Here is a 71,648-nt window from a genome sequence, read left to right as displayed (position 1 = left end):
TTATTGACTATGCCAAAGGCTTTGATTGTGTGGATCACAACAAACCACGGAAAAGCCTTCAAGGGATGGGAATACCAGACCACCTTACCTGCCTCCTGAGAAATCTGTATGCAGGTCAAGAAGCAACAGTTAGAACTGGACATGGAACAACAGAATGGTTCCAAATTAGGAAAGGAGTACGTCAAGGTTGTAAATTTTCACCCTGCTTATTTAACTTCTATGCAGAATATATCATGCAAAATGCCAGGCTGGTTGAAGCACAAGCTGAAATCAAGATTGCCAGGAGAAATATCAATAACCTCAGATATGCAGATGACACCACCTTTATCGCAGGCAGAAAGCAAAGAAGAACTGAAGAGTCTCTTGATGAAAGTGAAAGTAGAGAGTGAAAAAGTTGACTTAAAGCTCAACATTCAGAAAACTAAGGTCATGGCATCTGGTCCCATTACTTCATGGCAAATAGATGGGAAACAATGGAAACAGTGAGAGACTTTACTTTTTTAGGCTCCAAAATCACTGCAGATGGTAAATGGTCACTGCAGCCAGGAAATTAAAAGACACTTGCTCCTTGGAAGAAAAGCTATCACCAACCTAAACAGCACATTAAAAAACAGAGACATTACTTTGCTGACAAAGTCCATCTAGTCAAAGCTATGGTTTTTCCTGCGGTCATATATGGATGTGAGAGTTGCACTATAAAGAAGGCTGAGTGCTGAAGAATTGATGCATTTGAACTGTGGTGTTGGAGAAGACTCTTGAGAGTCCCTTGGACTGCAAGGAGATCCAACCAGGCCACCCTAAAGGAAACCAATCCTGAATACTCATTGGAAGGACTGAGGCTGAAACTGAAACTCTTAATACTTTGGCCACCTGATGCAAAGAACTGACTCATTGGAAAAGACCCTGATGCTGGGAAAGATTGAAGGTGGGAGGAGAAGGGGATGACAGAGGATGAGATGGTTGGATGGCATCACCGACTTGATGGATGTGAGTTTGAGCAAGCTCTGGGAATTGGTGATGGACAGGGAGGCCTGGTGTGCTGCAGCCCATGGGGTCGCAAAGAGTCGGACACGACTGAGGGACTGAACTGAAGTCACATCAAACATATATGGGGAGTGCCTGCTCGTGGAACACATTCTCTGTCACTGTCCTGCAGGGACACACTGGTGCCCAGGTGGAGATGAAGACGCCTTCCTACTATGGACATACATCACCTGGGTCACACCTGTGGGTCACAGTGTCCAGATGGCAGGTGGCGAGGAGGGGACACTGAGAGTGAATCAGATTGTCTTGGGCTCAATCTTTGACCTGCCAGTTACTAGCTCTGTGACTGTGGCAAATTATTTAACATCTCTAAGCCTCAGTTTCTTCACTTGCAAAATAGAGAAAATAAGTACCTACTTCCCAGGGAAGCTACTTGGTAGGCTGTTAAATAAAATAATCCACAAAAGCATCTGGCGGAGAGTAGTAACTGTCAGTTACTGTATCAGGAACTGTGAAAGGAATATCATTAACACACTAAAAGTATCTTCACAGGACTTCTGGTGATATGCAAAGGGCTCTTCATAAAAGGTTAAGTGAAAGCTGAAATTTCACAGACTAAGTCAACCTGTGTTAAAAATGTTTTAAAATCTGCATGAGTAAAAGACTGAAATGGATCAAAACGAAGCATTGCAGGTGATTTTTAATGATCTCCTTTCTATCTGTTTTCAAAGTTTTCTCCAGTGAGCACGTGATTACTTTGATCATCTTTAAAACATGTTTCATGGAAATAGAAAACTCAGTGTGATTTAGCTGTGACAAGGCTGCCAAGAAAGCTGGTGCTGTCTGTGGCTGTCTCGGGAGAAGTCCAGCACTCGGAGCTGGAGTAGCGGCCTGGCCACGCTTGGCAGAAGCAGGCTAGACTAGAGTTTTGTTTAGCCCTGGGCATAGGTAACCATGGGGACCTTAAATGTCGTAGTGGAACAAAAACGCTGTAAGTGTGCGAGGGCCTCAGAGTCTGGAGGAAAACAGGGCTGGCAAAGCAGGCAGGGAGTGAAGGCTGATTGGGAGAAGCAGAGAAGACCCCAGCCCGGGGTGGGGGTGGAGAGATGGGTCGGGGAGGGGAGGGAGGAAGAGAGGAAGACCCAGAGAGGGTGGGGGAGGGCTAGGGGAGGGCTGGGGGAGGAGGGCACAGCAGGAGGAGAGAGAGCATCAGCTGGGGAGGGGGCTTCTGCTGGGGGCCATCTGACGTGGAGCCGCCATCGCCTTTATTTCCCCAGGCGTCTGGCACATTCTTCCAGGCACTGCCCTTTTCTACCGGAGTTGTGAGGTTGAGAGTGGCCACAGATTTCTTTCACATCCTGCCCACCGCCTCACGGTCCACGGACCCCAGCCAGAAGGTGTCCCTCTCCAGAGTTTGTAAACTGACCCCAGGGACAGCGCCACCCCACCCCCATCAGTGTGGGGGGCCACAACCCCTGCATGTGGCGAGCCCCCTGGGGGAGGATGGACTCCCTGCAGAGGCTCAGGCAGGAGACCCAGACGTTGGTCTCTGGTGGTGGTCCAGTCCTGGGTCTCAGCCGGTCTGTCCTCCTCCAGGGGTTGGTCCTTGAACCGGCCTTCCCTGGGAGTGACGCCCAGCTGGCTTTTCAGAGCCTGTCCCTTCTTCCTCAACCTTGTTCAGGCTGGGTTTTTTCTATCACTTGCAGCCTGAAAGGTCCTGAGGAATTCAGAAGGACAGATACGAGTGGCTATGAGGAGCAGAAGCGGGAGGCTCTGTGGTGGCAGGTGGAGGACACTGTGGACAACGTGTCCCGAGAGGCCAGGCTCTGCCTGCCGGCCAGGGCACACCAGCTCTCAGGGTCTCAGTTCAGTTCAGTTCAGTTGCTCAGTTGTGTCTGACTCTTCGCGACCCCATGGACTGCAGCACGCCAGGCCTCCCCGTCCATCACCAACTCCTGGAGTTTACTCAAATGCATGTCCATTGAGTTGGTGATGCCATCCAACCATCTCATCCTCTGTCGTCCCTCCAGCTTTCAATTTTTTCCCAGCATCAGGGTCTTTTCAAATGAGTCAGCTCTTTGCATCAGGTAGCCAAAGTATTGGAGTTTCAGCTTCAGCCTCAGTCCTTCAATGAACACCCAGGACTGATCTCCTTTAGGATGGACTGGCTGGATCTCCTTGCAGTCCAAGGGACTCTCAAGAATCTTCTCCAACACCACACTTCAAGAGCATCAATTGTTTGGCACTCAGCTTCTGTGTCTGTCTCTGTGTCTCTCTGTTTCTGTTTATCTCTGTCTCTCGCTCTATCTCTGTCTTTCTCCCTCTGGTTCTCATTTTCTCAGCCTCTGTATCTAAATTTGGCCCCTCTTTCCAAGGTTCCTTGTTTGATCCCTGGGTTGGGAAGATCCCTTGGGGAAGGGAATGGCAACCCACTCCAGTATTCTTGCCTGGAGAATTCCATGACAGAGGGGCCTGGTGGGCTATAGGGAACCATCAGCACTACTAAGGTTCCTCCGCACTCCCTCCGTGAGCCTTCCCCAGGCTCCTCTCCCGCTCCTTAGCTATTGGTGCCTGTGTCTGTCTACCCCTCCCAGCTGGGTTTTCTCCATCCGGGGGTCCATGCTCTGTGCGCGCCCTTGGGCCAACCTCTTCCTCCCCATTTGTCCCCAGCAGGCCCCTCTGCCCTCGGGACTGTCTCAGGGTCCTGGCACACCCCTGCCCCCAGGTTGGAAGTCCCTAGGGCTCCTCGCTTTCCTTCCTTTTCTACATCCCGTCAACACGCCTGGCTCTTTACTTCCGGGGTTGTGCTGGAATCTACCTCTTGCTCTAACGCCCCACCCCCCTGATTTGGCATCTTTGGTCTCTGGCACGAATACTTGCAGCATAAATGGTCTCTCTGCCTCCCCGTTCATTCCTCTCAAGCCCCGCTCCTGGCTGTCGTTGTGTGCCATCATAGATCCCATCCCCCCACGCTGCAGAGAACCCCGAGTAAAGCCTAGTAAATCCCAAGGGCCCCCTGAGCCTTAGATGGCAACTCACACCTTCTGCTCCTGCTTCAGTCACAGGGGAGCTTCCCTGGTGGCTCAGATGGTAAAGAATCTGCCTGCAATGCGGGAGACCCAGGTTTGATCCCCGGGTCAGGAAGATCCCCTGGAGAAGGAAATGGCAACCCACTCCAGTATTCTTGCCTGGAGAGTCCCATGGACAGAGGAGCCTGGTGGGCTACAGTCCATGGGGTCCCAAAGAATTGGACACGACTGAGGGACTGACACTTTCACTTTCCGGGCACAGGGGACCCTGCAGTTGCCAGCGACGTTTCTCTTCTCTGGGCCTTGCCTCAAGCAGCCACCCTGCCCAAATCCTTCCCTCCCTGCCTGGGCCACTCAGACCCTAGTCTCTGCCAGACCTACACCATCCCAGTGGCACTCCTGCCACACCCCAGCCCCCCCGGGGGGGGGGGGAGTCTCTGCAGTCCTGCCACAGTTTCCAGTTGTTTCCGCAGAGATGGGCGCTTCTCGCTAAGCTCAGGTGCATCAGGCGCGGGGCCTCTGCATCCCATCTCTGAAGTGTGGTCCAGGAGTGTGAAGAAGAGGGAGTATAAGAATAAACGGGGTGGCTGTGTGCAGAGCAGGGCACCTGGGATGGCTTCCCGGTTCTTGGCTTAGGTGGGGACTGGAGGATGGAGCCCTGGAGCCGGGAGAGCAGGAGGAAGAGCGGGTGGATGGGGACTGGGATGGGCGGTGCTGAGCTGGCTTGGATTCCTGCAGGACGTTTAGGTAGATGTGCAGATCCTGGGGTTTAGGAGGAGAATATGGACATGGGACACACGTGTGGAAGTCCTCAATAAAGGGCAGGCAGGATGGGAGGCGGGCTTAGGGGCCGAATGGACACATGTATATGTATGGCTGAGCCCCTTTGCTCTCCACCTGAAACTATCACAACACTCTTAAGTGGTTGTACCCCAATAGAAAATAAAAAGTTAAAAAGAGGGCAGGCAATGAAGGAGTCCTCAGTGTCCTGATTTCCGGGGGTTGGGAAATATGCTGTGTTGGCATAAAGGAATTTTTAGCATCCTATGTTGGTATTTGGCTGAGGGCGCTAGCTGCTTTCAGCTCTCCTTTCTTACATTTTCTTTCTTTCTTTTTTTTTTTTTTTTTCGAAACAGAGCCATGAAATTATTTAGGGATAGCAATGCTGAGGTAAAGAACTCCAGTCTCCAGCCTCCCTTCTGCCTGATGAATTGTAAGTATAACTATATGATGTCTTTGAATTCTGGGAAAGTTCCTTAGAGCAGCGGGACATCTCCCCTCCTCTATCCTACGGCACAGTACTCAGACGTGATGGCTGGAGCTCTAGCAGTCACTTTGGAGTAGGAGGCTGAGGGCCGTATCCTAGATGGCTGCTTTGAAGGGGAAGGAGGCTGCACTGTGGAAGCACACCTTTGTGGAGCTCTTACACCAGCCCAGGACACTTTTCATACAGAAACAAATAAAACTTCTCTCTTGCCAAAGTCGCCACTTTACTGTTGTGTTAAATTTGGATGAACTTAGTCCAAATGAAAACATTATTGGTCAAGTGATAGCCTTGCACCTGTGCACATTTCCAATCGCAGCGAGGTCAGCAGTGTGCACCAGGCCGCCGGTGGGAGCTGACCGCTGAGGTGTCCTGCGCCACCTGGTGGACACACAGCAGACAGCCCGTCTTTCAACAAAGCACAGCACTAAGCTGCTTAAGCCAGGGTGCTTTCCTGGGCTGGCTGTCTTTTCCCAGCGGTCTGCACCCCAACTTGCTAACTTGACCTCAACCGCAAGACAGCGATTGAACGTCAGTGGACTTCCAGGACTTTCCAGCTGCACTGAGCTTCTTGGCTCAGGTGTGTGCTCAGAACTTACCAGGGCTGTTTCCAGCTACCCCACAGGGTGTTCCCCACCCCCAGGCTGAGAACCTCGATGCTAAATAAAGGGTTCCATGTGACCTCTCCTTCTGCAGACTCTGGTCTCAGAGCAATACTTAAAGGAGAAGAAGCAGGAGGGAGATGACTCACCGCCTTTCTGAGCAGGAAATGAATGTCAAGAGAGCCTAACCTTGCAGCCGCCTGAACAAATGGATCTGTGGTCCATGTAGCTGCCGGCGAAGTGGGCTGCTGCTGTGGGTGAACTGATTATCCTTCCTTCTGCTGACCGCTGCTACGAGCCCCAGTGGCCAGCTCTGTCCAGAGTAGAGTTCAAGTTGCAGAAACCAGTCTTGGAGGTTTAGAAATACTAGAGGTTAGGTGGAAAGACCCCTGGCACCCGGGCAGACCGGTTCACACCCTACCTGGTCATGGAGTATCTTTTGGTCAATCCAGGGCCCACTTTCCCTGTCTGGCAGCACTTGGAACAGGAGGTGGCTGGGACCCCACTGTGTCCGTGCCATGGCCTCTGTAAATAAGTGTGGCCCTGTGTTGCTAAAGCCTGATGCAAGAGGCTTTGGGGAGAAGCACAGATGCCAAGAGCAGGAAGGTGCCTTTGCCAGCTTCACCGGGAGCAGGGATGAGACGCCTGCCGTGCGGGGACGTCAGTGTCACCTGGGAAAGGATGGGCTTCAGCAGACTGATGTAGGTCCTTGGTTTTTCTGGGGTTGAGGGGGGACTGTGAGGCTGGGGTGTGGGAATGGGCGGGGAGGGAGGAGAGTCAGAGGGCAGACAGAGCAGTCCCAGCGTCAAGGGCTGTAGGGCAGTGAGTATGGAGGGGATAAGGCTGGAAGAGGAAATGAGACCTAAGGGGGTTGTGAAGAGCACTCCCATCCCCGCAGTTGCACCTCTAGTCACAGCCTAGAAGCTGAGAGTCAGGGTTTATTTGGTGGGAAGTTCTAGAACTTCAAGCCCGGGAGACAGTGTCTTCAAGTAACCGGGAGAAAACTGTTCCGAGTAGGTGGGGGCCGGGGAGAGGAGTCAGGTTATATAGAAGTTTGTGACAAGGGGCAGGTAGTCTGAACATCAAAATATTACTGTTAATTAAGGAACACTAGACATCTCACATTAAGGAACTTAGTGTTTTTCTGCTAAAAAATCCGCCTGCAATGCGGGAGACCCTGGTTCGATTCCTGGGTCAGAAAGATCCCCTGGAGAAGGGATAGGCTACCCACTCCAGTATTCTTGCCTGGAGAATCCCCATAGACAGAGAAACCTGGCTGGCTACAGTCCATGGGGTTGCAAAGAGTCAGACACGACTGAGAGGCTGAGCACACTATGCGTGGGCAGATGCTAGAGTCTGGGCTCACTGAAATCATTCTTTCACATGCATCACCGCTATCTGGGGCCAGCATCCTGCAGTTTGATTTTTCACTTCCTTAGTTTCCTCGCTGGAGGAGAAGGGGATGACAGACGATGAGATGGTTGGATGGCATCACCGATTCAATGGACATGCGTTTGAGTCAGATCCGGGAGTTGGTGATGGACAGGGAAGCCTGGTGTGCTGCAGTCCATGGGGTTGCAAACAGCTGGGCACGACTGAGCGACTGAACTGAACTGAACTAGTTTCTTGCTCCCCGTAGGGAGTGGTGGCAGCTCAGTGGCTGCCAGATCGCAGGCATTCTTCTTCCTGGGCTCAAAAATTCACCTTTGGAGGGTGGGAATCTCTGATGGCTGTGCCTCCTTGTTTATTGATATGGCAGGAAATCCCCTGGCTCACCTGCCCCTCAGGCTGCAAGGAAGGAATAAGTGTCAAGCTGTCTTATGGCGGAGGAAGCTGAGTCCCAAGGGGGTGTGAGTTGCAAAAACCTGCGTGGTGCAGACGACCGGAAGGTCCTGCTTTGCAGTTCTTCATCGTTCTTATACTTGAAATGGTCAAAATAAGAAAATTCTTAAAGAAATTCTACGTCTGTGGGCTCTGCTCTGAGATGGGGGCTCCTCTGTGTGGACCGGGGGTGGTCCCCATATTGCCTGTATCCTGCCGCTCCTTCCTGAAGAAGCTCTCTCTGCTCCCACCACCCCTGGGGCCACCTTAATCTGCCACCCATCCCTGGAAAGTCTCTCCAAGCAACAAGTTACTGTTTCGCTGAATGTTCTGGCTTCCTCGTCTTCATTATGTAAAACAGCCTCACTCGGTGCTTCCCATTTACATCTCCACCTGGCAGCGGACGAGACACAAACAAAACAACAATCTGCTTTACATGGGGAGGAAGCGGGCGGGTCTGCAGGGAGGGCGCCCCGGGGTTCTCTCCCTTTGCTCCCCTTGCTTCTCCGGGTGGAGCTTTAGGGGGCAAGTGTAAAGAAGGTTCCGGGTGGGGCGGATGTCCCATCCCTTTTAGACCCTGGTCACCTTCTCCTTCTGCTGTGGGTCCACCTGCAGCTGTGCCAAGCCTGGCGTGGGGGAGCCTGCCAGCAATTCTTCCAGCAGAGCAAGGACTTTGGCCTCATCCTGGGGGGAAATGCATGGGACCAAGCGCCCCACCCGGGGATCCGAGCCTCCGGCAGGTACACGTCAGATGCAGGAAGGCGTGTATGACAAGGGTCTCCCTCCTGGCGACATCCCCACTCCCCCAACCCAAATCGCACATATATTCCCAGTTCAGTTCAGTTTAATTGTTCAGCAGTGTCCGACTCTTTGCGACCCCACGGACTGCCCCACGCCTCCCTGTCCATCACCAACTCCCGGAGTTTCCTCAAACTCATGTCCGTTGCATCGGTGATGCCATCCAGCCATCTCATCCTCTGTCGCCCCCTTCTCCTCCTGCTTCAGTCTTTCCCAGCATCAGGGTCTTTTCCAATGAGTCAGTTCTTCGCATCCACCTCCTATATTCTGGGGCCTGTCTGGGGCGGCAGATTGCAGGGCGCACCCATGACCCAGGTGGTGCAGCCCGCCCACCCCAGGGATGCTCTCCTAGAGATTAGCCCTGTGCATGTGACTTTGGGTCAGACCACCCTGGCATTCCCGTCTGAGTACCACCGGCCTTGTTTCCTGGGGCCAACGAGGCAGGAGTCAATTTACTGAACCATCTGAGTCAGAAGGGGCGAGAAGTGGAAAGGGAGGCCTGCGTTCGCTGCCTTTCCTCCTGCTGAGCAGGTCCTGGGACTCTCCCTCGCCCTCCCTCCTGTCTGTCTCTCTGGGGACAGTCCCTGTGGCTGTGTCTCCCACCCTGCTAGGAAGTGGGGGCGGGTCACCCCCAACCTTCTCCAGCTGTGGACAGACGACCCCCAGGGTCCAACTTCTAGGGGTGAGACTGCTCTGCCCTCCCTCTCTCCCCCACTCCTGGGCTGGATGTGTTTCCCATAATGGTTGTGTCTGGAATGCCCACCCAGCTGTTTCTCCATCTTCCTCTTTTTAAAAAATATTTATGTATTTATTAGGGATCCCCTGGTGGCTCAGACAGTAAAGAGTCTGCCCACAATGTGGGAGACCCGAGTTCGATCCCTGGGTCAGGAATATCCCCTGGAGAAGGAAATGGCAACCCACTCCAGTATTCTTGCCTGGAAAATCCCATGGATGGAGGAGCCTGGTGGGCTACAGTCCATAGGGTCGCAAAGAGTTGGACACGACTGAATGACTTCCCTTTCACTTTCTTTCATGTATTTATTTGGCTGTGTCAGCTCTTAGTTGCATCTTAGTGATCTTCCCTTGTGGTACAGAGGCTTAGTTGCTTTGGAGTATGTGGGATCTTAGTTCCCCAACCAGGGACTGAACCCGAGTCCCCTGGAGGGCTTCCCTGGTGGCTCAGATGGTAAAGAGTCCGCCTACAATGCAAGAGACCCTGGATCAGGAAGATTCCCTGGAGGAGGGAATGGCTACCTACTCCAGTATTCTTGCCTGGAGAATTCCATGGACAGAGAAGCCTAGGGGGCTACAGTCCATGCGATTGCAAAGAGTTGGACACGACTGAGCATTAACACTTTCTCCTGCATTGCAAGGCAGAGTCTTAACTGCGGACCCACAGGGAAACCCCCTTCCTTGTTTCTTAGCACCTCTGTCACCTGGGCCTCCAGCTCCCTGACTTCAGGGTCTCTGTGCTGAGTGGCCCAGGGCTCCCACTTCCCCACACCCAGATCTCCTGGACCTGCCATCCTAGCCTCAGTCACACTGGGAGCAGGTCCTACCACTGATTTTTGATTATGTTCCAGTATTAAACACCCTGTCATTAATTTAAAACTCTCATCTGACAGCAAATTCAAAGGTTTTCCCCCTAGTTCTGCCTGACCCCAGGCCCATGAATCCTGGCCCTGGGATGGGTGGGGTTTGCTTTTCCCTCCCCAGGGCCAGGGAGGGGTGGGGTGGGCATTGAGGGAAACTGGTCCTGGTGTGGGCAATTCCTGCCGTCCTCAGGTTCTGGATGGCAGGCGGCACGTACAGGAAACCCGTTAGATGGAAGACCAGGTGGAGCACAGTGAGGGGTGTGGGGACCCTCTCCCGCTGGCTGGGGTCAAGCTGGAGACAGCAGGGAACTCATGGTTGGGCCTCTGGGGCTCTGTGATGTCCAAGACCGCACATGACGTCCGTGGGGGTGCTCTGTGTTTTTAGCTTGGGGCTTTGGAAGAGGCTTGTGGACACAGAGAAAGTCCCATTCAGTGATCGGCTGCCTTTCTCTCATCCTTCTTCCTAATTAGCTTTCCTAATGGGGGGATTTCAGGCATCTGCTCAGGTTTATGGTCAAGTCTAAAGCTGTCTAATTACTTCTTGGCTGTAAATGGTTTCTGCAGTGACCTGACCTTCCAGCCCAGAGCCTCCTGCTGGGCCACGGACACTCGGCTGGGGGTGGGGGTGGGGTGCAGCAAGCAGCCAGGTCATTTGGGTTTTACTCTCATGGTAACACTTCTCTCTTGTCGATATGGACTGCTTATGGATCACAGCCAGGAATTCCTGTGTAGAAGCAGAGATCTTTGCAGCTTGGGGCACAAAATACTCCTAATTCTAAGTCCTGTAGGAGAATGCAAGAAATGATGAGGGGCGAAAGGGCCCTGTCCTTCCTTCCTTCTTCCCTCCCTTCCCCTCCTTCTTCCTTTCTTTTTGAAAACTACAACAGCTTTATTAAAAAAGAATGCACACACAACACAGCCCACTCATTTAAGGCGTACAATTCAATGGCTTTTAGTATATTCACAGAGCTGTGTAACCATGACCATGCTGGATTTTAGAGCATTTTTTATCATCTCCCCAAAGAAACCCTAAACCCATCGGCAACCACTCCCAATTTCTTCCCAGCACTCGCCAGCCCCAGGCGATCATTAATCTACAGAAATAGTAGGAAGGCTGTACCACTTTCCATCCCCACCAGCAATGTATGACGTTTCCCATTTCTGTACATGGTCACCGACATGTGCCAGCGTCTGTCTTGTTGATTATAGCATCCTAGTGAATGTGAGATTGTATCTCTTTGTGGTTTTGATGTGCATTTCTCTAATGACTAATTATGCTGAGCATCTTTTTACATGCTCACTGGCCATCTGACATCTTCTTAGGAGAAATGTCTGTTCAATGTTTTTCCCAGTTTTAATTAAACTATTTGTCTTTTTATTATTGATGGAGTGTGTGTGTGTGTGTGTGTGTGTGTGTGTGTGTGTGTGTGTGTGTATTATAGATTCTGTACCCTAGACCCTTATCTGGTATATGATTTGTAAATATTTGTGTAAGTTGTCCTCTTGCTTCATTGATAATGGCCTTAGAAGAACAAAAGTTTTTAATAGTAGTGAAGTCAAATTTATCTACTTTTTCTTTAGATCATTAAGATAGTTAAGACAAACTGCTAGTGGATACTGACCTCTGCCACTCCCCAACCCCTCCGCCGCCCGGGCTTCCTGTTGTGGCTGGTGTGTTGCATTAGTGACGTTGCAGGATTATTTTTGTGAGTGTGTTTCCCTGCAGTGTGAACCCTCTGATGTCACTCCCCAGAGGGTGCAGACTCAGGCTGTGCATGCTCACCCTGGGCCGACAGTGCTTTGCTTTCCCCTGACTTCTCTGTTAAACCACCTGTCTCTGTTGGCATCACACCCAGCCGTTAGGCTCCACTGAGCCCGGCTGACCGCACTGTTGGTTTCAACCATGCCTGGGGGTATAACAGTGCCTCACGGTCTGATCCAGTTACATCTGGGCCTCTTCCCAGGAGCGGTTTTTGAAGTCGGACTTTGACGTTTGTTCTGACTCCTGGGGGAGTCTTAGCTTCCTCTGCCTCTCTGTTTTCTCTGACAGATTAGCTGACCTGCAGTTTAGCTCATTGCTGTTACGGGGCTGCCACTGTTCCCTTCACTGTTTACCACCAAAATCCCCATTGTTTTCGAGGGCGCCCTTATGCTAGAACTTCCCCCACATTTTGTTCGGAATCACGGCAGCATTCTTTGTTTCTTCCTTCCTTCCTTCTTCCCTTTCTGTCTTCGGCATCCCTGCTCTCTAGACCTACGGCTTCTCTCTCCACGGCACGATCTGAGCCGCTGCTTCTGCACTGGGGGCAGCGACAGCAGCTTCCTTCTCTGAGTGACACTCCTGCTCTGCACAGCGCGGCTTCGTGGGGGAGCAGTAGCCTCTGGTCTTCTCAGCTTGCTGCTCCCAGCATGGAACTTCTGACCTACAAGCAAACTGAGGCAAGAGGAACTAGGGGCTCGGTAATTTTGTCTTCCCCTGTCTGGGGAGCACCTCCTGCTATGAGTGGAAGAAGGGAGCCACCACTCTCTCAGCTGCACTCACCAGGAATTTAGTCTGTGTGATATGAGGGCTGAGGAATGTGGGTGGCCTGTTCCTCCTGGGGATCTGCTGTCTTCTTTGACTGGGATCTGGGGGTGGTGGGAGCCCCATTTTCTTGGCCACACCCACGCAGAGTAGAGCATCTGTTAAGGTGAGCAGTGAAGAGGGATTGGGTCATTGTTCAAGTGCCACAGATTCTCACTCTTCTTAGCAAGGACAATTTCTAGAGAGTTTAAATGCTCAAAAATACAATTAGAATTTTTCTTGAGCAGTTATGAGTGTTTTGCTGGGGAGGAAGTTTGCAGTTTCTCATGCCACCATTTTGAAAGTGAATCTCTCCTTTTTTCCTTCCTTTTCCTTACTTCCTCCCTCCCTCCGTCTTTCTTTGGGTTTTGTTAACTTATGGGTTAATAATAGAATATGTCAGGTGTTAAGGATGATGTTGAGATGTGGAGTGCTATTAATGTTGAAGACACTCCTCTTAACTCAAGGAAACTATGAACAGAAGTTAAAAAAAGGTTTTTTTTAAAAAAAGTATCATAAACTGTTTCTTCAGGAATTTTGAAGGTTAAAAGTAGAGTTTCAAAGCAAACACATTTCCTGGCTCCTCTTTACAAGAAGTTAATCTCTACTGAACTGTAACCCTTTATGTTTAAGAAGACTGGGTTTTCCCCTAATGCTAAAAGATTTGCTATTTTCCTTTTCCTCTTATAGACATTCATAATCCATTGTATTTTAGTAGTTTCAAAGCTTTGAAAGAATGTTTAGATGACCTCGAAAATTCAAAAACAATAGAGAGGATAAAAATTGTTGATGTTTGAAATATTGTAACAGTTGTTATAAAACCGCTTTGTCCAATGTTAAGATGAAAGATTTAAGATTTACCTTCTTTCTGCTGGAAAAATAAAAGCTATTAAGACAAGTTTCTGGAACAGTAAGGGCTTCCCAGGTGGCACAGTGGTAGTAAAGAATCTGCCTGCCAATGCAAGAGACTCATGAGACAAGGGTTTGATCCCTGGGTCGGGAACATCCACTGGAGAAGGAAATGGCAACCCACTCCTGTATTCTTGCCTGGGAAATCCCATGGACAGAGGAGTTTGGCAGGCTACAGTCTGTGGGGTTACAAAGCATGGGCATGACTGAGCATGTATACACACTGGAATGTTAAGTGCAAGGCAGAACCTTATTTGCTTAATTCACATCCCTTGGTAACCCGGAATAATTCTGCCTCACTGGCATCCTGGGGGATGGGATGGGCAAGCAGGAGCAACAGCAAAGGCAAGCAAGGCCACGCGAGTTGTTAACTGGGGGTCCTGACGCTTTCAGGGGAGACTAGAGGAGAGATGGAGGGCTGCTCTGTGAGCTTGTGTCTGTGAATCCTCTAACCACAGACGGTCTCAGATTCTCCCACCAGCTGGATGTGGGTGTGGGAAGGAGAAGAGAATCACAACAGGTGTGCTCTGCACCCTTGCCAGCCCCCCCCCACCCAACCCCCGATCTTGGTTAGGAAGAACAGGAATGGGCAGAGTGGGGCCATCTCCCAGGTGGGACTGGCACCAGCTCTTTCATTCTGAGGCATGGTGGAGAGAGCCTTCCCCCCATGTCTTCTTCTCGGAACAGAGTCGAAAGCGGGGGATGGTGGCCGTCCAGGAGGAAGCAGGCTTCTCTTCTAACTTGCATCCTCCACGCTTTCTTGTCCCATGTTAACCTACAAGTTTGATGGTCAAGTCTGGTCGGCTGGGAGCCTGGCTGATCCTTTTGGAAGGCGGCCAAAGAGTGGAGCCTGTCACTGCTCAAAGCCACTTTCGTTATCCCCGCCTGCCCCTGGTTATTCTCCCTGGACTGGGAGATGGGTAATGTATGCGGGGTAGCAAGATTCCAGAATTAGTTCACGGCCAGTCACGTACAGACAGCCCTGCGTGCTGGTCACACGTTCTCCCCTCGTACTGAGCCTAGTTGGAGACAGCTCTGTGACTTCAATGACAGACAAGGTAAGGCTCATCTACAGAATTAAGATAACTCATTCAATAAATCGGTGCTTCTTTGCTTGAATGTGAGAGGGGTGTCATACTTTCTGGCAGGTGCTCTTTCTGGCAAACGTGTTGCTTGCTCAGAATTGAGCCACCAGGGGACCTGAGACAACCCAGGAGGTTTGGGAACAGGAGCTGAAGGCACATTCTTAGAGTATAAAACTAGAAGAAAACAACAGAAGGGGAAAGACTAGAGGTCTCTTCAGGACAATTGGAGATATCAAGGAAAGATTTTGCCCAAAGATGGGCACAATAATGCACATAAATGGTGGAGACCTAGTAGATGCTGAAGAGATCAAGAAGAGATGGAAAGAATACATGGAAGAACTGTATTAAAAAGATTCAAATGAACTGGATTGGTACGATCCAGTGTGGTCAGCCACCCAGAGCCAGACATTCTGCAGAGTGAAGTCAAGTGGGCCTTAGGAAGCACTGCTGTCAATAAAGCTAGCGGATGTGAAGGAACTCCAGTAGAATTATTCAAAATCCTAAAGGATGATGCCATCAAGGTGTTGCATTCAATGTATCAGCAAATCTGGAAGACCCAGCAGGGGCCACAGGACTGGAAAAGGTCAATCCTCATCCCAAAATCTTGCATGTTAGGCTTCAGCGCGAACCAAGAACTTTCAGATGTCCAAGCTGGGTTTCGAAAAGGAAGAGGAAACAGATCAAATTGCCAAAATTCTTTGGATCACAGAGAAAGCTAGGGAATTCCAGAGAGCCATCTACCTCTGCTTCATTGACTACACCAGAGCCTTTGACTGTGTGGATCGTAATAAACTGTGGAAAGCTCTTAAAGAGATGGGATTACCAAACCCCCTTACCTGTCTTCTGAGAAACTTGTATGTGGGTCAAGAAGAAACAGTCAGAACCCTGTATGGAACAACTAATTGGTTCAAGACTGAGAAAGGAGTACAACAGGGCTGTCTGCTGTCACCCTATTTGTTTAACTTCTACGCTGAGCACATGTGGAGAAATGCTGGGCTGGATGAGTTACAACCTGGAATCAAGATAGGTGGCAGAAACATCAACAACCTCAGATATGGGGATGATACCACTCTAATGACAGAAAGCAAAGAGGAACTCAAAAGCCTCTTGATGAGGGTGAAGGAGGAGAGTGAAAGAGCCAGCTTAAAACTAAAAATATTAAAAAAAGTAAGATCATGGCATCCAGCCCCATTGTGTTGCTGTGTGTTGTGTTAGTCGCTCAGTCATGTTTGACTCTTTTCGACCCCATGAACTGCAGTCCACCAGGCTCCTCTGTCCATGGGATTCTCCAGGAAAGAACACTGGAGTGGGTTGCCATTTCCTCATGACAAAGAGAGGGGGACAAGGTGGAAGTAGGGACAGATTTCCTCTCCTTGGGCTCCAGAATCACTGCAGATGGCGACTGCAGCCATGAAATCAGAAGACGTTTGCTTCTTGGCAGGAAAGCTATGACAAACCCAGACAGTGTGTTGAAAAGCAGAGACATTACTCTGCCGACAACGGTCCGTATAGTCAAGGCTATGGTCTTCCCAGTGATCACCTAAGGTTGTGAGAGTTGGACCATAAAGAAGGCAGAGCGCTGAATAACTGATGCCTTTGAACTGTGGTGCTGGAGAAGACTCCTGAGAGTCCCTTGGACTGCAAGGAGATCAAACCAGTCAATCTTAAGGGAAATCAGCCCCGAATACTCGTTGGAAGGACTGATGCTGAAGTTGAAGCTCCAGGATTTTGGTCATCTGATGAGAGCAGCTGACTCATTGGAAAAGTCCCTGATGCTAGGAAACATTGAGGGCAGAAGGAGAAGAGGGCATCAGAGGATGAGATGGCTGAATGGCGTCACTGATGCAATGGACATGAACTTGGGCAAACTTCGGGAGATGGTGAGGGACGGAGAGGCCTGGCGGGCTGCAGTCCACAGAATCCGACACGACTGGCCGACTGAACGACTTTCTGACAAACGTGTTGCTAGCTCTACCCATTCAGAATTGAGCCGCCAGAGGACCTGAGGCAACACAGGAGGTCTGGAAACAGGAGCTTAAGGCACATTCTTAGAGGTCGTGGAGGAGAAATGGACCCCGAGGAGGGTCAGTAAGAAGTCAGAGAGGGGAATAGTATGGAATAAGACAAGCATGCCGCGCTTAGGAGAAGACACTCCCTACAGGAAGGCAGGCATCTGGCACTGTCTTTAGCCTTGCATCCCTCCCAGTCCTCCCCAGGTGCACCCGTCTGGACGCTGAGTTTGGGCCCAGTGATGATGCTTGCAGGACCGTAGAGGCGCCCGATTCCGGCGGGGACCTCGGGCGCTGGGGGCTCAGAAGCGCAGCAGCGCCACCTAGCGCCCAGCCGGCGGCGGCGCCGGGCAAGCGCCTCGCTTTCTCCAAAAAGGAGCGAAGACGTGGAACCCAGAAGGAACCCGTCTTTGGTGCCTGGAAAGCGTCGGCTGAGAAAGGAGGACGAGAAGCAGCTCAGGGACAGCCAGCCTGAGCCCTCCTTCTATTTCAAGTTGACACATATCCTTGTTTTCGTAGGTATTCTTATAAAATACGGTTATTCGGCGCCACAGATTTCAAAATTATGATTTTTCTTTCTTTCCTTTGGCCCGGTCTTTGTTATTATTATTATTATTTTTAGGAAAACAGTAATTTCTGAATGACTTCGATGCAGTGTTTTGTTCTCTTGACTCAGCTCTTGAATGTAGGAGGTTGAGACTAGGTGAAATATTCCTGTCACATATTTGTTCATGCCATATACTTTATTTTCTATTTGAAATTTTCACTCGTCTTATGAGATACAATTGACATATAACGTTGGATTAGTTTTAGGTGTACACCATTATGATTTGATATATGGATGTATTGCAAAACGATCACCACAACAAACCCAGTTAACATACATCACCTCACATATTGATAAACGTTTTTTTTTTCCCTTGCAATGAGCGCTTTTAAGAATTCCCCTCTTAGAAATTTTCAAATAGAGTCTAGAGGTTTATACGTAAGTTTGAACTTATTAAATATATTATTCAGATAACCTATATCTCTGTTATTTTTCTTCGGCTTGACCTATCAGTTTCTGAGACGTCTGTACTGTTTGCGTCTCACACCGGAGACAGTCTTGCTAGGCGCACATGTATTGTGTCTTCTTCATCTATTGCTTTTTTTTATCAAGATGTATCATCCTCTTTCAAGCATATACAGAAGGAGGGAAAAGAATAAAACCAACCCTCCTGAATCTGTCATCTAGCTTCAACAACTCATGGTTTACTCTCATTTCGTTTATACCCCACAAAGTCTTCCACATCTCTTCTACTGGATTATTTTGAAGTCAATGACAAACATCCATATCATTTTATAAGTAAATATGTTAGAGTCTATCTACAAAAGATAAGGAATTCTTAACTATAAATTTTTTTTGGTCACACCACACGGCATTCACGACCTTAAGTTCCCTGGCCAGGGATCGAACCTGTGCCCCCTGCAGTGGAAGCAGAGTCTTAACCACTGGACCTCCAGGGAAGTCTCAGTGAAATGGAGCAGGACCGTATATATGGTCCTTGCCCTGCCCCGCCCCATCATGTCCTCTGCTTGCCTTTTGCCTGAAACTTCAGTCAAAGAATAAGTTTAATCAGAGAAGTGAGAAATGCTGAAACAAAGGAAAACAGTCAAAGGAGACTAAATAATAATAATGTAGTCACTAAGCATAGTCAAGGACATTAATTCTTTCTCAAGTATTGTAGATAACATTCTGAGCCATATCCTGTGAGCTGTCTTACAGATACCAAAACCTCAGGTGGAGAAGTTAACTACACAATGATCAGACTGCACCCAGGACTTGAGCTGCCACAATTCCGAGAAATGACTGCAAAGAAATGGGAACAAGTGCACGCTGGCACTTTAGATTAACTAACTGTCCTAAAACAACCAAGAGGACGCTAGGCAGACCACTGATGACCAATTTGAAGATGACTGTTACAGATGACTCTGCTGTTTCTACATGTAACCCCCTCCCCCCCGACTCTGTCTACAAAACCTCTCACCCCCTGCTTGTTGGAGGGGGGGAGTTGGCCTTTGGACAGATGTCCACCAGCCTCCTCCCAATTGCTGGCATCTGAAATAATGCAAACTTTCCTTTTCACCAGCTCGGCCTGCTTATTGGCTTTTGAGTGGCAAGCAGCCGGACCCCCCCAAGCATACCTTTTGGTAACAGATTTTGGGGCCCAACATGGGGCTGGCTACTGCTGGCTTCTGTGCTTTCATGACACCTGGCTCTCCTGGGTCTTCCAGGGGAAAACTATGGCTATGATACTGTATTAGCCTGCTGCTCGGAGCTAGCCAGCCCCAGGTGGGGATTTGGGGGACGTTCTTACCAGCTACTGAAACTGTTTGTTTTGAGGATCCTCCCTGTTTCTCCCCTGCTCGGCACTGGCTGCCAATTTGCACTTTTCTTGGTGGAATGGAAACTTGCATTTGGGGTGAGTGCCGACCTCCAAGACTGGGTAAGTCCACAGGTGTGCACACGGCAGCCTTCCCATTTCTGAGTGCTAGTGCTATTTGGGCATTCGTGCTAGTTGGTTCTGACCTGTGTTTGATGTTGAGGATCATTTGTGAGCACTGATTGCTATTTGGGCACTTTTGCCAATGGTTCTGATGTCTGTCTGCCATTAAGGACCGTTTGTGAGCATGACGCGCTTTTGGGCATTCTTGTCAATGGGTTCTGACATCTGACTACTGTTGAGGACCATTTGTGAGCACCGGGTGTCATTTGGGTATTTTGCCAAGTGCTTCTGGTATTTGACTACCGCTGAGGACCATTTGTGTCAGGGAAGTGTTTGGGACTCCTTACTGGTAACCTTTGGAGAGGGTTTATGATAGATCTGTCTTTTGGTGTTTGAGAGTATTTCCATTTATATAATTGGTATTTCCATTTATTTATATAATTGGTACTCTTGTTGCCTTATGTAAAATGGGAAATTCAGGTTCAACTCATTAAAAATTTTAGTTGTGAATTTATGACTAAAAAAGAAATAATTTTTTGGATAATGTATGGCTGTAGTATTCTTCAGACTCCAGAGAAGACTGGTTAAGATGAAAGTCTTGAAATTCAAAATACTGGTTCTTTTTGCATATGCAGTTAGGGAAATCTAACTTGATAAAACACTTTTTTCAGACCTTGAGAAACCAAAAATATGCCTAGGAAAAAACTTGAAGTTAACACTTATCATGTCCTTGAAATACAAACACAGCCCACATTGCCTGGAACTCTAGCTTTTGGTTAATTGTAAAACTTCAAGCTAAGGAAAAAAAAAAAAAAAAAAAAGAAAGCCTTTTAAAACTGACTGTGTAATTTGGCTATTCTGATTATTATCCATAAAGTGATAAGCTTAATTGCAATGCCTAATTCATGGAATGTAAAAAGATAAAACAACGAGATCTCTGTTTGTCTGATGTTTATATGTCTCAATATATATTTTCGTATTTGGATAATATCTCCAAGGTTAATTAGTAAAGGAACTCTATTTAATTGGCCTTAAAAAATATAAGTACTTGTTACTGAAAGGTATGTGTTGGGGGTCCAGCTACTCGCCACTCAAGAGCCAGTAAACAGGCCAGGTTGGTGGAAAGGAAAGTTTGCTTTATTTTAGATGCTGGCAACTTGGGGGGAGGGCGGCAGACATCTGTCTAAAGGCAGACACGCTCCCCTCTCCAACAAGCAGGGAATCAGTTAGGTTCAGTTGCTCAGTCTTATCCAACTCTTTTTGACCCCATAAACTGCAGCATGCCAGGCTTCCCTGTCCATCACCAACTCGTGAAGCTTGCTCAAACTCATGTCCATTGAGTTGGTGATACCATCCAACCATCTCATCCTCTGTCATACCCTTCTCCTCCTGCCTTCAATCTTTCCCATCATCAGGGTCTTTTCCAGTGAGTCAGTTCTTCACATCATGTGGCCAAAGCATTGGAGTTTCAGCTTTAGCATCAGTCCTTCCAATGAATATTCAGGACTGATTTCCTTTAGGATTGACTGGTTTGATCTCTTTGCAATCCAAGGGACTCTCAAGAGTCTTCTCCTGCACCACAGTTCAAAAGCATCAATTCTTTGGTGCTCAACTTTCTTTATAATCCAACTCTCACATCCATACATGACTACTGGAAAAGCCATAGCTTTTACTAGACGGACCTTTATCAACAAAGTAATGTCTCTGCTTTTAAATATTCTGCTTAGGTTGGTAATAGCTTTTCTTCCAAGGAGCAAGTGTCTTTTAATTTCATGGCTGCAGTCACCATCTGCAGTGATTTTGGAGCCCCCCAAAATAAAGTCTCTCACTGTTTCTATTGTTCCCCTGCCTATTTCCCATGAAGTGATGGGACCAGATGCCATGATCTTAGTTTTCTGAATGTTTGAGTTTTAAGCCAGCTTTTTCACTCTCCTCTTTCACTTTCATCAAGAGGCTCTTTAGTTCTTCTTTGTCTTCTGCCATAAAGGTGGTATCATCTGCATACTGAGGTTATTGATATTTCTTCCGGCAATCTTGATTCCAGCTTGCGCTTCATCCAGCCTGGTGTTTTGCATGATGTACTCTGCATATAAGTTAAATAAGCAGGGTGACAATATATGGTGATGGAATTCCAGTTGAGCTATTTCAAATCCTAAAATATGATGCTGTTAAAGTGCTGCACTCAATATGCCAGCAAATTTGGAAAACTCAGCAGTGGCCACAGGACTGGAAAAAGTCAGTTTTCATTCCAATCCCAAAGAAAGGCAATGCCAAAGAATGTTCAAACTACTGCACAATTGCACTCATCTCACATACTAGCAAAGTAATGCTCAAAGTTCTCCAAGCCAGGCTTTAACAGTATGTGAACCATGAGCTTCCAGATGTTCAAGCTGAATTTTGAAAAGGCAGAGGAACCAGAGATCTCATTTGCCAACATCTGTTGGATCATCAAAAAAGCAAAAGCAAGAGAGTTCCAGAAAAAAAATCTACTTCTGCTTTATTAACTATGCCAAAGCCTTTGATTGTGTGGATCAAAACAAACTCTGGAAAATTCTTCAAGAGATGGGAATACCAGACCACCTTACCTGCCTCCTAAGAGATCTGTATGCAGGTCAACAAATGACATTTAGAACTGGACAAGGAACAACAGACTGGTTCCAAATTGGGAAAGGGGTATATCAAGGCTGTATATTGTCACTCTGCTTATTTACCTTATAAGCAGTGGGTGAGAGCATTTATAGGGAGTTGAGGGGGGCAACATCCAGAAGCAGCGCTGTCATCTCTAACAGTCATCCTCAAATTGGTCATCAGTGGTCTGCTTAGCATCATCTTGGTTGTTTTAGGACAGTTAGTTAATCTTGAGTTTCGGGGTGCACTTGTTCCCGTTTCTTTGGGGTCAGTTCTCAGAATTGTGGCAGCTCAAATCCTGTAGTTAACTTCTCCACCTGGGGTTTTAGTATTTATACAACAGCTCAATAGGATATGGCTCAGAATATTATCTACGGCCCTTGAGAAAGAACTGAAGGTCCTTGACTATGCCTAGTGACTACATCATCATTATTCAGTCTCCTTTGACTGTTTTCCTTTGTTTCAGCATTTCTCACTTCTCCGATTAAACTTATTCTTTGACTGAAGTTTTCCAAGGGCCAAAGGCAGGCAGAGGACACGGCAGGGGTGGGGGGGGAGGGGGTGCGGGGTGTCAAGGACCATATGGTTCTGCTCCATTTTATACTTCCAGATTGAACAAATCTAAACTTACCTACTTTTGTCTCCTTGTAAGTCCAAGAGGGAAACTAAAGATGTTTGGGTTTATTAAGCATATATATTGTACCACTGAATAAAAATTGTGCTATAAAAAGTACATAGTTTTTGAGGTTATGAAATATGTTCTTAAGTTTGCCAATCAGCAAATGCCAGTGTAACATTTTCATTACTTGTTTCTTGGTTTTGTTAAAACTTTCAAGGGTTAAAAACTGTGATATGTAAAAATGATAAGTGAAGCATTTTGGTATGTAAAGCAAAAGATACCAAAACCCCAGGGGAGAAGTTAACTCCATGATGACTGCCGCAGTTCTGAGAACTGACCACAGAGAAATGGGAACAAGTGCACCCTGGAACTAAAGATTCACTTTCTCTCTCTCTTTAGTTGCTCAATCGTGTCTGACTCTTGCGACCCTATGGATTGTAGCCCGCCAGGCTCCTCTGTCCTTGGAATTCTCCAGGCAAGAATCCTGGAGTGGGTTGCCATTTCCTTCTCCAGAAGATTAATTAACTGTCTTAAAACAACCAAGGTGATGCTAGTCAGACCAGTGATGACCAATCTGAAGATGACTGTTAGAGATGACGGTGCTGTTTCTCGATGTTGCCCACCCCCGACTCTGCCTGTAAACTTTCTCACCCCTTGCTTGTTGGCAGTGGGGGTGGGTGGGGAGTCAGCCTTTGGACAGATGTCCACCACCCGCCCCTGCAGTTGCCAGCACCTGAAATAAAGCAAACTTTCTTTTCCACCAACCTGGCCCGCTTATTGGCTTTTGAGTGGCGAGCAGCCGGATCCCCTATGAGTACATTTCAGTAACACCAAGACAGGGAATTCTTACTAAAACATAATCACAATACTGTTATCACTCCTAAATAATTTATAATAATTTCTTTGTTGCTGTTGTTCAGTCACTCAGTCGTGTCTGACTCTTCATGACCCCATGGACTACGGCACATCAGGCTTCCCTGTCCTTCACTGTTTCCCAGAGTTTGCTCAGATTCATATCCATTGAGTCACTGATGCCATCCAATCACTTCATCCTCCTTCTCCTCCTGCCCTCAATCTTTCCTAGCATCAGGTCCAATGAGTTGGCTCCTTGTGTCAAGTGGCCAATAGTAATTTCTTAATATCATTAAATATCCAGAGTGATCAAATTTCCTAATTGTCTCAAACATTTTGATTTTCTTTACTCAAATTAGGATCCTGGTAAGATTCATATATTATGATTACTTGATATGTTTTCAGTGTCCTTTAAAATGTTTTTAGTTCCCTGACCAGGGATTGAACCCAGGTCCTCCAGAGTGAAGTGCCTCCCACCTGGAGAAGACCTGCAAATGAGTGCAGCGGCCAGGAGTATGTACGTGCTGTTCAAGGAGAAATCATCTGCCAGGGTGGGGCTGGCCTTCCTGGCCCAGGGATGCTGTGTACTTGAGAGTCGGGGTCAAACAATGGACTGTTGACAACTGTTCACAAAGGTCATGCTAGGATGACACTTTAGGGGGCCATTTGCAGCTCTAGAGTCAGAGCAGACTTCCAGTCTTTATAAAACAAGAAGATGCCCAGCGGAGAGAAGCCTAGCTCTCATTATAGCATGTGACAGCACCCCGCAGGCTGCACGTCTCTCTGGCCTGCCTGTCTCCCCAGCACGGCCATGGGTGGATGTCTCGAGGATGGGGACTGAGCTTTCCTCGTCTTTGTATCCCTGGCCTGACACATCCGGAGTTTGCGTCATGCTTAGAACAAGGAGGGGCAAGCAGAGACATGCTGAAAAGGGATTAGAAGGGGAGGAGGTTGGAGAGTGGCTGCCTGCAGGGACCACCAGGGATCTGGGAGCTGCAAGAGTGGGAAGTGACGACGGCCCTGGGGAGGTTGGGGCTATTTTCTGGGGGGGAGAGTCAGGTTTTCTTGCCGTCTCATCAGGTGAGGGAGGCCGTGCTGTCGTAGCCAGGGGATGGCCAAGATTATCATTAGGGCCAAGGGACAGAAACTTGACAGGGTGGGGGAAAGGAGGATGTGAGGAGTAGGCATAATCTGGGATGTGTGTTTCCTGGGCTGTTGGTCACTTAGTCACTCAACAAGCACTGAAGTTCCACCGAATGCACAACACGATCAGACCTGCTGCGAAGACGCAGAGGAGGGAGGGGTTTTGGCCTTCAAGCAGCCCCCAGTGTGGGTGGGGAGACAACAGTCCCCCCACACAACAAAGTGCCTGTAAAGGAGCCCCCTGTCCTCTGGTTTCTAACCTGCTCTCACCTGAGCCCCTTTAACCAGTCATGATCTTCTGTTTGGGGGGAAAGGTTGGAATCTATATACTTAACATCCTGTCAAAAGAAAGGGATGAAGAAAACCAGCGCTTGCTGCCACGTCTTTCATCTTATTAGACGTGAAACCTTGGGGTGATGAGACAGATACGGCAACTCTCGAGGAGTGCGTCAGAAGCATTCGAGCTGAGGAACGCTTGCCTTGGCCTGGGGCTCTTCTAAACCAGTTCCAGTGGGGGGTGGAACTGAAAAACTTCACACACAGTGTGCAGTTGAGGACGGTAGAGTTGGAACAGGTATGCTGGAGGAGCAGATCACTGCTTTTGATGAATGCGTGCTGTCTGTGGATGTGGCTGCCTTCAACAAGGTCTAAAACTCACGGTGGATCGGTGACCTTGAATAAAAGCTTGCAAGAAAAAACACTGCTGATGCACCCCTTTAGTTTTGCCCTGTCTGTCTCACCATTATCCCAAGGTTCCACGGCTGATAAGATGGAACATTTAGCAGCAAATGCTGGTTTTTTTGGTTTAATTGGCTTTTTTTTTTTTAATAATTCACAAAGTGGAGGCACTGTGAGGGTTACAGAAGACAAATCGTCCGCAGCTCCACCACCCAAATGTTACTATTGCTGTTCAGTCGCTCAGTCGTGTCCGACTCTTTGCGACCCCAGGGACTGCAGCACGCTAGGCTTCCCTGTCCTTCACTATCTCCTGGAGTTTGCTCAAGTTCAAGTCCATGGAGGCAGTTCAGTTCCATTCAGTTCAGTTGCTCAGTCGTATCTGACTTTTTGCAATCTTCCCTGTCCATCACCAACTCCCAGAGTTTACCCAAACTCATGCCCATGGAGTCGGTGATGCCATCTAACCATCTCATCCTCTTACTAATGTGAAATAATGAACAGAGAACACAGATTTGTAGCTGAGGTAGGACCAGTCAAAGACCCAGGACTCGGCCCCCTGCCCCGGTGTGCCCCGGTTCCCTGTGGGCAGATCCTGGAACTGGACTGGCCCGAGTGACTAAACTCTGAGCAGAGGTCAGGGACACAAAACTAGGGTGGGGTGCAGAGGAGGATCCACTTGTTCAGCTTTCTTCAGCCCACAGTCCCCCAGATGGACCTCCACACCCGTTGGATTAGTCCCTATTGCTGCTATAAATAGGCCACAAGCTTAGTGACTTCAAACAACATGTTTACTCTCTTACAGCCTAGAGTCTACACAGCTGTGTTGCTAACGGCGGCTCTCAGGGACAATCCATCTCCTCGCCTTTTCCACCGACATCCCCAGCTTACTGTTCCTCCTCTGACTTTAGAGCCAGCCTCCTGTCTGACCCCTGCCTCTCTCGTTAAGGAAAAAATCCACCCCCCCAATCCAACAGCAATATATAGAAGGTTTACCTCGAGAAATCCTTGTGATTATATTGAACCCACCTGGATAACCTAAGAGAATTTGCCATCTCAGGAGCCTTACCTTAATCACACCCGCTGAACGCCTTCATTTGGCTGGGTTAAGTGACTACATTCACAGGTCACCAGGAGGTTAGGATGTGGGGGCGGGGTGAATCTGGCACCTCCGTTCATCCTGGCCAGCTGCTATATCCCAGTAATCAGCAATAAGAGTCGCTTCCTTCTTCCTTCTCTTTTCCTTCTAAAATTTACTGTGCCTCACTCAGTCATGTCTGACTCGTTGTGACCCTGTGGACTGTAGCCCACCAGGCTCCTCCATCCATGGATTCTCCAGGCAAGAATACTGGAGTGGGCTGCCATTTCCTTCTCCAGGGGATCTTCCCAACCCAGGTATCGAACCCGAGTCTCCCACATTGCAGGCAGACGCTTTAACCTCTGAGCCACCAGGGAAGTGCTTTTATTAAGTAGGGGCTTCTCAGGCGGCTCAGTGATAAAGAATCTGCCAGCCAGTTCAGGAGATGCAGAAGATATGGGTTCAATCCCTGGGTCGGGAAATCCCCTGGAGAAGGAAATGACAACCCACTCCAGTATTCTTGCCTGGAGGATCCCAGGGACAGAGGAGCCTGGGGGGCTACAGTCCATGAGATAGCAAAGAACTGGACATAACTGAGTGACTGAGCACCATACATTCTTATGATTAAAAAAGAGAAAATAGCACCGGGGTGGGAGGTCATGGCACCTGGGAACCTACTAGTCTGGGTCTGCACTGTGGCCGGGACACTCAGAGGCTCCCTCAACACCCAGAGGGAGAGAGGAGACCCTGCCCCCATCACTCTGCCCTCTCCACCCTGGGTCCCCTCAAGCTTTCTTCATCCAAAAAGGAAGAAGCTCTCAAAGAAACCCACCACCAAAATAGACAGGTTCCCCTGAGCAATCCTGCTCCATCCCGTCTCTTTTACCCCATTTCTCCCCACCTCTTTAGGTGTTGTGGTTTGGACGTCTGTGTCCCGCCTGATGCCCAGTGTGATGGTGTTGGGAGGTGGGCCTTTGTGGGGTGCTTAGGTCATGAGGGTGGAGCCTCATGAATGGATTAGTGTTCTTATAAAAGAAACCCCAGGGAGACCCCTTACCCCTCTGCCATGGGAGTATGCAGTGAAAAGTGAGAAGTCTTTGACCCAGAAGAGGGCTCTCACTTGACCTTGCTGACACCCTGATCTTGGACTTCCATCCTCCAGACCTGGAGGCAATAAACTTTTGTTGTTGATAAGCCACCCAGACCGTGGTTCTGTACGATGTTACGGAAGAACTCGAAACTTTTCGGCCAACCCAGTATTTCAGCAGCTCAAATGGACGGAGACAACGGGTTACCACTTTTATTAGAATCATGTGTTATCTTTAAAGAATGTTTATGAGTATGTATATTTCTCTCTTTTCTTATACAGAGACTAGCATGCCATCTATTGTTCTATACCTGTTTTCTGGGCACATCCTGAAGCTCTTCCCTATCAGGACAGTGAATATCCCTGTACATACGTTTCTTTCATAGTCACCTACGATCGCATTGTGTGGGCATTGCAAGGTTTATTAAGATCTAGAGGCTCTCTCCTGTAGATGGAGGTTTGGCTTTTTTTCCAGACTTGGCCAGTACAAACAGTCCTTCAGTAAATTGCCATGTACATCTATTTTTTCCGGGGTTTGTAGGTAGATCTCCAGAATAACTCCAAGAAGCTGGATCAGTAAATCAAAAGGTAGAGGAGGCGGCAGTTTCACTGGATTTTTCCAGTGTCTTCCTGTGCTTGCATCACTTGGCATGCCCATCAGTGACCCCTAGTCTCCCAGGAGGGAGCCATCAGCCTCAGATTCCTTACACTGACCTCACAGGCCAACCTAGTATTTTGGTGACTGTCATTTGCCATAGGCATGGAGGTCTTCTCTGGGGTGGAGACCAAGCCTTGGGTTCCTCATCTGTGTGTGTCCCACATGCCCGGCCTGGGGTGTGGCCTCACCCACTGAGCCTCCCCCAGGAAGCTGCCCCAGAGGGGTTTATTGTCTATCCCTGGAGGAGGGGGGGTGCTTGGGCTTCAGGTGGGACTCAGTGGGGGGCAGGGGCCTTCACACCAGCCTGTAGGTTCCATTGTAGCTGAAAGAGGGCGGCTTCAAGCAGTCCCCCTCTCCCTCAGGCATCCAGCTCTGGGTGTAGGTGGAGCCATTTTCCAGAGGTCGCACGATTATGAGGTCTCTGGACGCCAGGGACGGGTCCTCTGGGAAGAAGTTGAAGGGTCGGAGCAGGAAGCCCACGGAGTTCCCGGGTGTGGTCGTGTTGGGGATGTCCTCTGCGTGGGGGATGTGCAGGAAGCCCACTGTGACCCAGGCCACCAGGTCCTGCGGGAGAGAGGGGCGGGCCATGCTGAGGAGGCTCAGAGGGGAAGGGGTAGCCTGCACCCAAGCCCCAGGTATAAGGAAGGGCAAATCTGGTGAATCCGGAGCTGGCTTTCCACCCAGTAAGCTGGTCCTTGCCCTCCTGGGACTCAGCAGGGATCCTGGGACTGGACAGGGGTCCTGGGACTGGACAGGGATCCTGGGACCTGCAGGGATCCTGGGACCTGGCAGGAGTCCTGAGACTGAACAGGGATCCTAGGACTGGACAGGGATCTGTCTCAGGGTGGGGCTGGAAAAAGGCAGAGCTGGTACCTCATCTTCAATGTTCTCATTGTTGCGAAGAAACTCCTCAAAGACGACAGGTGGGTCCCACGGGTCGTTCTGGTTGTATATGCTGCTGCTGTATCTCTCTGACTCCCGGTATTTGGTCACTGCCAGGGGGTACCTGTCCAGGCAGAGAAGCCGTGTGACTCTGGGTGTTGGGGGCCTCCCAGCCCCTCCCAGGGAACACTGCCAGGGTCAACGAAGGGGGAAAGTTACTGCCTTCCCCTATATGCAGGATCATCCCCTGGGAGTTAGCCAGGTTCACTCCGGGGCTCCGCAGGGGTTCTGCACACTCCATCCCCAAACACGGAGCCACACACCCAGGAGCATGCACGCACACACACATACACACACACATGGGCACACACCCAGATATAGCACTGGATAGATTCAGAATCTCATGGACAGAAACACAGACACACACAGACACAGGGGAACACAGAGACACAGAGAGGAGCCTCCAGTCCTTGCCAGCCTCCTGGGCCTTCCTCACCTGGCCCAGGTGACAGCCTGCTCCTCTTGCCAGCCTGGGGGCAGCACTTGGTCGGCCATGGAGTGGATCTGCACTCGGTAGCTGCGCTGGTGGCCCCAGGGGTTCTGCTCAGGGCTAGTAAAAAGCAGGTATTTGGGCAAAGTCTGTCCGAAGCGGAAGGCCGCCTGGCGCTCCCGAGAATACCGCTTCTGCTGGAGAGCTGGCTGAACCAGGCGGTGTCCTGGGCTCCAGGGGTTTGTGATGTTTTCCAGCTTCATCTGCAGGGTCTGGAAGCTATTCTTGGTGCCTGCGGGTGTACAGGGAAGGAGCTGGAGTCAAGCACCTGGAACTGAAGCCTCCTCATTCCACCTTGGGCCCTCCATCCAGGACCACACCCAACAGCAGACCATGGACTGAAGGGGATGTTGGGGACAGGCACTGAGCCAGATGGCAGTGGAGGGAAGGGGCTGAGGAACTAGAAGACAGCTCAGAGTTGGCACAGCAGTGGCAGTGACTCCACCGTGACCCTGGGTAGTTCCTCTTGAGAGCGGCGTCCGAGCCTGTTTGCTGCAACTGTGGTCCGAGACAGGCAGCTGGCCTTTCCCCAGGGGGAGGGGACATGTCAATTCCCTCTGGGTCAGGAGCAGACAAGGGGGAGCAGGAGAAGCTGCCCAGCTGGTCCTGGGGGCCTGTTCTAACATGGCACTTGATACCAGGCCAAATCCTGTCATTATACCCATGCCATCTTTTAAGGCACCCATGCTCAGCCACTCAGTTGTGTCCAACTCTGCGACCCCATGGGCTGTAGCCCGCCAGGCTTCTCTGTCCATGGGATTCTCCAGGCAAGAATACTTCAGTGGGTTGCCATTCCCACTCCATTGGAGAAAAGATTCTCCAATCTTTTGCGGTGACACCACTAATTCAAGAGACACAAGGAGTATTCCCAATGACACTGCATCCATTCAAAGCTCCAGGCAGGGACGTGTCTTACACCTAGGCATTATCCCCTCCCCTGCCGCGTGCACACATTTGCACAGGGTCCATCCTCCAAAGGTGTCAGTGCAGGGGCAGCCCCTGGCACTGTTCACGTCACCATTTTGCAGGGACACACAGGTTTCTGCAGGCCCTACACCTCCAGGCTGGGTAAACTTTCCTGACATTATGTCTCCACGGGAGACTCAGCACCATCATCTCCCAGGAGTGTGAGTTACCGTGGGGATGCAGACATTTGGCCAGGGGGTGGTCCCAAGCCTGGGTCCTACCTGCCACATCCAGGTCTACGCGGTAATGCACAAGGTGGGTGTGCATGTTGCCGATGAGGTGCGTGTGCAGGCGGGTCCCATGGCGCAGCCCCTCGGGGGTGTAGAATGTGGCATGGATATAGCCGGTGGCATGCATCTTGGCCTCCATTACCCCGTTGGGGTAGAAGATGAAGTCCCAGATGTAATCATAGTTGTAGACCGTCGACGTGGTCCTTAGCACCAGCGCCTGACCCTTGAGCCCCGCATAGAAATTGAAGCCACCGTTGAAGTTGGAGTTAAAGTGCCGCCGGATGGGCACCCCTGTGGGCATCTCAAAGAGACAGAGGGCCCGGGGGTAGAGGACGGGGCCGTCGTCATCGTAGTAGTGGAGGGCGTCCATGAAGGTGGCCGTCTCTGGGCAGTCGATGCCAGGGGCCAGCTCATGAGTGACGCTGCCCAAGCCCCAGCCCACGTCCATGTACTTGGTCTGCATGCCGGCCGGGGTGTGTCCTCCGTACAGCGCCGCAGCCTCCTGCACGCTCACCTCGTAGGCTATGCGCTCACCGCCGAAGCGCACGTCCAGGACTTGCAGCCCCGAGGATGAGCGCAGGCGGAAGGAGAAGCTCCAGCCGGCGTAGCGCACTGTGTGGCCATCCAGGCTGTAGCGCGCGCCCTGGGGCTGCACCAGGCGGGGGCCGCTCTTGGAGACGCCCAAGTCCCCACGTAACTGGTAGGAGGAGAAGAGGGCCGCCTCAGGCAGGTTGGCTCTGTCCTTGCCCTTGGCGAGCGGGTCCTCCAAGACCACCGCATCCACCTCTCCGTCGTCGTACTTCTGAGCCAGCTCCTCAGGGCTCTGGTAGAACCTCCCATTGTACCAGACCCGCTCCACCGTCCAGTCCCGGGGGTTAGGGCTTCCGTGGTCCAGCAGGAGCTCCACCCCAGTGGGATGCAGGAAGTAGCCTTCGATTTGCCGCTGAAGGATGAACCAAGAGCGGCGCTGGCCGGAGGCCACGCCCCGGGGCGCCACGTCGGTGAAAGTCAGGCACGGTTGGGAGCAGTTTCCGAACACAGCGCCAGCGGTGCGCCGGAAAAACGCGCTCAGGGGCTTGGTGGCTTCCTCCAGGGTGTGACTCAGAAGGGCGTACTCTGCCTTGGAGATGGGTCTGGAGGCCCAGGAGGCCTGGTGCCTGGGCCTAGGCGGCAGGTGTCGGAGGTAACGGGGCCTTGGCAGCGGCCCCACGGCAAACTCGGTGATGTTGGGCTGCTCCTGGGCTCCGAAGAAGATGACGGCTCGCGCCTCCCGAACGGGAGGCCGGTGGCCTTTATCCAGAAACTTGAGCACGTGTTGCTTCTTGGGCAGCAGCATCTCAATGAGGAACACGGAGTTCTTGGCCACAGTCAGCGTGTTGGACGGCTCCAGCCTCAGCTCCTTCTGGGACCAGAGGAAGCTGTGCACGGCCTTGAGCTCTTGGGCACTCAGGTCCGCAAATACCCTGCCCTTGTCGCGGGGGGTCCGCGGGGCGCCCTCTGCCGCCGCCAGCGTCTGCAACACCAGGATGGCAGCGCCCGCCCAGCCGAGGGCCAGGGCCTCCCGCCCCATGGCTCTGGAATGCAGCAGAGGAGATGAGCTTGGCAGTTTTGTGGGAGGAAGTGAGTGTCCCCCAGGTTGGGTCTTGGATTACCCTGGTCCTTGACCTCATGGTTTTCCCTCGGACTCACCTCCTGGCTTGCAGTCCTCCAATCTGAATTCCGCTTTTTCCTCCCTGGTCTGTAACCTTCCTGGTCTGTAAACTCTTTAGTCCCATGGATGCTCTTACCTGTGCAGACTCCTTCTCCCCTCCTCTGTGCGTTATCTCTGCGGGGCAGAAGCGCTATCTCTCCAGCTTTAGGTCACTCAGATACTCACAGTGCCTCTCCCCCCAAATGCTACAGTGTGCTGGCTGTGCCATGGGTGTTGGCAGCAAAACTGTGTTGTGTCAACACAGTGTTTTTGATACAACCCAGTGTTTTTTATATGGGTAAAATTTGAAATGTAGTGTGGAAGTTCAAAGAGTCGATGGTTCTAGTGCTAATACACGCTACCACTAGGACCAGCTGTGTGACCTTGGGCAGCTTGCTTAAACTCTCTGGGCCTCCATTCTCACAACAGGGAAATGGAAAATAACAATGCAAGTACCTACTTATGGAATTGTTAGGAAAAATCAGTTGGACAATAAGGATAAAGTGTTTAGCACAAAGCCTACTTTCTAGGAAGCACTTGAGAAATGCAAACTACTCATCTTTTTTTCCAGTAGTCATGAAGAATGTGAGAGTTGAACCACAGAGATGGCTGTGCCAAAGAACTGATGCTTTTACACTGTGGTTCTGGAGAAGATTCTTGAGAGTCCCTTGGACATCAAGATCAAACCTGTCCGTCCTAAAGGGAAATCAACACTGAATATTCATTGGAAGGACTGCTGCTGAAGCTGAAGCTCCAATACCTTAGCCATCTGATGCAAAGAGCCGACTCATTGGAAAAGATCCTGAAGCTGGGAAAGACTGAGGGCAGGAGGAGAAGGGGACGACAGAGGATGAGATGGTTGGATGGCATCACTGACTCAATGGACATGAGTTTGAGCAAGCTCTGGGAGATGGTGAAGGACAGGGAAGCTGGCGTGCTGCAGTCCATGGGGTCGCAAAGAGTCGGACATGACTGAACAACAGTATGAGGATACACTCTCTGGTGTCAGAATGTTTAAACTTATGAGTCATGTAGAGTGATTTGACTGGTTCGGTTGTAGACCTGTGCCCACACAGGTGAGGGGGAGAATGGGGTGGCTGGCCCTGCCAAACTTCTTTGGCCTCTTCAGTGATGCCCCACAGTTGTGACCACTTGGCCACAGGCCAAGTTGTGACCTCAGGCCAAGGCCATGAGGAGGGCACCTCAGGATGTCATCATGCCAGGGGGCAATTCGAGATGATGTCCTTTTCCCTTCCATTGTGAGGGGAGACTGTGGTCAGGGTCTCATGGCGCACCCTCTGGAGCTGACACTACAGTCTTGACCTCCCATCCCTGGTGGGGAGTTTCAGGGACTCATGTGATCTTCTCTCCAGCCTGAAGGGGTGGGGAAGCTCTCAGGGTTGCTAAGTGAATCCAGAGCAGAAAGATAAGCAGTGAGTTCTTGTTCTACTATTAAGTTTTGGTCCAGCCTAGTTTCTTTTTTAAACTAGACTTGGAAAAGTTCTCAGTTCATAGCAAAATTGAGAGAGATGTACAGAGAGATCCCATATGCCTCCTGTCTCCTCTCCCCGTTCACATAACCTGGCCCACTAACAGCATCCCACACCAGAGTGGTACCCTTGCTACAATCTGTGGCCCTACAGTGATACATTATTGTCACCCAGTAATTTACATGAGGATTCACTCTGGGTGCTGTACATGCTGTGGGTTTTGAGAAATGTGTAAAGACTTGCATCCATCTTTATGGACCATACAGAGAAGTTTCAGGGCCCTCAACATCCTCTCTACTCCAGCTCTTCGTCCTTCACTTCCTTCCCTGACCACTGATCTCTTTACTAACCCGGGTGACCACTGATCTCTTTACTGTCTCCATAGTTTTGCCTTCTCCAGAATGTCATGCCGTCAGGGTGATACAGCGTGCAGCCCTTTCAGACTGGCTTCTTTGGCTCGGTAATATGCATTTATGTTCCTCCATGTATTTTTCGTATCCAAGCCCCTTTCGTCTTAACCTCTGATGAAATTAAATTTATATTTTAAGGCAGGACAAGAAAAAATTAAACATAGAATTTCCTCTCTGTGTTTGTTTGGGCCTCTTCCTGCCCCTACTCCTTAACATGCCATGTGCGTCTCCAGTATGCATTAACCAGAGTGCCTCAAAGATGGGGGTGCCCGCTGGACAGTAAAGATCCATTTTTTTTCCTTCTTCTGATGCCAGCAATGTAACCTCTTAGAAGATCACTGTGCTTTCCCAGCTCTATAGGGGCCGTGGTGACTTGCAGCTTGCTTTATATGTGCTTACTTGGACTATGTATCTTTGGTGAACTTAATGTAAAATATCAATATATTATTTTGATGTATGGTCCCTTTGTCTTGAAAATGTGTAAGACCATGCCTTCAACTTCCAACAAATGGAACAGTTCTCAGAGCTTTCTGAGAATCTGCTTCCAGGGCTATAATCCTCTGTTTAACTCAATTCAAATCCCCCCTTTTTCTTCTTAACTTGGTAGTTAATTGAATTTTCATCGACATTTTCTTGGCACAGTTGGCAGTCTATCAGAGGCACCTGGAGACCACCCTAAACTGAAGCTCAGTACCAGCACAGGCTCTTTGAGTCTCACCCAATTTTTGGTATTCTTCAGGTGCTTTGGTGAGGTCTCCTGATATCCAGACATCATTGCTTTAAATGATGTCCTGAATTTTACTGGACCTATTTTTCATTCTCTTTCTTTAAGAAAAAACTTTTCTTGGCTGTGCTATGCAGCATGTGGGATTTTAATTCCCTGACTATAGATCAAACCTGTGCCCCTTACATTGGAGGCACAGAGTCTTAACCACCTGACCACCAGGGAAGTCCCTCGAGCTGTTTTTCTTGGGACTTTTCTGTTTTTCTCGGAGTCCTAAAGTGGGTAACTGTACATTTCCTAGGCAGGAGACCTGGGGGATATTCTTAGTGGGGGCCCAGGGGAAACTTTGGCATGAGCCAGGTTGGTTATCCTTAAAGATTTGGCTTAAATTGGAAAGATTATGTATATATGGTCAGGACAAACTTGTTTGCCAGTGAAACGAAGACTGAGCCTGCTCAACTCCAAAGGGAAAAGGACGTCTGCTCCTTCCAGCCACAAGGTGCTTCCAGGTCGCTGAGAACCTAGCGGAAGTGTTTGAGGATCTATCCTTGTGATGTGTAGTGAGCCCACAGAGGGTCTCAGTATAATCATTAAAAAAAATCCTGTTTGCTGGGCAGGCATAACAAAGGCTGATCATCTCAAGTTCCGAGCACCCAGGGCAGTTTTAGACTGTTAGAGGGAGGAACCAAGACATGTAAGAGAGTCAAACCGACCTGGGATAACTCCTTGGGCAGCTAGACACAGAGGCAGCATGAATTCATGTAATTGGAACGAAGCTGGTGCTTGCAGGTACTAATCTTCACTCTTAAATGGCCAGCATGGAGCTTTGTTGACATTCTAGAAAAAGCCAGCTTGATAAAAAACCTTTTCAAAATTCTGACCCTGAGAGAATAAAAATATTCCTCAGAGGATGCTTGAAGGAAGTTATAACTCATACTATGTCCTTGAAACATAAACATAGCTCACATCACCTGAGACGACAGCCTTAGCTCAATTAATAGACCTTAAAACTGAAAAGAGAAAAGAAAAAGGAAAGAGGCTTTTAAAAACTCAAGTGGGAAACTTATGACATCTCTATCTGTGTCTGTCTGGATATATTTGTCTGTGTGTACATTATAAATATGCGCAGGTGGCAGCGGCGCTGAGCCGCCGCACTAAGCATGGCCAAAAGGAGCTACCCCACGTCCGAGGTCGGGGCAGTGGCCTAAAGTGCCAGGCTGCGACGGCGCAGGAACGGCCGAGAGGAGCTACCCCGCGTCCGAGGTCAGGGGGGGCGGCTGGGAGGAGACACCCTGCGTCTGAGGTCAGGGGCAGTGGCTGAGAGGAGCTACCCCGCGTCTGAGGTCAGGGGCAGTGGCTGAGAGGAGCTACCCTGCGTCGGAGGTCGGTGGCGGCCAGGAGGAGACACCCCACGTCTGAGGCCAGTGGCGGCCGGGAGGAGACACCCCGCGTCCGAGGTCAGGGCCGCCCAGGAGAAGCCACCTCGTGCCCGAGGCCAGGGACGGTGACTCTGACAAGCCACCCCAAGCCCGAGGCCAGGGGCGGCAGCTGGGAGGAGCCACCCACGCCCGAGGCCACGGCCAGCGGCCGGGAGGAGCAACCCGAGGAGCGGTGGCTGCAGGAGGGCCTAGAGGAGCTATCCCACGTTGAAGGTCAGGAACTGCGGCGGTGAGGAGATACCCTTCATCCACGGTAAGGAGCAGCAGCTGTGTTTTGCTGGAGCAGCCGTGAAGAGATACCCCACACCCAAGGTAACAGAAACCCAAGTAAGATGGTAGGTGTTGAAAGAGGGCATCAGAGGGCAGACACAATGAAACCATACTCACAGAAAACTAGTCAGTCTAATCACACTAGGACCACAGCCTTGTCTAACTCATTGAAACCAAGCCATGCCTGAGGGGCAACCCAAGACAGGCGGGTCATGGTGGAGAGGTCTGACAGAATGTGGTCTACTGGAGAAGGGAATGGCAAGCCACTTCAGTATTCTTGCCTTGAGAACCTCATGAACAGTATGAAAAGGCAAAATGATAGAATACCAAAAGAAGAACTCCCCAGGTCATTAGGTGCCCAATATGCTACTGGAGATCAGTGGAGAAATAACTCCAGAAAGAATGAAGGGATGGAGCCAAAGCAAAAACAATACCCAGCTGTGGATGTGACTGGTGACAGAAGTAAGATCCGATGCTGTAAAAAGCAATATTGCATAGGAACCTGGAATGTTAGGTCCATGAATCAAGGCAAATTGGAAGTGGTCAAACAAGAGATGGCAAGGGTGAACGTCGACATTCTAGGAATCAGCAAACTAAAATGGACTGGAATGGGTGAATTTAACTTAGATGACCATTATATCTACTACTGCGGGCAGGAATCCCTCAGAAGAAATGGAGTAGCCATCATGGTCAACAAAAGAATCCAAAATGAAGTACTTGGATGCAATCTTGAAAACGACAGAATGATCTCTGTTCGTCTCCAAGGCAAACCATTCAATATCACAGTTATCCAAGTCTATGCCCCAACCAGAAATGCTGAAGAAACTGAAGTTGAACGGTTTTATGAAGACCTACAAGACCTTTTAGAACTAACACCCAAGAAAGATGTCCTTTGCGACCCCATGGGCTGTAGCCTACCAGGCTCCTCCCTCCATGGGATTCTCCAGGCAAGAGTACTGGAGTGGGTTGCCATTTCCTTCTCCAGGGGATCTTCCCAACCCAGGGATTGAACCCTGGTCTCCTGCATTCCAGGCAGACATTTTAACCTATGAGCCACCAGGGAAGTCCTTTTCATGATAGGGGACTGGAATGCAAAAGTAGGAAGTCAGGAAACACCTGGAGTAACAGGCAAATTTGGCCTTGGAATGCGGAATGAAGCAGGGCAAAGACTAATAGAGTTTTGCCAAGACAATGCACTGGTCATAGCAAACACCCTCTTCCAACAACTCAAGAGAAGACTCTACACATGAACATCACCAGATGGTCAACACTGAAATCAGATTGATTGTATTCTTTGCAGCCAAAGATGGAGAAGCTCTATACAGTCGACAAAAACAAGACCAGGAGCTGACTGTGGCTCAGATCATGAACTCCTTATTACCAAATTCAGACTCAAATTGAAGAAAGTAGGGAAAACCGCTACACCATTCAGGTATGACCTAAATCAAATCCCTTATGATTATACAGTGGAATTCAGAAATAGATTTAAGGGCCTAGATCTGATAGATAGAGTGCCTGATGAACTATGGAATGAGGTTCGTGACATTGTACAGGAGACAGGGATCAAGACCATACCCATGGAAAAGAAATGCAAAAAAGCAAAATGGCTGTCTGGGGAGGCCTTACAAATAGCTGTGAAAAGAAGAGAAGTGAAAAGCAAAGGAGAAAAGGAAAGATATAAGCATCTGAATGCAGAGTTCCAAAGAATAGCAAGAGATAAGAAAGCCTTCTTCAGCGATCAATGCAAAGAAATAGAGGAAAAGAACAGAATGGGAAAGACTAGAGATCTCTTCAAGAAAATTAGAGATACCAAGGGAACATTTCATGCAAAGATGGGCTCGATAAATGATGGAAATGGTCTGGACCTAACAGAAGCAGAAGATGTTAAGAAGAGGTGGCAAGAATACACAGAAGAACTGTACAAAAAAGATCTACATGACCCAGATAATCATGATGATGTGATCACTCATCTAGAGCCAGACATCCTGGAATGTGAAGTCAAGTGGGCCTTAGAAAGCATCACTACGAACAAAGCTAGTGGAGGTGATGGAATTCCAGTTGAGCTGTTTCAAATCCTCAAAGATGATGCTGTGAAAGTGCTGCACTCAATATGCCAGCAAATTTGGACAGCTCAGCAGTGGCCACAGGACTGGAAAAGGTCAGTTTTCATTCCAATCCCAAAGAAAGGCAATGCCAAAGAATGCTCAAACTACCACACAGTTGCACTCATCTCACATGCTAGTAAAGTAATGCTCAAAATTCTCCAAGCCAGGCTTCAGCAATACGTGAACCATGAACTCCCTAATGTTCAAGCTGGTTTTAAAAAAGGCAGAGGAACCAGAGATCAAATTGCCAACATCCGCTGCATCATGGAAAAAGCAAGAGAGCTCCAGAAAAACATCAATTTCTGCTTTATTTATTATGCCAAGGCCTTTGACTGTGTGGATCACAATCAACTGTGGAAAATTCTGAAAGCGATGGGAATACCAGACCACCTGACCTGCCTCTTGAGAAATCTGTATGCTGGACAGGAAGCAACAGTGAGAACTGGACATGGAACAACAGACTGGTTCCAAATAGGAAAAGGAGTACGTCAAGGCTGTATATTGTCTCCCTGCTTATTTAACTTATATGCAGAGTACATCATGAGAAACGCTGTGCTGGAAGAAACACAAGCTGGAATCAAGATTGCCTGGAGATATATCAATAACCTCACATATGCAGATGACACCACGTTTATGGCAGAAAGTGAAGAGGAACTAAAAAGCCTCTTGAGGAAAGTGAAAGTGGAGAGTGAAAAAGTTGGCTTAAAGCTCAACATTCAGAAAATGAAGATCATGGCATCCGGTCCCATCACTTCATGGGAAATAGATGGGGAAACAGTAGAAACAGTGTCAGACTTTATTTTGGGGGACTCCAAAATCACTGCAGATGATGACTGCAGCCATGAAATTAAAAGACGCTTACTCCTTGGAAGAAAAGTTATGACCAACCTGGATAGTATATTCAAAAACAGAGACATTACTTTGCCGACTAAGGTCCGTCTAGTCAAGGCTATGGTTTTTCCTGTGGTCATGTATGGATGTGAGAGTTGGACTATGAAGAAGGCTGAGCGCCGAAGAATTGATGCGTTTGAACTGTGGTGTTGGAGAAGACTCTTGAGAGTCCCTTGGACTGCAAGGAGATCCAGCCAGTCCTTTCTGAAGGAGATCAACCCTGGGATTTCTTTGGAAGGAATGATGCTGAAGCTGAAGCTTCAGTACTTTGGCCACCTAATGCGAAGAGTTGGCTCATTGAAAAATACTCTGATGCTGGGAGGGATTGGGGGCAGGAGGAGAAGGGGACAGCAGAGGATGAGATGGCTGGATGGCATTATGGACTCGATGGACCTGAGTCTGAGTGAACTCCGGGAGTTGGTGATGGACAGGGAGGCCTGGCGTCCTGCGATTCATGGGGTTGCAAAGAGTCGGACACGACTGAGTGACTGAACTAACATTGTAAATATGGTATGTCCCTACCTCTGTATAGTGTTATCAAAATTAATTTGTAAAAGAGCTCTATTTGACTTAAAGGTAAGTGCTTACAGATCAAATATTTCTAAATGTAAAGACTCTTGAGAGTCCCTTGGACTGCAAGGAGATCCAACCAGTCCATCCTAAAGGAGACCAGTTCTGGGTGTTCATTGGAAAGACTGATGCTGAGGCTGAAACTCCACTACTTTGGCCACCTCATGCAAAGAGTTGACTGATTGGAAAATGTAACATTCTAAATGTAACTTTAGATCCCTCCCTGATGCTGGGAGGGATTGGGGGCAGGAGGAGAAGGGGACGACAGAGGATGAGATGGCTGGATGGCATCACTGACTTGATGCACATGAGTTTGGGTGAACTCCGGGAGTTGGTGATGGACAGGGAGGCCTGGCGTGCTGTGATTCATGGGGTCGCAAAGAGTAGGACACGACTGAGCGACTGAACTGAACGGAACTGATGCTAAGAACAATTTCTCCAGACTTCTGATGACTTGAAACTTCAGGGTTCTGCTAAATTAAATGATAGAAATTCTTTGAATGTCTAGATCAATCATTTAAAAAAATTATTTATTTGGCTATACTGGTTTTTAGTTAAGGTATGTGGGGTCTTTAGTTGCAGTTTGTGAGATCTAGTTCCCTTGATCAGGAATCAAATTCAGGCCTCCTGTATTGGGAGCATGCAGTCCTAGCCACTGGACAACCAGGGAAGTATGTAGATCATTGTTAATAAGATAAAATATTGTAACATTAATTGCTAAAGAAGTCTGTTTTTACCTACTTTTGACCTCTTATTCCAGAGAGACTTAGTGTTTGAAACTGTTAATAAATATATTTTGTGCTTTATTGAAAGATTGTGAAATGGCATATATTTCTAGAAATTAATTTTTAAAAGGGAACCTTCAGCAAAGAGTTTTAGGCACGGTTAAGACTAAGATTAGATTTAATTAAATAAATGAGTTTTAATATTAAAGATGAAATGATATAGACCTTTTTTCTCTGTTGTGAGGACAAAGTTTTGTTTTGAAATATTGATCTGCTTCTGCTTTTGGTAAGAGATTACAAAACTTCTTTACCAGTAACTTCCTACACTTGCCTTTGAAATCTTTTGTTGTCAGTTTATTAATAGTTTTATGAATAAATATTGTTTAACAGTTACTTATGATCCTACTTGGTCAAACACTTAAAGCCTCTGATATCTTTGACAAACTTTCTCAAATCAAACTTTAAATGAAATTCTTTTGACTGGTAGCTAACTTTAGGATGCTTCAGAGGGCTCCTGAACATCTCAAAGAGGGATATTAAAATAATTTGGCTTATTTGTTACATTAAATTGCATGGGAAACATTGTCAAATGAGTAACAAAAAATCTTCTAAAGCTCTATTTTATAGGTAAATATTATTAATATAAAAGTTCTAGAAGTTATATGAAGTTCCTAAAATTTGAAACATCCTGGTATGCTGTCACTCATCTTTCTAGTTGTTGTCTTGAAATGTTGTATGTCACAACAAATTTCCTTGACAGTTGCATTGTGATCGGGTCTTTAACCATGCTTTTCAAGTCTTTTGTCATTTATAGACGGTTATGATCTTAATCTGATGCTTTTCAAAAATGCCTGTAGGGAGATTTTCTGCTCCCTAAATAAGTTAGACTCGGTAGCGAAAGGACTTCCACTTTGTATGAGGGTTGTTTTAGAAACAGCTCTCTCATGTATGCCTGCTGAAGACGTAGTAATAGGGTCTCCTTTAGCTGCTCATGTCCCACAATCGCTTGAGTCTCTTCTAAACTCCTACCACACTCAGCACAATTCTGTAAGCCAGCTAACTTTTTAAGAAGTTGTTGCTTTCTCTTCCCAATCATACCTTGATTTGATGTAATAGCATTAACCTTGCAACTTTGCTTCCAGAACCACAGGAAGAAAGCAACTATGATCACATCTTGTTAGCGGTTTATCTTCTTGCTCCCAGGAATGACTTATAAGAAGCCCCTATTGATAAGGTTGATCTAATTTACAGATAGGTCCTACTTATGGGATGGATGGGACATTATCAAGCCAGATATGCAACAAGATCCACAATGGGCATAATTGAAAACTCTTATTTACCAGAAACAAAGTCAGCACCACAAGCCAAATTAACTGCCTTAACTCTAGCTTGTCAGCTAGCTAAAGACCAGGTAACAAATATTTATACTGATGTTCGGTATGCTTTTTGAGTGGCACACAACTTTGAAATGCTATGAAAGCAATGAGGTTTTAAACCTCATCACGACATCTTATACAAAAAATAGAAAACAGGTTGAAGAGTCATTAATCAGGATCAGTTCAGCTCAGTCGCTCAGTTGTGTCTAACACTTTGTGACCCCATGGATTGTGATAATGGATTAATGGATAAATGGATTAATCATGATACAACTGCCAAAACAGCAATTATGAAAACAACAGAGCATTTCAAATTTGGCACTGTGGAGGCTGAAGGAAATCAACTTGCTGATGTTGCAGCCAACTGGGCAGCTTTAAATATTCATCCTGTCCAGCCTCCAGAATGTCCACTGCTCTCTATTAACCCTGCAAACTCAATGAAAAATTTATTTCTATGGGCTCAAAAAATCACCACTAAAGAAGAGAGGCAGATTAGGCAACAAAAAGGGGAAATTTTGACCCCACCACACAAATATGGGTTAGACCCAATAAAATAGTTTCAATAGACATGTGTGTGGTTAGTCACTCAGTTGTGTCCAATTCTGTGTGACCCCATGGACTTCAGCCCACGAGGCTCCTCTGTCCTTGGGATTTTCCAGGCAAGAATACTGGAGTGGGTTGCTATTTCCCTCTGCAGGGGATCTTTCTGACCCAGGCATCGAACCTGAGTCTTCTGCGGCACCTGCATTTCAGGCGGATTCTTTACCTGCTGAGCCATCAGGGAAGCCTTGTGCCTCTCTATGTGTGTTCAAAACTCCACCTAAAATAATGATGCCCAAATGGCTATTGATCATATCTATTATTTGATATAAAATAGTGACCACACACAGTGCACATGCAGAGCAAAATTGGCATAAGTCCCACTGTACCACTTAGAGTTGACTGTCAGCCTGTGGCAAGCATTCTACTAGCCTAACGCCTTAAAAGGTAAGAAAGAGCTGGGGTATTAAGATGGGGCACTGGGGAACATGATAGATCCAGGGCAGGTAAGCAACCACCATGGTATTGGGGGACCAAATACTGGCTCACCTAATGCTTTCTATCAAAAGATTAATGATCAAAGCGGGGGTGAGGATGATGAGATAAAATTTGCATTTCAAACCAGGACAAGAAAAAATTAAACATAGAAGTTGCTGTCTGTGTTTTTTTTTTTGCCTCTTCCCTCTCTCCTCGACTCCCTGATGTGTCAGGTGCATCTCCATTACTCATTAACCAGAGCTCCTCAAAGATGGGAGTGCCCGCTGGACCGGAAAGATCCATTTTCCCCTTCTTCTGATGCTAGCGATATAACCTCTTAAAAGATCACTGTTCTTTCCTGGCTCTGTAGGGGCCATGGTGATGTGCAGCTTGCTTTATATGTGCTTACCTGGGCTATGTATCTTTGGTGAACTTTTTGTAAAATATATTATTTTGATGGATGATCCCTTTGTCTTGAGGATATGTACGACTGTGTTCAACTTCTAACAAGTAGAAGAGTTCTCAGAGCTTTCTGAGAATCTGCTTCCTGGGTTATAATCCTTGGTTTAGCTCAAATAAAATCCTCCTCTTTTTCTTCTTAACTTGATAGTTAACTGAATGTTCATCCACAGTTCTTATCCCCAAATTGCCTTCTGCTCTGCTAAGGAGAGAGATGTGGACGAGACCTGTTGTCCTGTAACCTGAGCTTGGCCATTCGTTTAACCTTTCCCGGTACAATCCTCGGTTGCAGTGTCCAGATGGGCGGCGGGTGAGGTAGACGATGGCAATGAAGCCGTGGCAGAAGGGAGAACTCAGTGGTGAGTGAGACCTCCACGCTGGGAGATACAAAGCATACCCTCTCCTGCCCATGGCTCATCTCCAGCGCCTGGAGAACAGTGGCCACCTGATGGCTGCACCTGTCCCGTCTCAGCCCTGGGTGGTGTGTGCCTTGGAGTGATCCTTCTGGGCTCTCACCCCTCCCTTTGGCCCCCCACCTCTTGTGTCTTTGTTTCTGCTGACCCCCCACTCCATGTCCATCTTCTCTCACTGCCCCCCTCCCCTCCCCAGTTCACCCCTGCTTGGCTCTCCCCAAATACCCTCCCCTGCCCAGAACATACCTGTGTGCTCAGCTCTGGGCTCACCTCTGCTGCAGCCTTTGTCTCTGACTCCTTGAACTTTATGGCTGGACCTTGCCCCGGGGGGAGGGACGGGGTGAGGCTTGTGCTGACCAAGGTGGTGACCTACGGCTCAGGAAGCTCCGCAGTGGGCAGGGGCGGCACACAAGGAAGTGTGTGGGTCTCTCGCAGCAGTGGCCCAGCGGCCTCCTGTTACCCCAAGTTCCGAGTATGGAAACTCCCCAGTCTTTCACCATTTCAGCAGCTGTGTCCACTTCTGTTTTCCCCAAAACACCCATGCCATCGATAATTCCCTGCCATTCTTCCTGCTGAAGCAGCACTTTTCACAAGAGTTGCCTGTGTATTCTCCACTATGATCTGCACTGGGCCATAGTCTGTTAGAGTAGGTGGTGAGTTTCAGAGGTCAGAGACAAAGACAAGAAGAAATTTACTAGCAAGTACTTGCCAATGTGGACTTCCCGGGTGGTTCAGTGCTAAAGAATCCCGTAATGCAGGAGACTTGGGTTTGATCCCTGGGTGGGGAAGATTCCCTGGAGAAGGAAATGGCAACCCACTCCAGTATTCTTGCCTGGAGAATCCCATGGGCAGAGGAGCCTGGTGGGCTACTGTCTGTGGGATCGCAGAGTCAGACATGACTGACTGACTGACTTTCACTTTCATACAGTTTATGAGGTTCTCACGGCAAGTGTACTGGGATGGTTCGCCATTTTCTCTTCCAGTGGATCACGTTTTGCCAGAACTCTCCGCTATGATCTGTCCATATTGGGTGGCCCTACATGGCATGGCTCATAGCTTCATCAAGTTACAGAAGCTCCTTCGCCACGACAAGGTCTTGATACTTGAATAGGGTCAAGAAGCAACAGTTAGAACCCTTCATGGAACAACTGATTCGTTCAAGATTGAGAAAGGAGTGTGACAGGGCTGTCAGCTGTCACCATGTTTTTTTTCTTTTTTTTTTTTTTAACCTATATGCTGAACACATCATAAGAAATGCCGGGCTGGATGAGTTACAAGCTGGAATCAAGAAAGGTGGGAGAAACATCAACAACCTCAGATATGTGGATGATACCATTCTAATGGCAGAAAGTGAAGAGGAACTAAAGAGCCTCTTATGAGGGTGAAGGGGGAGAGTAAAAGAGCCAGCTTAAAACTAAATATTAAAAAAAGTAAGATCATGGCATTCAGCCCCATTCAGTTCAGTTCAGTTCAATTCAGTCACTCAGTTGTGTCCGACTCTTTGCGACCCCGTGAATCGCAGCACGCCAGGCTTCCCTGTCCATCACCAACTCCCGGAGTTCACTCAAACTCACATCCATCGAGTCGGTGATGCCATCCAGCCATCTCATCCTCTGTCATCCCCTTTTCCTCCTGCCCCCAGTCCTTCCCAGAATTAGGGTCTTTTCCAATGAGTCAACTCTTTGCATGAGGTGGGCAAAGTATTGGAGTTTCAGCTTCAACATCAGTCCTTCGAATGAACACCCAGGACTGATTTCATTCATTGCAAATAGAAGGGGAAGAGGCGGAAGTAGTGACAGATTTCCTCTTCTTGGGCTTTAAAATCACTGTGGATGGTGACTGCAGCCATGAAATCAGAAGACAAACCTAGACAGTGTGTTGAAAAGCAGATACATCACTCTGCTGACAAAGGTTTGTAGTGTCGAGGCTATGCTCTTCCTGGTGGTAATGTATGGTTGTGAAAGCTGGACCGTAAAGAAGGCAGAGTGCCAAAGAATTAATGCCTTTGAACTGTGGTGCTGGAGAAGACTCCTGGGAGTCTCTTGAACTACAAGGAGATCAAACCAGTCAATCTTAAGGGAAATCAGCCCTGAATACTCATTGGAAGGACTGATGCTAAAGTTGAAACTCTAGTATTTTGGTCATCTGATGGGAACAGCTAACTCATTGGAAAAGTCCTTGATGCTGGGAAAGATTGAGAGCAGAAGGAAAAGAGGGTGTTAGAGATGAGATGGCTGGATGGATGCAATGGACATGAACTTGGGCAAACTTCAGGAGATAGTGAGGGGCCAAGAGGCCTGGCATGCTGCAGTCCATGGGGTTACAAAGAGTTGGATATGACTGGGTGACTGAACAACAACAAAATTGACTATCCAGATAGGCAAATCTATAGAGACAAAAGCAACTACAGAAGCAGTTGCTTCAGGCTGGGGAGCACAGGTTGTGTAAATGGTGCTACCTAGTAGGTATGGGATTTCTTTTAGAAGTGATGAAAATGCTCTAAAATTGACTGTGGTGAGGGCGGCACATATTTGTGAATATACTAAAACCCATTGAATTATTCACTTTGTAGGTGAATTGTATAGTATGTGAATGATATCTCAAAAAGCTGTTTTTAAAAATAATGAGAGGGACTACTATCTAGAAACACACACAAAACTCCTAAAAAATCAGCGAGAAATAGGAAATCATTCCTATTTCTTCACATGAGTGAAGAATCTCAAGGGCATGTGATAAGCTTCCCATACGTAGCAGTTATTGCTGGTTCAGTTGCTAAGTCGTGTCTGACTTTTGTGACCCCATGGACTGTAGCCCACCAGGCTCCTCTGTCCATGGGATTCTCCAGGCAAGAATCCTGAAGTGGGTTGCCATTTCCTTCTCCAATAGTGGTAGTTGTTCATTTCAGTTCAGTTCAGTCGCTCAGTCGTGTCCGACTCTTTGCAACCCCATGAATCGCAGCACGCCAGGCCTCCCTGTCCATCACCAACTCCCGGAGTTCACTCAGACTCAGGTCCATCGAGTCCGTGATGCCATTCAGCCATCTCATCCATGGTCGTCCCCTTCTCCTCCTGCCCCAAATCCCCCCCAGCATCAGAGTCTTTTTCAATGAGTCAACTCTTTGCATGAGGTGGCCAAAGTACTGAAGTTTCAGCTTTAGCATCATTCCTTCCAAAGAAATCCCAGGGTTGATCTCCTTCAGAATGGACTGGTTGGATCTCCTTGCAGTCCAAGGGACTCTCAAGAGTCTTCTCCAACACCACAGTTCAAACGCATCAATTCTTCGGTGCTCAGCCTTCTTCATAGTCCAACTCTCACATCCATACATGACCACAGGAAAAACCATAGCCTTGACTAGACGGACCTTAGTTGGCAAAGTAATGTCTCTGCTTTTCAGTATGCTATCTAGGTTGGTCATAACTTTCCTTCCAAGGAGTAAGCGTCTTTTAATTTCATGGCTGCAGTCACCATCTGCAGCGATTTTGGAGCCCCCCAAAATAAAGTCTGACACTGTTTCCACTGTTTTCCCATCTATTTCCCATGAAGTGATGGGACCGGATGCCATGATCTTTGTTTTCTGAATGTTGAGCTTTAAGCCAACTTTTTCGCTTTCCTCTTTCACTTTCATCAAGAGGCTTTTTAGCTCCTCTTCACTTTCTGCCATAAGGGTGGTGTCATCTGCATATCTGAGGTTATTGATATTTCTCCCGGCAATCTTGATTCCAGCTTGTGTTTCTTCCAGCCCAGCATTTCTCATGATGTCCTCTGCATATAAGTTAAATAAGCAGGGTGACAATATACAGCCTTGACATACTCCTTTTCCTATTTGGAACCAGTCTATTGTTCCATGTCCAGTTCTAACTGTTGCTTCTTGACCTGCATACTGATTTCTCAAGAGGCAGGTCAGGTGGTCTGGTATTCCCATCTCTTTCAGAATTTTCCACAGTAGTAGTTATTAGAGCAGTGCAAATTATTCAACAACGAGATGTAGGTTTGTACCCATTGCTGGCAAGAATGAGAAAGCCACATGGCATAGAGGATGCCACGTGTTGGGAGATGTAGGGAAATAGGCTTGTGGGAGGGAACGCTGATCTTACAGGGCTTCTGGAATGCTGTCCCCAGTACATGGGCACATCACGGCAGAAACAGCCTTGGGAGCAGGTACCACTGCAGGGCTCGCTCCTGGAGGGTGAAGAATGGTGAGGCTACCACTTACTTTTGTGTGGGCAAGGAGGAAGGGTGAACGAGTGTGCATTTCACATTTTTATTTGAAGGAGTACACAAAATGTCCATAGAAAGATAATAATCTTGCAGAGTAGCACAGAACAGGGGCTTCCCGGGTGGATCAACAGTAAAGAATCTGCTGTCAGGGCAGGAGATACAGGTTCAATCCCTGGGTCAGGAAGATCCCATGGAGAAGGGAATGGCAATTCACTCCAGTATCCTTGCCTGGAGAATTCCATGGACAGAGCATTCTGCTAAGCCACAGTCCATGGGGCTGCAATGAGTCGGATACGACTGAGAGACTAAGTTTTCCTTTTCACCACTTTCCCCCAGTTCCCTGCAGTCTCTGCCTGCTGGTCCTTCCTGTATGTGACCTTGACTTCTGAGGTGCAGTTCCTCCCCTCTTGGTGTTAATGATTGGTGACAGCTACAGATAACACTTGAGCAAAGATCCTCTAAGTTCTGGGCTGCCCTTCCCCTTAAAGGGGCAGAAGCAATGGCTTTGGGAATGACAATGTTGTAGGAACAGGATGTCTGGTCTTGGGGAGGGGCAGCATGACAGGTGAGACTGGATTCGGTGTCTGTGATTAGTGGGCCAGAGCTCACAGCTCACAGCTTTCCCCTTGCTCACTCTTGATAGTTTGTTTTCAGAGGGGTCAACACATCAGCCATCATGTGAGATAACCCGGGGTGTTTCCACAGAACCAGCAGAACCTAATCCTTGGTTAGGGAAGACTGGTCCATAAAGAGAAAAGTCTACTGTTTTCATCGGGAGTCCTGGCACTATTTGGTCTCCCAAATCACTGCAGACGGTGACTGCAACCACGAAATTAAAAGACACTTGCTCCTTGGAAGGAAAGTTGTGACAAGTCTTTTTGCTGTTGTTGCTGTTCAGCTAAGTCATCTCTGACTCTTTGCAACCCCATGGACGACAGCACACCATGCTTCCCTGTCCTTCACTATCTCCCAGAGTTTGCTCAAACTCATGTCCGTTGAGTCAGTGATGCCATCCCACTATCTCATCCTCTGTTGCTCCCTTCTCTTGCCCCCTATCTCTCTCAGCATCAGGGTCTTTTCTAATGAGCTGGCTCTTTGCATCAGGTGGCCAGTGTACTGGAGCTTCAACTTCAGCATCAGTCTTTCTAATGAATATTCAGGATTGATTTCCTATAAGACTGACTGGTTTGATCTCCTTGCTGTCCAGTGTTAGTCACACAGTTATGTCTGATTCTTTGTGACCCCAGGGACTATAGCCCACCAATGTCCTCTGTTCATGGAATTCTCCAGGCAAGAATACTGGAGTGGGTTGCCATTTCCTTCTCCAGGGGATCTTCCCAACCCAGGGACTGAACCTGGGTCTCCTGCATTGCAGGCAGAATCTTTACCGACTGAACGACCAAGGGGAGGATGGACTGGTTTGATCTCCTTGCAGTCCAAGGGACTCTCAAAAGTCTTTTCCAGCACCACAATTTGAAAGCATCAATTCTTTGGCCCTCAGCCTTCTTTATGGTCCAATTTTCACATCCATACTTAACTACTGGAAAAACCATAGCTCTGACTATGCAGACCTTTGTCAGCAGAGTGATGTCTTTGCTTTTTAATACACTGTCTAGTTTACTCATAGCTTTTCTTCTAAGAAGCAATTGTCTTTTAATTTTATGGCTGTAGTCACCATTTGAAGTGACTTTGGAGTCCAAGAAAATAAAATCTGTCACCAGTTCCACTTTACCCTTCTTTTTGCCTTGAACTGATGGGATTGGATGCCATGATTTTCATTTTTTGAATGTTGAATTTTTAAGCCACCTTTTTCTTTCTCCTCTTTTACCCTCATCAAGAGGCTCTTTAGTTCCTCTTTTCTTTCTGCCATTAGAGTGGTATCATCTGCATATCTGAGGTTGTTGATATGTCTCCTGGCAGTCTTGATTCCAGCTTGTGCTTCATTCAGCCCGGCATTTCACATGATGTATCTTCATGTAAGTTAAATAAGCAGAGTGACAATGTACAGCCTTGGCATACTCCTGTCCCAGTTTTAACCAGTCCATTATTCCATGTCCAGTTCTAACTGTTACTTCTTGACCTGTATACAGGTTTCTCAGGAGGCAGGTAAGGTGGTCTGGTATTCCCATCTCTTGAAGAGTTTCCACAATTTGTTGTGATCCACACAGTCAAAGGCTTTAGCATAGTCAATGAAGCAGAAGTATATGTTTTTCTGAAATTCCCTTGCTTTTTCTATGACCTAATGGGTGTTGGCAATTTGATCTCTGGTTCCTCTGCCTTTTCTAAATCCAGCTTGTACATCTGGAAGTTCTCAGTTCCAGTACTGCTGAAGCCTAGCTTGAAAGATTTTGAGCATTACCTTACTAGCATGTGAAATGAGCACAATTGCACGGTAGTTTGAGCATTCTATGGCATTGCCTTTCTTTGGGATTGAAATGAAAACTAACCTTTTCCAGTCCTGTGGCCATTGCTGATTTTTCCAAATTTGCTGACATATTGAGTGCAGCACTTTAACAGCATCATCTTTTAGTATTTGAAATAAGTCAGCTGGAATTCTATCACCTCCACTAGCTCTGTTCCTCATAATGCTTCTTAAAGCTTACTTGACTTCACACTCCAAGATGTCTGGCTCTAGGTAAGTGACCATACTTAATCAGTGAAGCTATGAGCCACACAATGCAGAGTCACCCAAGATGGACAGGTCATAGTGGAGAGTTCTGACAAAACGTCATCCACTGAGAAGGGAATGGCAAACCACTCCAGTATTCTTGCCTTGAGAGCCCCATGAAGGGTATGAAAAGGTAAAAACATATGACACCAGGAGATGAGCTGCCGGATTGGGATGTGTCCAATATGCTACTGGGGAAGAGCAGAGAAACAGCTGTTGAAAAAATGAAGAGGCTTGGCCAAAGCAAAAACAGCACTCAGATGTGGATGTGTCTGGTGGTGAAAGTAAAGTCTCATGCTGTAAAGAACCATATTGCATAGTGACCTGGAGTGTTAGGTCCATGAATCAAGGTGAATTGCATGCAGGCAAGCAGGAGATGGCAAGAGTAAATATCGACGTCTTAGCAATCAGGGAACTAAAATGAGATAACTGAGTTGCCTATAAAATGGGGAAATCCCTTTGACTCTTTAACTGCACAAGGAAAACAGCATGCTTGGTTCACTGGTGGATCAACTGTTGGAAATAGAATCTGCTTGCTATTAGAAAGTGGTGGCATATAATGTTGTCACTGCTAAACTGTTGACAATTACTAGGGAAGGTAAAAGTTGCCAATTTGCTGAGTCATATGTAGTATATCAGGCTCTAAAACAAGAGAATTTAACTGAATGTCATATATACACAGATTCTTGGTTGGTAGCCAATGGACTGGCCTCTTGACTTCCCCTATGTGTAAAGGATAACTGGCAAATTCACTCCAAGGAGCTGTGCGGAAAGGAATTTTGGTCTGACATTTGGGAAATTGTTCAGACTTCCTGGGTGGCTCAGATGGTAATGTGTCTGCCTACAATGTGGGAGTCCCCAGTTCAATCCCTGGGTCAGGAAGATCCTCTGGAAAAGGAAATGGCAACCCACTCTAATACTCTTGCCTGGAAAATCCCATGAATGGAGGAGCGTGTTAGGCTATAGTTCATGGGGTCGCAAAGAGTCAGACATGACTGAGCGACTTCACTTTCACTTCAGACTACTAATGCTTCAGTCTTTCATGTAGATGCTCAGAGTGATCAAATTCTATGAAATTCTATAACTCTGTTACAGATGAGCAAACCTGAATACAAGCAGTAAAGGTCGATCTAGACTCCAGCAACATAAAAGGTTTGACTTTGTGAGCACACCAAAAATGTGGCCATGTGGGAGAAAAAGCAACATACAGGTGACCTCTGGATCGAGGTATTTCCTTAACTATGTTGTGTTCAGGTGCTCAGTCGCTCAGTCGTGTTCGACTCTTTGCAGCCCCATGGACTGTAGTCCACCAGGCTCCTCTGTCCATGGGATTTTCCAGGCAAGAATACTGGAGTGGGTTACTCCTTCCTATGGCAGGGGATCTTCCCGACCCAGGGATGGAAACTGAGTCTCTTGCATCGCAGTGGAATTCTTTACCATTGTGCCACCTGCCTTAGTAATCTGAACACAAACTTACTAAAAGATTGATATGTTCTATTTCACCTGGTATTGGTATCAATATCTCCCAGACACTTTGGATTAATCGAGGAATGCTCTAGTCTAGCTTTAAAAGGGATCTGTGTCTGTGGGGGAGTTATAGACCCAGACTACCAAGGAGAAATCCAAACAATTTTACAAAATGAGGGAAAGGATAACTGTTTATTAACAAACATGATCAAACTGCCCGACTGCTGATTCTTCCCTGTGTAACTGGCAAAGTACAAAAAGGAGAACTCTCCACCTTACTTACAACAGTTAGAGGTGATGGAGGGATTGGGTCCACAAATGAAATACAAGCAATTGGAGGTAAATTCTGGGTGAAGCTGGCTGGTGGTCCTCCCATACCTGCTGATGTCACTGCACAGGGGAGGGATAATACCATATTGGTCATGATCCCTGGACAGGAAAATGGAAATACATGCTGTTAACCCATTATTATTCTCATGAATAGATTATTCTTGGAAGCCTGACTGTAAGGTGGACTGTCATCCATGCCTCAACCTTCAAGGATATGCTACAATTAAAAGAAAAATATGAAGAAAACTATCGGGAGATCTTCAGCTGGAGAAACATGTTGTTCAGTTGCTCAGTCGTGTCCGACCCTTTGCGACCCCATGGACTGCAGCACTTCAGGCTTTCCTGTCCTTCACCATCTCCTGGAGTTTGCTCAAACTCATGTCCATTGAGTCAGTGATGCTATCCAACCATCTCATCCTCTGTCGTCCCCTTCTCCTCTTGCCCTCAATCTTTCCCAGCATCAGGGTCTTTTCTAATGAATCAGCTCTTCACATCAGGTGACCAAAGTATTGGAGCTTCGGCTTCAGCATCAGTCCTTCTGATGCATATTCAGAGCTGATTTCCTTTAGGCTTAACTGGCTTGATTTTCTTGCTGTTCACAGGACTTTCAAGAGTCTTCTCCAACACCACAGTTCGAAAGCATCAATTCTTCAGTGCTTAGCCTTCTTTATGGTCCAACTCTCACATCCATCCATGACCACTGGGAAAACTATAGCTTTTGCAACTCCTGTTCTATAAGTTGCCTTTTTATTTTGTTGATTGTTTCTTCTGCTGTGCAGAAACTTTTCTCTCTGATGTTACCCTTCAGCCAGGTTACTATAAATATGACCACACTGATGGAGTCTAGGGTGGGTTCCTTGGAGCAAGGACTGCTGAGTGTGGTGTGAATCAGCTTGGGCTTCAGTGGCATGCAGCCTGTGTGGTCTCCCAGGCCCCACACTCAGGGGTGCCCCGCCCTCCATTTAATGCTCTGCAGCAAGAGCTGTCTTGAAGTTCTTAACTTCTGAAAAGGGATCCCGCATTTTCATTTTATATCGGACTCTGCAATTTCTGTAGCTGCTCTGATCTGTATAAGGACAAGATTTAGACCTGGCTTTAGAAGGCTAGATTTCCCTGGTGGCTCAGACTGTAAAGCGTCTGCCTACAACACTGGAGACCTGGGTTCAATCCCTGGGTCAGGAAGATCTCCTGGAGAAGGAAATGGCAACCCACTCCAGTATACTTGCCTAGAAAACCCCACGGACGGAGGAGCCTGGTAGGCTACAGTCCATGAGGTGGCAAAGAGTTGGACACAGCTGGGCGACTTCACTTTAGGAGGCCAAGGAGGGGTAGGACAGGGACACAGGGTGGAGGGCAGTCAGGCTAGCCCATTGATGGTATCAATAGACGAACAGAGTTGATAAGACGGAGGCATGAGGCTGAATTGCAGAGGGATCCACATCAGGGATCAGGAGAAGCTCCAGAAAGACTGGTGACAGCAGTAAAAATGTAACAGTTAATTGAGGCCAAAGTCTCAGATGTCTGGCTCTAGGCTTAACCCATGCTGACTCCTATTTCTTACTATTGTGTGCTCAGTTGCGTCTGACTCTTTTTGACTCCATGAACGGTAGCCTGCCAGGCTCCTCTGTCCATGGAATTTTCCAGGCAAAAATATTGGAGTGGTTTGCCATTTCCTACTCCAGGGAATCTTCCTGACCCAGTGATCAAATCCATGTTTCCTGCATTGCAGGCAGACTCATTACCACTAACACCATCTGGGAGGCCCATTTCTTACACTGATCAATGCTCTTTTAGTTCCATTCTTCTTACGTCTCTTTCTCTCTCTCTTTATTTTTTTGAATTTTATTTTTGGCTGTGCTGCATCTAGCCCACGCCCTCTGCATTGGAAGCTTAGAGTCTCAACCATTGGACCACCAAGGAAGTCTCAGTCTCATTCTTCATATACAACTCCGCATTTCCTGGAGTGCTGGACAAAGGCTTATTTCTCTCTAAGCAAATGCTGCTGCTCAGTTGCTAGGTCATGTCCAACTCTTTGTGACCCCATGGACTATATCCCTCTAGGTTCCTCTGTTCAGGGGCTTTTCCAGGCAAGAATACTGGATGGGTTGCAATTTCCTTCTCCAGGGTATCTTCCAGACCCAGCGATCAAACTTGCGACTTTTGCTGCATTTCCTGAATTGCAGGTGGATTCTTTACCTCTGAGCCCCTCGGGGAAGCCCACTTGCAATGTTGACAGACCCTGGGTCTGGAGGGAGATTGGGGGCTGAAGAAGCAAGATCGGAGAGGCCGCTCTGAGCCGCTGACATTAGTGCTGGAAGCCACAGGAAGCCCTCCGGGGCTATTGGGAACCGACACTCCAGTCTGCAGCCAGCACCCAAAATGCAGCCGCCCTCGACAGGCTCCTCCCCCACTGAAGCTGCTCCCTGGCTGCTGCTTCTCCTCTCCTCCGTTTTCCTGCTGGAAGCTGTAGGATTTTATAAACAGCAAGATAAAGAAACATCTATTCTCATACATTATCCACATCACTGGAGGGACGAACGGGGTCCTAGCAGAGCTCGGATTAACAGACAGAAAATCAAGCTCTCAGGGCGGGGGTGGGGAGAGGAGACAGCAAGAAAGCCTTCTCCAGCCCTGGCTCTGCTGGATCCACAAGCCCAGTCCCCCTGCGCCGTGCTCCATCCTTGCTATCCCTTTGATTTGTTCTCTGCTTGGTAGAATTTTGTTTCACAGGTTTTGAGGGTGAGGCCGGGCATGCTTATTAAAAGAAGGTGCAGTCTGGGGACCCAGAGGGGTGACACTTAGCGGGGCAAACGGGCTGCTGCCCAGCTCCTCTCTGCAGTGAGGGAGTTCTCTTCCATGTTACTGTGGAAGCTTCTGGGTTTCACTAAGGAGTGAATACCTCCATCAGGCCCACCACTCACCCAGGCCCAGGTGCCGTTGTGCCAGGGACTCTGTGCAAGGCCTCAAGTAACCCCAGAGGTGGCCCTGCAAACAGGCCTTGTCCCTGAGGACATGCCGCAGGTCAGTGGCAGAACTGGGATTTGCACCGGGGTCTCTCTGCCTCCCAAGGTCTTCCCAGGTGAAGAACCTGCTCAACAATACAGGAGACATTGAGACATGGGTTCCATCCCTGGGTCGGGAAGATCCCCTGGAAGAAGGCATGGCAACCCACTCCAGTATTCTTGCCTGGAGAATCCCATGGACAGAGAGCCTGGCGGGCTACAGTCCATGTTGTTGCACAGAGTTGTGTTGGGAGCCAGCATGAGGAACTCCGCCCATGGCAAAGGTCATGAGGAAGGAGGCTTCGGCATACGCAAAGGTGGGCTAGAGCCTCAGGAAACCCCCTGTTCCCGAGCATCTACCCCCCAAACCAGAGTCTACCTACTTTACTGTTTCATGCTCTCACCTACACCTCTGACTTTATGGGGGGCTGTTCCCCACCGGTTCTCTCGGAGAAGGAGTAAACTTGCAGCTCCAGTCAATAAAAATTCCTGGGTGTGACAAGGGTGTCTCAGGTCAAACCTCTCTGCTGGCAGACTAGCTTGTGTGACAGGATTATCCACACTCCTGCGACGATGCACATGATTGTTTACTACCTCTCCACCATAAACAGCACAGAGAGTTTGGAGTATTTTGAAAATCTTAATTAGCATAGGGCTTTTCTCATTGTTGAGTCAATGATTGCTGCCAGGCCTCCATATCCTTAGGCACTTGGGAATATGTTAATACATTTGGAATATAGAAAAGGAAATATGGTAGTTTTTGATGTTAGCAAAACTAGACTTTTTGAGTTAATGATTTTCTCTTTTGTTATAGATCACTGTACTTTGTTATAAATCACTGTGTCCTTGCTATGTAAAAATGTAACTTTATCACTATCTTAAGACTAAATAGATCTTAAGGAAAACATTGGTGAAGGGTTTTCATTTGTTGGGCTGATGTTTGCTGCTGAAGAACCTAAGCCACCCCATTTTGTTAAAAAAGACTCCATTTTAGAGTTCTGAGGAAAGAGTCTTTGGAAATCCTCTGACCTCACCCCACTACCTGTGAGCCAATCAGATCCCAGATCAGGATCTCCCAACTTTACGTTCAGGACTTACGACCTGCCCAGGAAATTCGAATTAAGCCTGGGAAATGGGAACCAATCAGAACCCAACACCTAACCCTTCCACAGAAGGTAACCAATTAGATGTCTCCCAACCCGGAAACTCCCGTTTTTCGAATTTTTCGGGCAAGAATACCCTATATAAGCAATGTAACCCAGAGTTCGGGGCTTCTCTCCTTAGCCGCTGCGTCGGTAACGGTGGGAGCCCCAGCTCGAACTTGGTAATAAAAACTCTCTTGCTTTTGCATTGGATATCAGCTCCCTGGTGGTCATTGGGAGATTTCACAACTTGGGCATAACACTGCTAAATCTCCATATTCCCTGCCCTTATAATGAATATAACTAGCATATAGGAGAAAAAGTATTAACCTTTAAGATTAATCATGTTAACCTTAGGTTAAATAAATTCCTTTCTTAGTTCTAACCCACTACACCCTCACCCTATAGGAATGCAACTTTATCTGGTACCTTCAGAGGGTGGCGCCTGGTTTAAGAAAAAACACCCTTGGAAAAAATAAGTTTTCTGGTTAACTGACCGTTATCAGAAAGAAAGGAGCATAAAATGTCAGCAGGCCTCATGGCCAGAAGATGATGTAAAACCCCTAAGACCTTTATGTATACTTTTATGTGAAACACCTGATTTTGATAAAGGTCAGGACTGCTGACCCCCGCGTGACTTTAAAATTTCCATTTGTCTCTATGTGTAACAAAAGGTATATAAGCAAACCTAAAAAATAAAGAAATCGGATCAGTTTCTGGAAAGACTGATTCCTGTGTTTCGTTCTTTCTTTCCCCTTCTGGCTGAGTTCCCATCTGGAGCATGGAGACTCAGCAAACTCCTTGTCTTGGAGTTTTATTGGTATCCCATGTAAACCAAGTTATTCAGCCTCTTTTGCTCCACTAATTTTCCTACTACGCTATTTCTTTCTAATCTCCCTCTATATCTTTAACTAAGCAATTAATTCCTAGGACGCTGACTCCGTCCCTGCTTCGAATTACCCTGGATCCACCGGGGCTGGACCCCAGCAGAGTTGGACATGACTGAAGTGACCTAGCACTCTCTGGCTCCCAAACCTGCAGCCATCCCTGTTCCCTGGTATCCAGTCCTGCAAGGGGCAGGGCAGGTGGGCACCCTCCTTACAGAGGTATAAGCTGAGCCTCTTTATTTGTGTGGGCAGTCCTTCCACATGTGTCTCAGGAAAGGGACTTTTGTGTCCAGGACAGGATGGGTGTATGGGAAAAAAGACCCACTGCTAGGATGCAGACACTTCTGCTCACATAGACTTAAAAAAATCTTCAAACAAATAGAGCATCTCCAGGATAATCTTTTACCACCTCGATAACATTTTAACTTATCCTGGAAGGTAGAGACTAAGTTGGAGAAATTAACTTCTTTGGTAAAGACTTTTGCACATAACAGGTATTTAAATCTGGTGTCAAGCTATTGGAATCTGTCCAGGATAAACCCAGATTCCACGCCCTGGAGGCTTCCTCTGACAACTCTGGATCCCGTTCTGGATGAGGAAGGACCCTCTTCAGTGGTTCAACCATCCCTCAACCAGAAGGGTGGCCTGGTGGTCCACACGTGACAAGGCTGCATACTCATGGAAGTCGGAGGAGTTCCCTGTCCCTCTCTCCCCTTCCCCTCCCCCAGGAAGGTGCCGGCTTCTCAGGGCAGGAGCTGGGTGGCTCTGCCCCGCATGGGCACTCAGGACTGTTAGTAGGCTGCCTTTGCTGTGGACACAGTCCAAGGCTTCTTGAGAACTGTAGGAGCCTATGTACCAGTGTTTTTTGTAGCCTTCAAGGCTTTGGAGATTTGTGAGCACTCAGGGTAGAAAGAGCTTCTCAGCCTTGGGGCTCTGACAACTTGCTCAAAGAAGCAAGGTCTTGGCTCTTCTACCTCAAAGAGGCGGGAAGAACTGAAAACAGATACGGAGTGCTAGTTCATGACAGGTCAAGTGTGCTGAAGTGTCTAGGGCGATGGGAACGGACATCTACGGCTTGGCGTAAAATGCATTAAAAACAAAATGCATAAAGAGAGGGAGAGATAGACAGGTATGTGATGTGATCAAGTACATATTGGCAAAATGATAACCATAGAGTCTAGGTAATGGATGCATGTTAATTACCCACCTCCCCCCCCGCCACCCCCCCTGCCCGCTTCTCTGTGGGCTTCCCTGGTGGCTCAGATGGTAAAGAATCTGCCTGCAATACAGGATATGTAGGTTCGATCCCTGGGTCAGAGAGATCCCCTGGAGAAGGGAATGGCAACCCACTCCAGTATTCTTGCCTGGGGAATTGAATGGATTTTCTACATGTTATGTTTGAAAATGTTTGCAGTAAGATGTTAGGGGGAAAGGCAGAAGCTCCCTTGGTCATGTTTAGGGGCAGACAGCTACTTTACACAGCGATGTTGTTTGTCTTGTTGAGGGAGCAGTTGGCACAGCCAGTAAAAATGCCAAAGAGGTGGGCGGAGGCCAGATGTGGACTTTATCCCGGAGACAAGGAGGAGCCAATAAAATGTTTGAAATGGGAATCTTCAGACCTGGATTCTCATTTTCACCTCTCAATTCGAAAGCCATATCCCCAGACTGAATTTTCCAAACTGCTGGTGACTTGATTTGAAATGCAAATCATCTGGAATAGAGTTAGGAGATAATTCTGCGTTAGTCAAAGCATTGCTTCTCCCGGTTTGCTTTCTCTTTAGTGGGTGGGGGCAAAGTCCAGGCTCTCTCAGGAACACATACAGATTGTTCTGAAGAGCTCAGAGCTGGCAGACAAAGGGCAGTGAATTCTCATTTTATCTTTAAGAACAGGTTCTTGGGTGTAAACAACATGAAGAAAAAAACATAAAGCTCGAGTGTAGATCGAGCAGCTGAGGTGCTCATTCAGTGAAATGATTAACAAAAAGTCCCGGGTCAGGAGTCGGACTTTCTGGATGCAACTATTTGTTATGATGTTTTTCTGGCTGTGTGCCCTTTGACAAGTTATGTACCTTCTCTGAGCCTTAGTTTCCTGTTTGCAAAATGAGGATAACACTAGTCAGTGCCTCAGAGGGTTGCTGTGAGGATTATAATAAGTGAGGTAAAGGTATTCATTTCCATAACATACTTGGTATAGTGCCGGGCATGTAGCCAATGCTAAAGAAGTGTTCAGCCTTATAATTATTGATCACGGGTCTGCTTCTCTACATGCAACTTAGCTGTAGAGAAGCCATGCCATCCCTCCTGTGTCTTTAAAATGATTGTTAAGGCAAGTCCCTGATGGTCTTGGGGTTAGGACTCTGTGCTTTCACTGCTGAGGGTCTGGGTTCAATCCCTGGTTGGGAACTAACATCCCACAAGTGGCCCAGAGAGGCCAGAAAAGAAGAAAATAGAAGATCATTAAGTGCCTGTCTTTAGTCCAGACTATTTGGAGCTCCAGACCTATGGCTCCCTTCTCATGGGAATGCCCCTTCCACTCCAGCTGGGTGTCTGATGGGCTGCCAGCCCTGGGCTTCTTGACCTCTCAGTACTCCCTGCCCCACAGCCCACTGGCCAGTTCTGTTCCCGAGCAGCTCCCCCATTCATCGACTGCTCTTTACTCTTCCTGCTGTTTCCCTTGTTGTTGTTTAGTCCCAAATTGAATCTGACTCTCTACGACCCCGTGGACTGCAGCCCACCAGGCTCCTCTGTCCTTGGGATTTCCCAGGCAAGAATACTAGAGTGGGTTGCCATTTCTCTCCAAGGGAACCTTCCTGACCCAGGGATCAAACTTGAGTCTGCTGCATTGGCAGGCAGATTCTTTCCCACTGAGCCACGTACATGTCACCTAGACTCCTGCAGTAGGTTTGCCTCCCTGCTCCCAAACTTGCCTCCTCCGATCTGTCTTCGCCAGACAACCTTTCCACATGGAAGGGCCCTTGCCTCCATTCCAGTCTTGTCCAAGTCCTCTAGAGACCCCCTGCTGGGGTACAAGGGCTTTGTTGGGTCTCCCGTTCCCATGGCAGTGATCGCCCCCACCTCAGTCCCTGCAGCACTCAGCTCCCTGTGGTCCCCTCCCTCTTCTCTGTGAACCACCCTCTGCTAGGAGCATTTCCACCCCATCTCCCTGCCTGATCCTCACTGCCTTTAGACTCTGTGAGGCCCCCTTGACCATCTTCCTTCCCAGGCCATGGCCCTGCCTGACACTAATCCAGCCAGCCTACTCCTCATGGTCTCAGACATAGGGGGACTGTCCTCTGACTTCTGCCCCTGCTCCCCGAGTGCTTAGCTCATAACCATCACATGGCAGAGTCTATGTTTGGACAGCAGATGAATATGATGGCAGGGTCAGAGAAGAGTAGAGCTGAAGAGAAGGAAAACTCAGTGTGTCAGATAGGGCCCTGTTGGGAGACAGATGGCATTCTCACGGGCGGGGTGGGGTGGGGTGCAAGGAAAAGAATTTAAAGAAAGGACTGTTCAGGAGCTTCCCTGGTGGTCTAGTGGTTAAGAGTCCACTTTGCAATGCAAGGGAAAACCAGTTTGATTCCTGGTCCAGGAAGATCCCATATGCCAAGGAGTGTGTGCACCGCAACTACTGAGCCCACGTGTCAAAATTGCTGAAGCCCATGCACCCTAGAGCCCGAACTCTGCAACAAGAGAAGTCATTGCAATGAGATGCCTGCATGCCAGAACTAGAGAGTAGCCCCTGATCTCCAAAACTAGAGAGAGTCCACATAGCAATGAAGACTCAGCACAGTCAAAAAGTAAATTAAAAAAAAGGAAGGGACTGTGAGGCTGGGGTAGGGGATGGGAGTCGACCCACTCCTGGGCCTGGCCCTGCAAAGTCACTGGGGTCATGGAGACACACGACATCCAGTCTCTCCTGGATGGTCTCAGCTGATGGTAAGGCCTTTCCACGGTGAGCCACGGTTCTCTTCTGAAAACATCGGAAAGCTGGAACGAGTTTCTATTGCTCACAGAGGTCAGAAGTGAGTATAATTTTTGCTCACTTGAGTAAACTGGAAGAGTAAACTTGAAGCACCTCTCTATTTTTGTCTTCAGATCTTGCCACGTGCTGTTAGGAAAAAGGCTCATAAGTCTCTAGGGCAGAACCTAATTAGTTTCCATATTTTCTGTTCTCAGCATCCAAATTCATCCCATGTTCCTCCAGGCAGAAAACATCATGCCCAGAATCACGGGCAAGACTAATCTAAAGAGTTTGAAGTCCTAAAGGAATTCGATGTCACCTGCCATCCTGCAGTTGTCTTTCCCCCGGAATGGAGTGATGGGAAAGTCTCACTCTATTCTGCATAGGCAAAGTGAACTGGCATCGCCCTAGGAATTAGATTGAGTTGGGTAATGCAGGAGATGGAAGAGACCAGGCTTTGATCCCTGGATCAGGAAGATCTCCTGAAGGAGGAAATGGCAACCCACTCCAGTACTCTTTCCTGGAAAATCCCATGGACAGAGGAGCCTGGTGGACTACAGTCCATGGGGTCACAAAGAGTCGGACACACCTGAAGCAACTGAGCATGCACACACACATTAGCTTGAATCATTTGAAGGTGCTGGTATTTGACCATTTTTGACCTACCCAAAGTGACAGTTTCATATGGTTCAATGTGATACATTCTGGATACTGGTCCTTTGTTAATTATGCATGCCGACAAATGTTTTATCATGTTTTAAGGCTTATCTAAGTTTTCTTTATTTTTGAGGGTCAGAACTTTCTAATTTTAATGCAGTCAAATGTACCAGTCTTTTCTTTTATGGATGGTGCTTTTGGGGTCCTGTTCAAGAAATCCTTCTTGTCTTTTGTGCTTAGGGTATCCAGAATGTGTTAGAGGCTGGAGCTGAGCTCTCGAGGTGTCCACCTTGGGGTCTGGGTCACACTGCTTCCACTGCAGCCAGGTTCCTCTGCAACACCAGATTTGGCTGGGTCGGGGGGAGGGAGAAGCCATTTCTGGGGACCCTCTACTGGGGAGTCTGTTTCTAACAAGAGATTTTTCATGGACTGTTTCCCCACTACTCTTGTGAGCATGGAAGGTCTTCCCAGTGGATGGGCAGATGCGCGTCCCACTGTGCCAGGGTTGGGCAGGTCAGGCTAACACCTCTTGGATGCTCCAGGCTGGGTGGGCTGGGAGGGGGTGCTGACTCCAGCCCAGAACTGTGATCTCTGGTTCCTGAACTGTGTGTCCCTGGAGCACATGAGGTGGGATAAGGAGACAGCTGGCTGGAGACAGTGGAGCAGTAGGAACTCTCCCATCTGCATTGTAATTCTGGTTCTGGGGGAATGTCATTGAATGAATCTAATCAATTGACTCAAGCAGAGCGGGTGGTGGGGGCATGCTTGCAGCGGGAGGGGGAGGATAGCATGGCCTTTGGCCCTTATTCCTCAAGGTCACTTGGGTTTTGGCGAGGCAGAGGATTGTCCCACTATTTACAATTCCCTTCCCAGGACCCACAGTGCCTGCGACATGGGAAGTATTAGTAGATGTTTGGTCAATAATGCATTGGCAATTTTTAAAGAATTGTGTGGAAAAAAATTAATTTTTTCTTTTCCAGTTTCTTCTGAAGAACACTGTTTGTAGCCACTAGGTGGCGGGGTCAGTTACATCAAACAGGCTTGTCAGGGAATTCTGGTAGGAAGCAGATGTTCGTGCGTGCTAAGTTGTTTCAGTCATGTCCAACTTTTTGGGACCCTATGGGCTGTAGCCCACCAGGCTCCTCTGTCTTTGGGACTCTCCAGGCAAGAATACTGGAGTCGGTTGCCATGTCCCCCTCCAGGAGATCTTCCTGACCCAGAGATCAAACCTGCATCTCTTACATCTCGTCTCCTATATTAGCAGGTGGGTTCTTTACCACTAGCACCACCTGGGAGGCCCAAGGAAGCAGGCAGGAAGCAGGCATTTGAATTTAAATTCCATCTTGTTCTAATTCTATTTTTGAACTTGTTAATCACTAAGTTAAAAAAACACATTGTCATAAGAAATATTTGCAGAGTAAATCCAAGATAGAGACCCTGGAGGATTACTTTCTTTCTCAAGCTAAAGATGGTATGAATTTCTCTTCTACAGTGTTTCTAAATTCAGTCCTTTTAAGGCTCCACTGAATGTAAATTCTTTCCACTCTTCATTCAGATAAATGAAAGTCAACTCAGTTTGCCCTTCTGCTCAGAAGCAGTCTTTTACTGTCCGAATGTGACAGTCTTCTTTGTTTATTCCATCTGGAGGGTCTGAGTCTCTGGGACCGACCCCTTCCCAAGGTTTCCCCACCCCCACCCCAGGTCCTCTTCCATCCCCCTTGGTTGCTCTCCCTTCCTTCCAAATACCTTCAGAGAATCCTGGGCCTTTGGTTTCCTTCTCTGTAGGAAATCAGATATCTTGGCAGCCCTGACTTTTGTTTAAAAATTTTTTTCAAAAGCATATTGTTTATTTGAAAATACAGCTAAAGTCACAGGCTTGCATTAAACAGGTTCCTGTTTTGAGGCGGGGGGCGGGGGGGAGGGGAATGAATATATTCAGTTAAGTTCAGTTGCTCAGTCCTGTCTGACTCTTTGTGACCCCATGGAATGCAGCACACTAGGCTTCCCTGTCCTTCACTAACTCCTGGAGTTTGCTCAAACTCATGTCCATTGAGTCGGTGATGCCATCCAACCATCTCATCCTCTGTTGTCCCCTTCTTCTCCAGCCTTCAGTCTTTCCCAGCATCAGGGTCTTTTCAAATGAGTCAGTTTGAGGTGGTCTTAAGATGGCAGAGGAATAGGATGGGGAGACCACTTTCTTCCCTATAAATTCATCAAAAGAACACTTGAACGCTGAATAAATTCCACAAAATAACTTCTGAATGCCTGTAGAGGACATCAGGCACCCAGAAAAAAGAAAAACGAATTACAAGAAATGAGGACATTCTCAGAGACCTCTGGGACAGTGTTAAACACCTCAACATTCTAATTATAGGTGTCCCAGAAAAAGAAGACAAAAAGAAAGACCATGAGAAAATACTTGAGGAGATAATAGTTGAAAACTTCCCTAAAATGGGGAAGGAAATAATCACCCAAGTCCAAGAAACCTGGAGAGTCCCAAACAGGATAAACCCAAGGCAAAACACCCCAAGACACATATTAATCAAACTAACAAAGATCAAACACAAGGGACAGATATTAAAAGCAGCAAGGGGAAAACAACAAATAACACACAAGGGGATTCCCATAAGGATAACAGCTGATCTTTCAATAGACACTCTTCAGGCCAGGAGGGGATGGCAGGACATACTTAAAGTGATGAAAGAAAATAACCTACAGCCCAGATTACTGTACCCAGCAAGGATCTCATTCAAATATTAAGAAGAAATCATAAGTTTTACAGACAAGCAAAAGCTGAGAGAATTCAGCACCACCAAACCAGCTCTCCAACAAATGCTAAAGGATCTTCTCTAGACAGGAAACACAAAAGTGTGTATAAACTCGAACCCAAGACAATAAAGTAAATGGCAACGGGATCATAAAGTGAAGTCACTCAGTCGTGTCCAACTCTTTGCGACTCAATGGTCTGTAGCCTACCAGGCTCCTCAGTCCATGGGATTTTCCAGGCAAGAATACTGGAGTGGGTTGCCATTTCCTTCTCCAAGGGATCTTCCCGACCCAGGGATTGAACACAGGTCTCCCGCATTGCAGGCAGACGCTTTACCCTCTGAGCCACCTTAAATGTAAATGGGTTGAATGCCCCAACCAAAAGACAAAGACTGACTGAATGGATACAAAAACAAGACCCCTATATATGTTGTCTACAAGAGACTCACCTCAAAACAAGGGACACATACAGATTGAAAATGAAGGGCTGGAAAAAGTTATTCCATGCAAATAGAGACCAAAAGAAAGCAGGAGTAGCAATACTCATATCAGATAAAAGAGACTATAAAATAAAGGCTGTGAAAAGAGACAAAGAAGGATACCACATAATGATCAAAGCATCAATCCAAGAAGATATAACAATTATAGATATATATGCACCCAATATAGGAGCACCACAATATGTAAGACAAATATTAACAAGTATGAAAGGGGAAATTAACAATAACACAATAATAGTGGGAGACTTTAATACCACACTCACACCTATGGATAGATCAACTAAATAGAAAATTAACAAGGAAACATAAACTTTAAATGATACAATAGACCAATTAGATCTAATTGTTATCTATAGGACATTTCACCCCCAAAGAATGAATTTCACCTTTTTCTTAAGTGCACACAGAACCTTCTCCAGGATAGATCACATCCTGGACCATAAATCTAGCCTTGGTAAATTCAAAAAAATTGAAATCATTCCAAGCATCTTTTCTGACCACAATGCAGGAAGATTAGATCCCAATTACAGGAGAAAAACTTAAAAATTCCCACATATGGAGGCTGAACAACACACGCTGAATAACCAACAAATCATAGAAGAAATAAAAAAAGAAAGAAAAATATGCATAGAAATGAGTGAAAATGAAAACACAACAACCCAAAACCTGTGGGACACTGTAAAAGCAGTGCTAAGGGGAAGGTTCATAGCAATACAGGCATACCTCAAGAAACAAGAAAAAAATCAAATAAATAACCTAACTCTACACCTAAAGCAACTAGAAAAGGAAGAAATGAAGAACCCCAGAGTTAGTAGAAGGAAAGAAATCTTAAAAATTAGGGCAGAAATAAATGCAAAAGGAACGAAAGAGACCAAAGCAAAAATCAACAAAGCCAAAAGCTAGTTCTTTGAGAGGATAAATAAAATTGACAAACCATTAGCCAGACTCATCACAAAACAAAGGGAGAGAATCAAATCAATAAAATTAGAAATGAAAACAGAGAAATCACAACAGACAGCACAGAAATACAAGAATACAATAAAACGGACAACTTGGAAGAAATGGACACATTCTTAGAAAAGTACAACTTTCCAAAACTGAACCAGGAAGAAATAGAAGATCTTAACAGACCCATCACAAGCACAGAAATGGAAACTGTAATTGGAAATCTTCCAGCGAACAAAAGCCCAGGTCCAGACGGCTTCACAGCTGAATTCTACCAAAAATGTAGAGAAGAGCTAACACCTATCGTACTCAAACTCTTCCAGAAAATTTGCAGAGGATGGTAAACTTCCAAACTCATTCTATGAGGCCACCATCACCCTAATCCCAAAACCTGACAAAGATGCCACAAAAAAAGAAAACTACAGGCTAGTATAACTGATGAACATAGATGCAAAAATCCTTAACAAATTCTAGCAATCAGAATCCAACAACACATTAAAAAGATCATCAGGTCAGTTCGGTTCAGTCGATCAGTCGTGTCTGACTCTTTGCGACCCCATGAATCGCAGCACGCCAGGCCTCCCTGTCCATCACCAACTCTCGGAGTTCACTCAAACTCATGTCAATCGAGTCGGTGATGCCATCCAGCCATCTCATCCTCTGTCGTCCCCTTCTCCTCCTCCCCCCAATCCCTCCCAGCATCAAAGTCTTTTCCAATGAGTCAACTCTTCGCATGAGGTGGCCAAAGTACTAGAGTTTCAGCTTTAGCATCATTCCTTCCAAAGAAATCCCAGGGTTGATCTCCTTCAGAATGGACTGGTTGGATCTCCTTGCAGTTCAAGGGACTCTGAAAAGATCATACATCATGACCAAGTGGGCTTTGTCCTAGGATGCAAGGATTCTTCAATATCCGCAAATCAATCAATGTAACACACCACATTAACAAACTGAAAAATAAAAGCCATATGATTATCTCAATAGATACAGAGAAAGCCTTTGACAAAATTCAACATCCATTTATGATAAAAACCCTACAGAAAGCAGGAATAGAAGGAACATACCTGAACATAATAAAAGCTATATATGACAAACCCACAGCAAACATTATCCTCAATGGTGAAAAATTGAAAGCATTTCCCCTAAAGTCAGGAACAAGAGAAGTGTGCCCACTCTCACCACTACTATGCAACATAGTTCTGGAAGTTTTAGCCACAGCAATCAGAGCAGAAAAAGAAATAAAAGGAATCCAGATTGGAAAAGAAGAAGTTAAACTCTCACTGTTTGCAGATGACATGATCCTCTATATAGAAAGCTCTAAAGACACTACCAGAAAATACCATTACTAGAGCTAATCAATGAACATAGTAAAGTGGCAGGATATAAAATCAACACACAGAAATCCCTTGCATTCCTATACATTAATAATGAGAAAATAGAAAGAGAAATTAAGGAAACAATTTCATTCACCATTGCAACAAAAAGAATAAAATACTTAGGGATATATCTACCTAAAGAAACAAAAGACTTATATATAGAAAACTATAAAACACTGATGAAAGAAATCAAAGAGCACACTAATAGATGGAGAAATATACCGTGTTCAAAAATCAGAAGAATCAATGTAGTGAAAATGAGTACACGATCCAAAGCAATCTATAGATTCAATGCAATCCCTATTAAGCTACCAATGGTATTTTTCACAGAGCTAGAATAAATAATTTCACAATTTGTATGGAAACACTAAAAACCTTGACTAGCCAAAGCAATCTTGAGAAAGAAGAATGGAACTGGAGGAATCAACTTGCCTGACTTCAGGCTCTACTACAAAGCCACAGTCATCAAGACAGTATGGTACTGGCACAAAGACAGAAATATAGGTCAATGGAACAAAATAGAAAGCCCAGAGATAAATCCATGCACCTATGGACACCTTATCTTCGACAAGAGGCAAGAGTATACAATGGAGAAAAGACAATCTCTTTAACAAGTGGTGCTGGGAAAACTGGTCAACTACTTGTAAAAGAGTGAAACTAGAACACTTTCTAAGACCAAACACAAAAATAAACTCAAAATGGATTAAAGATCTAAACATAAGACCAGAAACTATAAAACTCCTAGGGAGAACATAGGCAAAACACTCTCCGACATAAATCACAGCAGGATCCTCTATGACCCACCTCCCAGAATATTGGAAATAAAAGCAAAAATAAACCAATGGGACCTAATTAAAATTAAAAGCTTCTGCATCACAAAGGAAACTATAAACAAAGTGAAAAGACAACCTTCAGAATGGGAGAAAATAATAGCAAATGAAGCAACTGACAAAGAACTAATCTCAAAAATATACAAGCAACTCCTGCAGCTCAATTCCAGAAAAATAAACGACCCAATCAAAAAATGGGCCAACGAAATAAACAGACATCTCTCCAGAGAAGACATACAGATGGCTAACAAACACATGAAAAGATGCTCAACATCACTCATTATCAGAGAAATGCAAATCAAAACCACAGTGAGGTACCATTTCACGTCAGTCAGAATGGCTGGTATCCAAAAGTCTACAAGCAATAAATGCTGGAGAGGGTGTGGAGAAAAGGGAACTCTCTGACACTGTTGGTGGAAATGCAAAATAGTACAGCCACTATGGAGAACAGTGTAGAGATTCCTTAAAAACTGGAAATAGAACTGCCATATGACACAGCAATCCCACTGCTGGGCATACACACCGAGGAAACCAGAATTGAAAGAGACAACATGTGTAGCCCAGTGTTCATCGCAGCACTGTTTATAATAGCCAGGACATGGAAGCAACCTAGATGTCCATCAGCAGACGAATGGATAAGAAAGCTGTGGTCAGTTCAGTTCAGTTCAGTCGCTCAGTCGTGTCTGACTCTTTGCGACCCCATGAATGGTAGCACGCCAGGCCTCCCTGTCCATCACCAACTCCAGGAGTTCACCCAGACTCATGCCCATCGAGTCAGTGATGCCATTCAGCCATCTCATCCTCTGTCATCCCCTTCTCCTCCTGCCCCCAATCCCTCCCAGCATCAAAGTCTTTTCCAATGAGTCAAGTCTTCGCATGAGGTGGCCAAAGTATTGGAGTTTCAGCTTTAGCATCATTCCTTCCAAAGATATCCCAGGGCTGATCTCCTTCAGGATGGACTGGTTGGATCTCCTTGCAGTCCAAGGGACTCTCAAGAGTCTTCTCCAACACCACAGTTCAAAAGCATCAATTCTTCAGCACTCAGCTTTCTTCACAGTCCAACTCTCACATCCATACATGACCACTGGAAAAACCATAGCCTTGACTAGACAGACCTTAGTTGGCAAAGTAATGTCTCTGCTTTTGAATGTACTATCTAGGTTGGTCATAACTTTTCTTCCAAGGGGTAAGTGTCTTTTAATTTCATGTCTGCAATCACTATCTGCAGTGATTTTGGAGCCCCCCCAAAATAAAGTCTGACACTGTTTCCACTGTTTCCCCATCTATTTCCCATGAAGTGATGGACCGGATGCCATGATCTTCGTTTTCTGAATGTTGAGCTTTAGGCCAACTTTATCGCTGTCCTCTTTCACTTTCCTCAAGAGGCTTTTTAGTTCCTCTTCCCTTTCTGTCATAAGGGTAGTGTCATCTGCATATCTGAGGTTATTGATATTTCTCCCAGCAATCTTGATTCCAGCTTGTGTTTCTTCCAGTCCAGCGTTTCTCATGATGTCCTCTGCATGTAAGTTAAATAAGCAGGGTAACAATATACAGCCTTGTCATACTCCTTTTCCTATTTGGATCCACTCTGTTGTTCCATGTCCAGTTCTAACTAATGGAGTATTACAGCCATTAAAAAAATACATTTGAATCTGTTCTAATGAGGTGGATAAAACTGGAGCCCATTATACAGAGTGAAGTAAGCCAGAAACAAAAACACCAATGCAGTATCAGTTCAGTTCAGTTCAGTCGCTCAGTCATGTCCGACTCTTTGCGACCCCATGCTTCACAGCACCTCAGGCCTCCCTGTTCATCACCATCTCCCGGAGTTCACTCAGACTCACGTCCATAGAGTCCGTGATGCCATCCAGCCATCTCATCCTCTGTCATCCCCTTTCCTCCTGCCCCCAATCCCTCCCAGCATCAGAGTTTTATCCAGTGAGTCAACTCTTCTCATGAGGTGGCCAAAGTACTGGAGTTTCAGCTTTAGCATCATTCCTTCCAAAGAACACCCAGGACTGATCTCCTTCAGAATGGACTGGTTGGATCTCCTTGCAGTCCAAGGGACTCTCAAGAGTCTTCTCCAATGCCACACTTCAAAAGCATCAATTCTTTGGCGCTCAGCCTTCTTCACAGTCCAACTCTCCCATCCATACATGACTACAGGAAAAACCATAGCCTTGACTAGATGGACCTTATTCAGTAATGTCTCTGCTTTTGAATACGCTATCTAGGTTGGTCATAACTTTTCTTCCAAGGAGTAAGTGTCTTTTAATTTCATGGCTGCAGTCACCATCTGCAGCGATTTTGGAGCCCCCCAAAATAAAGTCTGACACTGTTTCCACTGTTTCCCATCTATTTCCCATGAAGTGATGGGACCAGAGGGCATGATCTTTGTTTTCTGAATGTTGAGCTTTAAGCCAACTTTTTTACTCTCCTCTTTCACTTTTGTCAAGAGGCTTTTTAGTTCCTCTTCGCTTTCTGCCATAAGGGTGGTGTCATCTGCCTATCTGAGGTTATTGATATTTCTCCTGGCAATCTTGATGCCAGCTTGTGTTTCTTCCAGTCCAGCATTTCTCATGATGTACTTTGTATAGAAGTTAAATAAGCAGGGTGACAATATACAGCCTTGACGTACTCCTTTTCCTATTTGGAACCAGTCTGTTGTTCCATGTCCAGTTCTCACTGTTGCTTCCTGCCCTGCATACAGATTTCTCAAGAGGCAGGTCAGGTGGTCTGGTATTCCCATCTCTTTCAGAATTTTCCAGTTTATTGTGATCCACACAGTGAAAGGCTTTGGCATAGTC

At 47.3% G+C, this 71,648-nt stretch overlaps 1 protein-coding gene across 1 annotated transcript; it reads right to left on the bottom strand.

Annotated features, from left to right (window-relative positions):
• Positions 1–27,433: 27,433 nt before the first annotated feature.
• Positions 27,434–44,423, bottom strand: AOC1 (amine oxidase copper containing 1). The gene is made up of 5 exons (XM_068972673.1): positions 44,339–44,423; positions 30,505–32,087; positions 29,264–29,549; positions 28,759–28,891; positions 27,434–28,449 (listed from the first exon to the last, which is right to left on the bottom strand). The coding sequence occupies exons 2-5, from the start codon at positions 32,081–32,083 to the stop codon at positions 28,180–28,182; spliced, it is 2,268 nt and encodes a 755-aa protein (XP_068828774.1). The 5' UTR covers positions 32,084–32,087; positions 44,339–44,423; the 3' UTR covers positions 27,434–28,179.
• Between the last annotated feature and the right edge of the window lie 27,225 nt (positions 44,424–71,648).

Source organism: Capricornis sumatraensis, chromosome 5 (genome assembly GCF_032405125.1).
Source record: "Capricornis sumatraensis isolate serow.1 chromosome 5, serow.2, whole genome shotgun sequence".
Taxonomy (NCBI): Eukaryota; Metazoa; Chordata; class Mammalia; order Artiodactyla; family Bovidae; genus Capricornis; species Capricornis sumatraensis.
Note: the sequence above shows the minus strand (reverse complement) of the source record. Positions and strands in the feature narration are given on the sequence as shown.

Coding starts and splice junctions, on each gene's coding strand:
- AOC1 (XM_068972673.1), bottom strand. CDS start 32,083: ATGGGGCGGGAGGCCCTGGCCCTCGGCTGGGCGGGCGCTGCCATCCTG. Junction 29,550..30,504: donor CGTAGACCTGGATGTGGCAG/GTAGGACCCAGG, acceptor GTACACCCGCAG/GCACCAAGAATAGCTTCCAG. Junction 28,892..29,263: donor CAGGCTGTCACCTGGGCCAG/GTGAGGAAGGCC, acceptor CTGCCTGGACAG/GTACCCCCTGGCAGTGACCA.